Raw genomic sequence first — 72,089 nt, 5'->3', positions numbered from 1 at the left:
AGCTCAATCAGCAACCAAGCTAAAACACAAGAGTTAAAATCCTTCAAAACTGGATTCCTCATCATATTCTGTATGTCCAAATGTAACCCAACTTAGATTTTAAGAGGGATATTATCAGAAATGGAAAATTTACTATTAGCTTCCATTGTAAACAATGGGGGATGGGGCACCCCTTTGGGGGCCAATAATCTTGGATCCCCTGACCCAAACTTCACCAAACCTGGCTGGTATCATAAAGAGATTCTCCTGATGATACCAGCCAGGTTTGGTGAATTTTGGTTCAGAGGGTCCAAAGTTATGGACCCTCAAACGGGTAGCCCCATCTACTAATAGCTCCTATTGAAAACAATGGGGAATGGGGGCACCTCCTTTGGGGGTCCATAACTTTGGACCCCCTGAACCAAACTTTACCAAACGTGGCTGGTACCATCAGGAGTGTCTTCTGAGGGTACCCTGAAATTTTGGTGCCACTAGCATAAAAACTGCGCCCCCTGCTGGCCGGCAAAGTAAAAACACACAAAAAATTTAATGACCCGCATGTAAGTCGAGGGAAGCTTTTTCAGCATTAAAAATGTACTGAAAAATTCGACTTTTACATGAGTATATGCGGTATATACTTCTCTACACAACGAGAAGTACAAAATATAACATTACAGATGTTGTTTCTTTTGTTTGAGAGGATACTGAAGACTTATTTTGTAATAGTTGCTCTATTTACAGTCTAAACAGAGTGGAAGAAAAGAAGCATTCCTACAAGTCTGCAGATAGATGTCTCCACATTGTACAGCAAGAGAGAGAACGTGTATCTTCAGGCACTTCACTCTCTGCATTCCAAAATCCAAACTGCTGTTTCTTCATATGCCTACCTCCTCACTCTCCCCAAAAGGAAGTATAGAATCCTTTCTAAGCTGTGGTGGGTAACTCAAACACCACAGTCCTAAGTAGAGTTATTGAAGTCAATGGATTTAGAAGGGTGTAACTTTAAGGCTCATTCCGCGCATGCAGAATAATGCACTTTCAAACTGCTTTCAGTGCTTTTTGAAGCTGTGCGGAATGGCAAAATCCACTTGCAAACAGTTGTGAAAGTGGTTTGAAAACGCATTATTTTGTGTGTACGGAAGGGGTCTTTGTTAAGAATTGTGCTAAAATTGTCTCATTTGCAGCTTATTTGGGAACCAATCCAAAGCAGGTCTATACTCATGGATTGTATACACATTAAGCTGCCCTATACTGAATCAACACATCGGTCATCAAGGCCAGTATAGTCTATTGAAACTGGGAGCAGCTCTTCAGGGCAATGTATCTTCAAATTCCTATAGGTTCATCTTGCTTCATTATCACCAGTGGTGAATATTCCCTAGATTGGTTGGTTGTGGGGTTGAATAATAGCTGAGCAGCTGCACATATAACTCAAAAGCATCTACACATGCACAGCTGGCCTTTGTGTATGAATGCTGTGTCAACATGCATGATCTAGCAAAGGAACATAGCTGTATTTTCCGCAGAATTGCTCTTACACCAACAATTTTCTTGCCAATTTGAAGCACCAAATGATGTGAAAAGCTCCCTGCAAATGAACTATTACTATTTGGGAGTTCTGTTGCTATGGTGGAAAGATCCCCCTGCTGCACATCATTAATTATGAAGAACTCCTTTAGGGGTTCCATTTCTGCAGTAGAATCTCCTCAACCTACATGTTAATGAAATGCTGCCATTTTGGATTCCATTTCGTAATTGGAAATCCCTGCTCCAATTGTCTTCCACTTTGGGTTTCTGTTCTAATGCAGGAAAGCTCTTTCCTCCACTGATTAATGGTTGGGAATTCTCTAATGAGAAACATTTTTAATTATGGTTGAGAAAATGCTTCCCCAGTAATTCCCATTTCCATAAAAACAAGTGTTAGCTTCCTCTTCCTCTGCACTATTTGAATACACAGATGATTTCTAAAAAGGTTATGGTATTCTGTCAAGAGCAGAGCCAGTGTGGTATTGTAATTAACAGTGGTAAACTCTAATCTTGAGAATCAGTTCTAATTCCTCGCTCCTCCATATGAAGTTTATTAGGTATCTTGGGCCAGTCACAGTTCTCTCAGAACTCTCTCAGCCCATGTGGAGGCAGGCAATGGCTAACATCCTCCTAACATCTCTTGCCTTGAAAAATCTGTGGGGTTGTCATAAGCCAGCTGTGACTTGATGGTGCAAGCACACAAACATACACAATGTCAAGAAGCAAACAAAACCAAATTCCTCTCATTGGCATGTCCTATTACAAGTTTCCACTCTACACATTCTCCCTCCTAGATACAGAACTATCTAGTTCACCAGTTCATCTGATGTGTCTTCATTACGCATGCCAATCAACTGAACAGTAAAGTTACTAACCAAAAAGCTACTGCAAAGCTCCCAGCTAGTTCACAAAGAGTTTGTGACACTTACTGAGTCAACAAACTAATCCCAAGATTGGCTTGACATAATTTATGTCACTGAATATGGCAAATTCATCTGCCAAACTCATTTGCAGCAAAGTTGGATGCATTCTATTTCAAAGCATATTGAAGAGATTTCTATATATTAAAATACAAGCTGTGTTTCTAAGATTTGCACTGTCTACAAGCCAAGTCCAGTAGATAAGAAAAAGGTATTGTAATGCACACTATCATTTATGCAGCTGCCTGTCCCATGCTTTACTAAGTCAGGAAGGAGAGTAAGAGACAGGAGTAATTGTTGGGCTTTATGCTATAGCCAAGATCCTGAATTTCCTGATATGCCATAAATGAACTACACATGGCACAGAAGTTTTGCCACCTATTATTTAGATGGAGTAATGGGTTGAGTTTGCATATGTATTTGAATGTTCATGTGAATGTGGTTGTGAAAATCTAGTACACAATACAACCAAAACTAATTAAATAGTTTGTAATTATGTGAAGTTTAATCAGCTGCTTTTAGATTTCTGTAACAGAACCATGGGGTGGTGGGGCACAATAAAGTAGAATTATAAAGTTCCTGATCTGTTTGAAGAAAATTAAGGTCAAGGAGTAGATGGACATCTGGATTGATCAAGCATGGCTGATGATGTTCTTATCATGCATCTTTTTCTGCTTCAGTCAAGATAACTTTATTTGGAGGTTAATCAGAAAACCACTCCATGTAGTTTGCATTACCATGTTCTGTGTATTACTTCATTTTGGAACCAATTTTATGAAAGCATAGGAAATCATTCAGAGATTCATTAGGAACACTTGTAGGATAAGTAGTTATTCAAGATTATGTAGTAGTTATTCAAGATTATGCATATATTGATCATTTACATTTTTATTCCTGTGAGTGTTGTATAGCTAGGGGCCCCAGTGCACTGCTTTGCCCAGGGGCCTATAATGCTGTAAAGACAGCCCTGATCAATTTTTGATGCTTTGTGTACCATAGATTGTTTTATCTGAAAGGCTCATTCCACACATGCAGAATAATGCACTTTCAAACTGCTTTCAGTGTTCTTTGAAGCTGTGTGGAATAGCAAAATCCACTTGCAAACAGTTGTGAAAGTGGTTTGAAAACACATTATTTTGCGTGTACGGAAGGGGCCAAAGTTTCTTATCCTAGGTTCTCTGCTTTTCAATGTCTTTATTTTCAAAATTGTATTTCTATTAGTCTAGCATAAATAAGCTTGGGATTTCCATGTGTTTTTTTTAAATAAAGAAGAATATTTGTTTTTAAGACAATAGAATGTTTGTGCTTGTGACTGGCTAATTCAATCCATACATCCCCTTTCTCCATCCCAACAATAAGGGTACCATAGCACATGAAATCCATCTGGGCCTACAGCTGCTACCCACACAAAACCATAAGCATCAAGACTATAAAATGACTGACAAAGGATTGCTTGATCTAGGTCAAATGGCCACTACTGCCATGTTCTTATGCTTTGAACAACAGATGGCTAGATAACTGGCTAAGCAAGAAGGAACCTGTATACTTAAAGCCCATCCCCCAAAGAGCCAAAGAGACAAGGAAACCCATGCTCAACCACTGCTTGTTGCCACATTCTTTGACTCACAGAACTAGAGGGGAAAGCTCTCCAGGTGGACTGATTTGTATGTCTGGTATGATGATGTCACTTCTGGGTTGATGCAGAAGCACTGAAATCGCATCAGAGACTCTACAGCACTTTGCTCCAAACTCTGTGGAAATGATAGAGCTGTTGGGGGAAAGTGGTAGAGTCTCCCCAGCGTGATGCCAGCACTTCTTCTTGAACCTGGAAGTAACACTGTCATGCCAGGTGTGTGTTACTTCCAGGTTTCCACCCCCAACATCGCCTCTGTGAAGTTCTCACCAGTCGCTAAGAGAGACCTGTCAATCAAAGTGGTATTACCAAGTAGTCGAAAGCCTGGTTGGGGTTAGTGGTGGTTGGAAGGGGTGGCAGAAACCAAACCATTTCCCCCTTAAAAGAGTCAGATATGGCAGCATATGTGGCTTCCCTCTGCCCTATAAAACCTATTGGGCATCTGCTACCACTACAATCAAACACTGTGAATTATAAACTTTGCATAGTATTGTGCACATTCATGGTTCCACATGGATCCAAAATGCCTGCTCTCCCACTCTCTCCATTCTTTTTGAGAGTAGTGATTGGTTGTGTCATCAGAGCAAGCCTGATAAAGAAATGGTTAAGGGTAGTTCAAGTAATCACTGCTAAGGGACTTGTGCTAGTGCTCTTTATTGGCAATAAGTAGCCTTTAAAAATGTTTAATGTCACTGAAAACACAAAAAGGGCCAGTGTAAAAATTGTCAAACCTGATGTAGTTTGTTTTTTTATTTGTAAAATATAAGTTTATGTACTAACACATATTGTGTTGTTGTCCTTGTTTCTTGTTATTTATGTATTTACCTTTTTACTAAAATATTCATTATGAAATGATGGGGGTGAGGGTTATATTCTTTAATCTGGAGCCAAATTAGCTAGTTTTGTCTCTGCCCTAGCCTTAATACCATTCATGTTCATTTCTTCCTTGCTCCCTTGTGCATTGTTGAAAAAACAGCTCGGCTCCAAAGAATAATGATCTTGCTTCATTATTGCTAAATGTCATTGCACATCCTGTATGTATTAATTAAAATTTCTGTATTAATGAATAGGGGCTGATTGGGTTGGATTTTGATTAATCAGTATTTGTATCCATAGTAGTCTTGAACTGCTAAAACTTCTTCAGAGATTCTTTATACAGTACAGTTCACCAGCATGGTGTAGCGGTTAGGAGTAGGTGGACTCTAATCTGGAGAACGAGGTTTGATTCTCCACTCTTCTCTTCCACGTGAGTGACAGACTCTTATTTGATTAACTGGATTTGTTTTGCTGCTTGTGCACATGAAGGCTGCTCAGTGATCTTGGGCTAGTCACAGTTCTTCAGAAATCTTTCAGCCCCACCTATCTCACAAGGTGTCTGTTGTAGGGAGAAGAAGGGAAAAGAGTTTGTGTGCTGCCTTGAGTGTCCTTACAGAGAGAAAGGTTGGGTATAAATCCAAACTCTTCTTTTCTTATTGTTTTAATTTTCAGTGTGGTGGAGTTTATTTTTGTTTTTTGTAGTGTTTGAGTTGGATTGTTTGGGGCTTGGTAACGTTTGTTTCACTTTATTCATTTTGAATCAACAAAACTGCATTTCTGTTCTTTAAACAAATGAATCTGATTCTTCCCCAAACACTGAACAATTCACTGCAGAAAAAAGAATGTATCTGGAATGTGCCAAGACAGTGTATTATTAATTTTGCCATTTTGTTGCTGTACCAAGTGTGCCTTAAGAAGCTGCAAGGTTGTTCTCTCTCTCTAAATAATGGCTGTTTCCAGGAGCAAGCATTATCTAGGAGATAGGCTTGCACACCTACATGCATCATAATGAGTGGCAACTGCTACCAACCTGGAATAAAACTAATTTATTTCAAGATAAAAGGTGTAGATGTGCTCTCTTTCTCAATCACACACCCTTGCAGTTGGCTGCCTCTTGTTACGGATGGGTAGTATTTGACATCTTCTGTCATGCCCCATCAAAGATTGGAAGACCCCAAGGAAAAAAAGAAGTGGTTCCCATTGAAGAGATGAACATTAATCCAGTGTTTTTGGATCAAAGATCTAGTCATTCCTGGAAGTCAATGCAACCCAGAAGGGCTTCATCCCCAAACTGATGCATTGCCCATTTTAGCTGCTCAGATTCCTCTTTCCCTGATTGTTAGTACAGGAAATCCTACAGTTGCTTTTGCTAAAAGAAATCTCAGACTACGATGCCAAGAATCTACATACCTAGTGGACTGAAAAACAGCTGATGCCCAGGAGGTATTGTGTGCAAATGGCCCAAACCATACATGCACATCTGAATTCTAACCTCATGAGAATGTTCAAGCATTCTAACCCCAAATAATGGAGGAGATTATCAGATGCACTTGCTGTGAAATGAATAAAATGCAAAACAGTGCTTTGGAAGGTCCTTGCCTGGAGACAGAATTTCAAGAGCAGAAATACCTTTGCCCTTCAGATAGAGCAATCCTTTATCCTCTAATACGGGAATATTTAGGGAGGGTCACTTAAAATCATATTAATTTTAATATCAGAAACACTGTAAGACTAATACAAGGGAAGGAATGCAGTTTAAAAGCTATAATGCCACTTCAGCTGAGTACTTTATATCTGCTATCATGAAAAGCAATTTGCGAAAGCTCTCAGTATACTATTTTCAGGCCATTTTGTCTCTCAGATTATTGATGTCCTGCTGACAAATAAAAGCAGGCTTTATTCCCTTTCATTCATTTCCAGAGCTGCTTCGAGTAGGTGCAGCAATACAGTAGCCAAATGCAATGATTTTCCTCTTCAGAGTTTTTCCTGTGACAACTTTAATTGTAGTGCACATTCATTGCAAATTACGACTAAAATGAGATTTAGTGATCATTACTGGTATATCTTTTCAAAAGTACGGCATAATACATCAATTAGTTCTGAAACATTGCCATGGTTTACCTTGTGGGGGAGTTCCATTCGAAATCTCACAAAAGCACATACACCCTCTGGTTTTGTAGCCAGGAAGCATTCATGCCCTATATTTAGTTTAAAAATCACCATTTAAAAATCATCATTACTATCACTATTGTTATTATGACAGCACTTTATTATCTGTTGTTATTGTACATATTGTATTGACGGTGCTTATAATTTTCCAGTGGAACCGATGATGATGTGCACAAAACTAGGAATGTGCAAAAAAAAAATAATCAGTAAAATTTAGATTCAGTTCTAATGCATCTGAGATGGAAATCCACATATTCCTGAAAAAAACTGGGTCCATTAGACCCAAATTTTACTGATTCAAATTGGGGGACCCCATGCCCCCTCCACACACCCCTTTCTGTTCTTACTTACCATGTGTGAAGCAGCTGCAGTGGTCACCTTTGAGCTCCACATGAGGGCTGGAGGTGATGGTGGCTGCTGCTGCAGAGCTGCACACCAGGCTCAGCTGGGTCAAATCCAGCTTGCAGCTCTGTCACCTCCAAGTAATGATGAAAATGGAGCAAGCTTGTTTTGTGCTGGTCCAGAGACTTGGACAGAAGCAATGGATTCAAAATGCAGGAAAAGAGATTCCACCTAAACATTAGGAAGAACTTCCTGACAGTAAGGGCAGTTCGACAGTGGAAAAGACTACCTCAGAGTGTGGTGCAGTCTCCACCTTTGGAGGCTGTTAAAGAGAAGCTGGATGGCCATCTGTCAAGGGTGATTGATTGTATATTCCTGTATGGCAGGGGATTGGACTTGATGGCCCTTATGGTCTCTTCCAACTCTATGATTCTGTGGTTCTCCATGGTTTCCCAAACCCAGTAAAATGCAACTCCACCTGCCTTTCTCAGGAAAAACAAAGAGAATCAGCAAGCATTTTGCTTTCTTCAGGTTTTCTTGCCCATACCTCCTTACCCCACCCATCCATTTGCCGTTCCTTTCACACTCTGGGCCAGCATTACAGAACAATCCGAAGGGCTTCCTGTTCTTTTTAAAAATGTAAATGCTTAGAGTCTATTGCTTGAGCAACAGACCCCTGAAATTGACATGAGATTTATAGTTTAAGTAATGCAAGACCACAGACACACACACCGCATCCACGAAAAAGGTGTCAGGCAACGTCTTAAGGAGGAGGTTACAGGAAAAGACCAAGGAAGCAACAGATGGGGGGGGGGGCACTTCATAGCAGGATAATCCCTATTTAAACAAAAGGGGGGAATCCCATAGCAAAGCAAACAGCCTCCCAGGAAGCAGTACATGTGCAAAAGCCCTATGTTAATAGGTTGAGAAATACAAGCCTACTCACCCTAATAAAATCTTAACATGATTCTGTGGACAGCAGCCTCTATGAGGTCAAAGGTAATAGTAAAATGTGAAACGAAGAAGTATAGATGGTGCCTAGAACAGAGAGGGCTGAAAAACTGAAATGTTCTATAAAATGGCATTTCCTCTTGAAGACAAAATTAAATAATTTGTTCTTAATCTCTCATGCACTTCTTAGCATTAAAAGCAACACTGATTGCAGCAGTTTCATTAGTATATATCTCTTTCCACAATTGCCTCATAAGTCAAGTATTAGGTTTGGATGGTTTGAGGAAACCAACTAAAAATAATCATTTATTTTCATTTTCTAATTTCTTATTAATCTTCTCTTTCCCAAACACATTGCTCTCAAGACAATACATTTTATTCTCATTCCATTTAGTACTTTTCTTTTTGCAGGTTCCCAGACAATGTGGAAAATTATTAAACTAAAAGAAAAACAAACAAAATCTTCAATAACTTTTTTACAACTGATCTCCAGATGATAGTAATCAGTTGCCCTGATGAAAATGGCTGCTTTGGAGGGTGAACTCTGTGGCATTTTATCCACTGAGGTACCTCCCAAACCCTTCCAATATTTTCCAAACTTCTCAGGCTCCACCTCCAGATCTCCAGGAATTTCTCAACTTGAAATTGGCAACCTTATCTGCTCTCAGAACAATTGATTGTAAATATGTCTTGAGACGTTCCCCTCCACTGATGACCAGTCACCACAGCTAAAATAATGTAAACTGATTGCTTTGAAAGGACAATCATTCTCTTTGGAGAAATACTAATACTTTCACAGCTGAAGATGCTTACCCCAAATAAGACATGCTTATTTTGTATCTTTCATATTTAAGCCCACCCACCCAAGAAGACATTTTGGCTATGGTCCCATGTAGAATTTCCGTAGGTGCAAGGGTTGTGATTTTTGCCAATTCCCTCCTCAGTGGGAAATCTCAAGAGAAAATTTTCCCCACAAGCCATGTCTAGGGGTTCATTATCCCAAGGAGCACCATTTCAGGGAGTCTGTGGAAATGGAGAGCTGATGAAACCCCTTGCCCTTATGCCTGTGAAAATTCTAGATGGTATTGAAGTCCTTGTGTTCCTCCATGCTAGAGGGAAAACTGGAGCTATCATAAAGTGCTGGTTTTCCATGGCTAGTTAAATTCAAGCAATTGTCTCATGTTTTCATTCAAAGTGCCTTTGGTAAAAAGCATCCCTGGTATTAATGCTGGGGAGCAGTTTTCTCCAGCCCATTCGGATTCAAATAAGGCATGTGGCCCTACTGGGTGATCAAAAGCATAGCAGCAGCCAATAGGGAGAAGTCAGTGTTCACTCTATATTGTTGCCATGTGTCCTCTGAGTATACCTTTGCTGCTGCCAGCTGACTCACATGATCTTTTTTTTTAAATCATCCCAGAATTCGCTAACTTTGGGTTCCTCCAAATCAGCTATATGTGTATGTGTGTGTACTTTTTTGTTTGTTTGTTTTTGCCTGTGTATGAAGACAGCCTGGTCCATAATGTCATGGTGTAGGTATGTTAAATAGGCCTGGACATTGACCAGGTCATAACTAGTTAAGCAGGGATAGGGTGGGATGATCAGGATAGGTAGGGGTGTCTGGTAAGTCCCTTGAGACATCCAAAATTGTGGAGGGATTGTCTGAATCAGTGGTGTCCGATTAGGAAGGAACACGCTTGGTGCTAAGCAACATCTTAGTGAATCTGGTAGTGGCTGTGAAGAGCATCAGGTGAGGGGATGGACACCTCTCAGCATATTGTGTGCCGACGATGATAAACAAAGCCAACAGATGATGCACACTGTGTTTGGAGTCAGGATGAATGTGCCAAAAAAGGCAACCACGGGCTGGTTGCCTAGCACTGGCTGCCTGTTTAAATATGTGAACATATTAAACTATGTTGCAGATCAGTTTCATAAGCAAACTAGTTAAAACCAGGTTATTGTCTTGTGCCTTCATTGAAGGGTGCCTGGGGCAAAAGGTCTTTGGTGTCTTTGCTTGATTAACCTTCCTAGTAGGGTCCCTTGACAACCTCAGATATGTGTTTCCATGGATTTTTACAATATTTGTTTTAATATTTTTTAATTTCTACAGAATTATTTGGATACTGTTTTTAAAATATTACTGCTATAATTTGTATAACAAACAGTCTATGTGTATGATTTCAATATTACACCTTTTTTTAAGGGGAACATCCCTGGCAAGGAAAGATAAAATATTTTTCTGTTTTGATGAGGTTGTGTGAAGTAACCTTCTAAAATGGAGAAAGTCATAAATGGTTTGGGTTGCAGAAATTGCTCTATGCTGATAAAAGAAATACTGCATTTATTGAGATCAAGAATCATTATTAGTGGGCCATTGTTAGTCTTAAAAGAAGGCACTGAAAAGGTGCAGAATAGCTTCTTCAGCAATTGCTAGCTTTCAGCCAGCATACTTGAAAAAGCTGCCAACCCAAGTATATCTTTTTGAATTTATCCATACTTATTAAGGTAATGGTAGACTACATTTAAATTTGTCAAAACGGCACAGAATAGTTCAAAATGTTTTTTTTGTAAGAGATAGATACAACAGCCGAGAATGCAAGTTGTACAGAGGAATACTGCTATAGATTTAGAAAAAAAACCTGTGGATTCAGTTCCTTATTTCTGTAGAAGTGGATGATCTTGCATTAAATGAACAAAAGGATTCCAAACAGTAATCTGGAAATATGACTAGATTATTGCTGCCATTACAGAACTTGTCAGCATGGTGAAGAATGTAATGAACTAGTAAAGTCCAGGCAAAAGTAACCATTTTCATTTCTTTATTGTGCTGGCAGTCATAGTCGAATACAGGCGATGCGAGTTCTAAAAGACTCAGAACTTTGATAATAGCTTTAATACAGTAGAAAACCCCTTTCCCGCCACAGAATAATCAACAATGCATAGTTTCACACAGTCGAGCTGAGATAACATGAAAACAGCCCAGGCAGGGAGCCAGAACCGACAGACAGGAAGAAATCCAAGGACAGAACACACACCAACATCATCCTGACAAGGTATTCTGGAAGTCTGAGGTTCAAACTTTATATTTTCAAAGGCCTAGTTCTTCAGGGAGTGTTTTCAGCCAGTTTCTTACAGCCCAATTTTATTGTGTGTATGAGGGGGGGGAGTGGGGGGAGGCAAATTAGCACTTGGAACCAGTGGGGGGCATCAAGTGGCATGTTTGCCCACCTTGTCGGCATAGGTGGCTCTTCTGCTGGCAGAGAGGGGAAACTGGGAGCCAGGCAGGTGCCACGGAATACCGCAGTACCCAACCAGGAAGACCCTGCACCTTGCTAATGTATGTCAGCCTAAACCTGTCCACCAACGCAGCTGGGAGTATGCTAGAGGAATCAAAGGCAGAGTGAGGGGAAACTCCACCACTGCTACAGTGCTGCCTGCCCCCGCCATGCCCCGAATTCCCCTGCCACACCCCCTCTGTGGCCTGGAAATGACTGTCCCATGGCTCCGCCCGGGGCATCATGCCCCACCCCATGCCATTGGCACTACACCTCTGAGAGTAATCCCCAGCGGCGGTGCTAACTTTAGTTTTCTACCATGCTTTTGAGCTGGGAATGCCCCCAGTTCAAACCTCAGACTTATGCCACCTAAAAAGATGGTGTAATTCTATTAGCCCTGCGGAGGTCTTTCAGGTGGCCAGGGATTATCAGTTTTGTTCTGCCTTCCTACGCCAACTGGAAACCCTCTAGAGGCAGCACAGCAGCACATTGTCTCCTTGTAATTTCAATATTTTCTTTTCTCTTTCATTTCTCAGTTTATACACTAACCATTTTCTGGCAAACTGCAAATTGTTTTGCTTTGAATACTTGAACTTTATTTCCACTCTCTTACTTTTAACATAGATAATTAATTAAAATTGTTGTTTAAAAAATTATCCTTATTTCTTTGCATCTTCTCTAACAGTGCACTATGGGGTGAAAGTGTTGTGGAGCCAACATGACCTCAGTGCCATCATCACTGTCATTCTATGCAGCATAAACAGCACCTAAGCTGATGCAGGAGACACATACTGTATTATCTGGCTTAATTCTTACAAATAGCAAACTTCTTCAAAAGGAACTTTCATCAACTTTAAAAAAAAATATAGTAACTGACAAGCTCATTTTTTCCTTTTTCTACAGACAAGCAGAAAAAGAAAAAAATATCCCTTCTTGCACTTTCCTTTTAATTCATTTTTCCAAATTTTCTCATTAAGGTCTGGGAATCTTAGTAGACCACAAACTGAACATGAGTCAGCTGTGTGATGTGGCAGCTAAGAAAACCAATGTGATTCTTGACTGCATCAATAGGAGTATAGATCGAGAGATGTAATTGTACCTATCTATTCTGCATTAGTTAGACCTCACCTGGAATATTGTGTACAGTTCTGGGCACCACAATTCAAGAAGGATATTGACAAGCTGGAATGGGTCTAGAGGAAGGCAACCAAAATAGTCAAAGGTCTGGAATCCATGCCCCATGAGGAGAGACTTAGGGAGGTTGGTATGTTTTGTTTGGTAAAGAGAAGGCTAAGAGGTGACATGATAGCCATGTTTAAATATCTGAAGGGATGTCATGTTGGTGAGGGAGCAAGCTTGTTTTCTGCTGCTCCAGAGACTAGGACCAAGAGTAATGGGTTCAAGATGAAGGAAAAGAGATTCCACCTAAACATAAGGAAAAATTCCTGACAGTAAAGGCTGTTTGACAGTGGAATGCACTACCTCAGAGTGTGGAGTCTTCTTTGGAGGTTTTTAAAGAGAGACTGAATGGCCATCTGACAGGAGTGCTTTGATTGTGTGTTCCTGCATGATGAAAAATAGCACATCCTTACTTGAAACCTAATAGCATTCAAAGAATTCAGAACATGCTTGTTGGACAAACCTTTAATGGTCAACATTTATTCGTCCAACAAAACATATGCATTTTCCAAAAGTGATTTAAAAAAACTGAATGGTGTTCATAGCTAAAATTAGTTTTTGCAATATTGTAATAATCTGCTCTATTTTTTCCTATGGATTTTTGTTCTATGAATTTTGTTCTATGAATTTAATACTTTTCATATGAGTATTCAAAATTGTTGGCATGTACACTGATCCCAGCTTGATACAGCGACTTAAATATTTTAAAATTAATACTAATCCACCTTGTTCTTGAGAAGGTGATAGTTTTCATAATGAAAAATTATGACATCATAATGAAACTATTGAGGCCATCTGTTCATCCTATATGGATTGAATGGTTTTCCCATCTTATGTCCTTACTGATGCTAATGGGAAGATCTAAGTTGACTCCACTGCCAACAGTCTTCTGGCCATGCCTTCTGGACAGTCTCTAGTGATATTTATGGAAGTTGAAAAAGAGCTCTGTAGATTCACTTTCAGAAGAGTTTCTAGCACACACTGAACATTCTTGCGATTACATGCTCAGCATAAACATCTTCAGTTTAAAAGGATTTCAGGTTTTAAGGTTCAGGAAGTCCTCTGAATGAAGCTCTGCAGTAAAAAGAAACTATGTGTGTTAAATGTATTGTTGAAGGCTTTCACTGCTGGAATCACTGGGGTGCTGTGTGGTTTCCGGGCTGGATGGCCATGTTCTAGCAGCATTCTCTCCTGACGTTTTGCCTGCATCTGTGGCTGACATCTCTGAAGATCCTCTGAAGATGCCAGCCACAGATGCAGGTGAAACATCAGGAGAGAATGCTGCTAGAACATGGCCATCCAGCCCGGAAACCACACAGCACCTCTATGTGTGTTAAGGGTCATCATTTCACTTTTGACTCATGGTGACCGTATGAATCAATGTCTTCCAAAACATCCTATTGCTAACAGCCTTGCTCAGGTCTTGCAAACTGAGGACCCTGGCTTCCTTTATAGAGTCAATCTATCTCATGTTCAGTCTTCCTCTTTTCCTGCTGCCTTAAACTTTTCCTAGTATCAGTGTCTTTTTCAGTCACTGTTGTGCTCACATAACATGGCCAAAGTATAATAGCCTTAGTTCAGTCATTTTAGCTTCCATTGACAGGTCAGGCTTGATTTGCTCTAAACCCCGCTTCTTTGGCAGTCCACAGTATCTTTAAAACTCTCCTCTAACATTATATTTCAAAGAAATCTATTTTCTTCCTGTCAACCATCTTCATTGTCCAGCTTTCACACCCATGCATAGCAATAGGGAATATTATGGCATGAATTAACTTGAACTTGGATGCTAGTGATACATCCTTACAATAAATTAAACTGGTGCAAATCAACTAATATACCAACCAGTTTATCTGAGCTCTGTGAGAGTGAGACTGCCATGGACATTTTCCCAACAATCTAGAGAATGGGACAGATTTCTGCATAGATCAGATGATCTTTGGAGCCACTAGATCTGATGGAAACCTCTAAGAATAAAAACTGGAGAAGAAACTGCCACAGAAAAATACAGTATGTCAGTACTGTGACCTTCCAGAAGAAAATGTCTTACTTCACAGATATATTTTTGTGGAATGTATCACTGATGTGTGGAGGAAATTATTTTTTCCATTTATGTTAAGTGCTTGAGTTCCTTGTTTCTAAATTATCTAAGTAAGCATTTTGTTACATCCATTGCCCTAGAAAAATAAAATTAACAAAACACGGAGAATGTGATGTTCTTGTAAGCAGTCAAGGGGATGCTACTATAGACGGGTTTTCAGAAGCATTATTAAAAACTAGTAGACTGTAAAATCCCTCATTTTATAATCAGAATTAAGTAGTTTTATAATATCATTAAGCAGAATTCATTTAGTACAGCGGCAGCGTTTCAAACACATTTTAAGATGCACAATTAAATTTAACAAATATTTTTGATTTTTTTTTTCATTTCCAGTAGCCTTTGAATTTTTAACGCAGAGTATTTTAAATGGGTTTCCAAACCAACACACATTTTTCACACAATTGTTTTCATCACAGCTGCTGCCAAGGCTGATCCTGCCTTGGTGCAGTAACGGGACCAAGTTTACCTGAGTTTGATTCCAGTAACTCCTTGAGTAACGCACCATAAAGCTAAAGAAGGCTTTATTGTAGAAATTTAAGAAAGGTTATTAAAACAAGTCATATAGCTCAGTGGCAGTGAAATGCACAAAAATAATAACATTGAATAGCTATCTTACTTACTGGAGTCCTAACAAAGTGTAATTGATTCTTAAGACAAAGAATTTCCAGAGCATAATAATAAATATCTCCTGGGCAGGTAGCTGAAGTAAAGGGATAAAGATTCTTCTCTCTAATAACACTTATAGAAAATGGTTGATCATAAGCACTTCCACCAATAACTGGGCAGCATCCATGGAAATTTCCAGAGTGAGAGTGAGTTCCCTCTCCCATTCCAGATTCACAGCTGAATTGTGTGAGCTAATTAATTTTGTTGGTGGTTGCTGATTTTGGATTGTAATAAAATTGATTTGCTTTGATATACTATTAATCGGCCCAAGAAGATGTCTTTGATGAGTAGCCACTAGTGTGTGTGTGTGGGCGGGGGGGAATGATTAACACCTGCAGAGAATTGGGGAACAGAAAACATAGCTGGAAAATTCCATTAAGAACATCATTGGTCTCATGAAGGTTGATTTTTTTTTACTCCATGAGAATATTTTTAAGAACACGTACTCGAAGCTCCATGATGGTTTTAGATTGCTGGTTCAGTAAAATTGTCCATTGGTCCTGAGATATAAGATCACAATATTTAAAAAGCCAATATATTTTAATCTCTCAACTATGGACTCTGCCAGAAGTTTTTGAAACAAACACTGTTTAAGTTAAGTTTTTTTAAAGACCATCTCCCCCTGCTATTCTGGGCTGGTGAGCCCAATGCAGACTCACCAGCTGAGGCAGCCCCCCCCCCCCCGCACTGATCTGGGCTGGTGAGGCTGCTGTGGGCTTGCCAGCTGAGGCAGCTGCTTTCCAGTGCAGACCACCTCCCCAGTGCTGTTCCAGGCTGGCAAGCCTACTGCAAAGTCATCAGCGGTGTCATCCACACACACCCCAATGTCATGTTGGGCTGAAGTAGCTACACACTCCAGTGCCAATCTGGGTGGTGAGCCTAATGCAGGCTCTACAGCCCAGATAACACCAAAAACAACTAGAATACATGATAAAAGGACTTAGTTCTAAATGCTGGCACTGTGGAGACCAAGAGGCATATTATAGCCATATGTGGATAGAATGTGCAGAAGTAAAAAAAAATTGGACAATTGTATTGTTATATATCGAGAAACTGGTGAAGATAAATATAGATTTAAATAATGACTTAATGTTCATGGGTGTAATGGAAGACAGAAGGGTGGATAAACAATATAGGTATATGTATAAAATAATGATTAAAGCAGCACTTGCAACAATAGCCTTAGGCTGGAAAGAAAAGAAAAAAATGGACACTTCAGAAATGGTTAGAATATATCTAGGAACAAGTGACACTTGATATTTTCAATATATTAACCAAAAATAAGACGTGGCAAGATAAACAGAATGAAATTTTGAAGATATGGACAATATACGTGGACTGGATGAAAGAAGCTCGAGTCAATGAAGAAATATGGGAGAAGAGGCTACAGAGAACGAACTTACTGCTGTTTGTGTGACAAAACTATGAAGAAGAAGTAATGGGGGAGGGAGAAAAGGGGGGAAAGTATCATTTGAAAATGTATGAAGAAGGAAATTACTATAAACTGTAAAATTCAAATGATACAATAAATTTTTTTTAAAAAAATACAGCCCAGGTAGCCCACCCCCCAAGTGCTGATCTGGGCCTACAGCAGGCTTGCCATACAAGGGAGCCCCTCCACCGAGCTCAGTCCAACCAAGTCACATTTACGTCATATCCAGCCCTTATAACAAATATGTTCAACACTTATTTATCAACCATTATACCGTGCTGTCTCTTTCTTAATTTATACCCATCTTTCTCCCTCATGGAGACCCAAAGTGACTTCTATTGTTCTCGTCACAACAACCGTCTGAAAGCATGAGAGTCTATGACTGGTCCATTATCACCCAACAAGATTCCACTGTAGAGTGGGAATTTGAACTTTGGTCTCTTAGATGAAGAACTGTCAGGTTTTCATCACTGACCTCTTACCTCTGTGGCCTTAAGTCTGCATTGAACTGTCTTGCGTTATGATTCCAAATGTACATAGATTAAAACAGCATAGCAGCTGGTTCTTTATCTTCAGGTGGGAAACTATTACAGTATTTTCCCATGAGTCTGTAAGTGTGAATATTTTATGCAGTAGCGCTTGCAAAATAATTGTTTGTTCGCTTCAATGCTGTGACTTTTTTTTAGAAGCTCCTGATTCTTGGGAAGGGGATACCTGACAGTCTGTTGTGCAATGTGAATAAATGCCCTCCATCCTAGAACTTCCAAAAAAGTTCAGTATGAAGTGTCTCTGTATTTGACCCATGTTACTTTGCACTTTTTTTTGACTAATAGGACTGAAGAAAAAAGGTAAGTATGAGTCTTCTCCAAGCTGAAGAGTCATTCAGGTTTTTTTAAGGATGTTCAGGTAACCCAGCCAGAAAAAGAAAAGGAGATGCAAAAGTCACATCTCATGGTGCTTGATCAGTGACCAGATGCCCAAGTGTCACTTCCCTTGAAAACAGGAAATGAAGACAATTTACCATTAGGAAAGGGTTATAAAAGCCCCTGAACACAAGAAAGGGTGGGATCTTCTTTATCTTCAAACATGGTTCTTTTTTCTATAGCAGTGATGACCCATATGAGAAATAGCCTCCTCAACGAAATGATGCATGGACCATTTCTACATATTTGCAACTCAAGAACTATCTTTATTTCAACATTTTGAGAGTAGGTGAGAACAGGGTCAGAGGATTCACTGTTATATTGCTTATCATTTGAATCATTTGAATTGCTTACATTTGCTGTGCAAACAGGCGTGTGTGTGTGCTTCAATTACTTTCACAATCTCTTTACAATTTGGATGCTGCTACCCAGGTCTCTGACACTCATTCCACACCCAATTCAGATACACTTACCCAGGAGAAGCAAAGGAAAGGGGCAGAGGTTAATCCCTCCATTCGCAGAGTCTGCACAAGAGTCTGTTAGTTTGCGCAAAGGTCAAACACAGAAAAAGATCCAAACAGAACATGCAATTACATATTGGAGTCATTTAATGGCAAAGCAGTCAAGAGGGCTAAACTGCAACCAAAATATGAGAAAAATGAAGAGCAGAAAAAGAGGGAGAGCAAGCTGGACTGGGAGCTGGGAAGACTGAGTTCTTCATCTCCTGGCTGTATAGAAAGACATCTTATAAGATCTGTTGTGCCACATAGACTCAAAACAACTTAGCATAATCCAACTCTACCTTGGCATAATTCAGCACATTAATTTTAAAATTTGTCCAGAATTTTTTGCCTAGTATGGCAGATAGTTGTGTTCAGTAGCCCCATAGAGACCAACAAGATTTTTGGGTATGAGTCAAAACTTATACCCCAGAAATCTGATTGATTTCTAAACTGCTACTGGAATAAAATCTAGCTGTTTTACTGCAGACCAGTATGGCTACCCACTGAAATTTCCTAGGGAAGGCTTTATCAACTGGACCCTGCGGTTTAGAAAGACATTTTTGTTTTTGGAGTTAGATTAACACTTACTCCTTGTACCTAGCCAAAAAGTTTAAAAAATGGCCTACAAATGGTGTGGCCTCTGAACAGCAAACTAATTTTGATGGCAGCATGGCTGCTCTAAATACAGTATCTTACCTCAAGTCATGTTTCAAAAATGTTCTGTTATACTGTTTGTGCTCCATGTAATTGACTGTCAGTGATGAACATTGGAGAAATATACAGTGTTGTAGTATTGTTAGATAGGGAAGTTTTGCAATATGCTACAGGGGAAGGGGAAGAAGAACTTGACAAGTGGTTAACATTTTGGTGCTTGCTTCAAAGTATTTGCAGTACCTAGAACCTTGTCTTCATCTATAGCATAGTAGTATATGTGATATATTAGGAAGATATATTGTAAAATACAAGCAAAACTAGAAGTATAAAATAGCTTACTTTACAGGAATTTTCTTCTAGACTATCTCTTTTGTAGCACTGTTCCAAATCTATCACCATCTGTCAACACCATGTATTCTTGTACTTTAGAAAAAGCATAGTGGGATTCTTTGCTGAATCTTGAGAATATATAATGCACATCTACAAAATGTTAGCATAATTAATACAAAGAAATGCACACTGTATATCATGTGTATACACCCATTTTGTTATGACCTAATGAACTTTATTCTGGTCCAGCTTCCTGCAGAATGCTGTTTCTTAGTATCAGAACAGACAGGATGCAGAAGATTATGACTGCCTGTTTTTGAAACCTGTTCAGCATCTCTAGAGCTACAGTTAACTTGTGAGAGAAAGTATAGTCAAGTACCACTCTCTCCCCCTCTCTCTCTCTTTCTCTCTCTCACACACATACACACACACACAAAGACATGATGTCACTTTGGAAAGTTAAATTGTGGAACAGAAATAAGTGGAAAAAGTTAAAAGCCTTTTTATCCAGAAACCCTTCCATTTTCTTCAAAGAAACTACCTATAGATAGTTGGATTTTTATAGTAACGTAGATAAAACTTTGGTGTCACACTTACTTTGGCACTTATTTTGCCTTCATCTATGAGCATGGTTTCATCTTTCTCTTTCTCCAACTTATCCTCAACAATATTTTCTATCATATGCGTGCACACCCTCCACACCCTCCACACAGACACACATGCACACACACACACGTGCACACACACACACCTATTCTACCTATTTCCTGTCTTTCCATACATTATGTCATTCCATATATCCTCTAGAGTAGACCTTTTCCCATTTGTTCTGGCATGCCCATATGTGAAGATGTGTTAGTTATTTCACATTGCTCTGAAGACACCCTGAAATTTGCTTATTGATCAGTGTGGCCAAATAGAATGAGACCAAACACATTTTAATTCTAAAGATAATAAAACATGGTTTTCACAGTTTAACTCTTTTATTTTCTTGAGCACTAACAATTCTAACAACAACAACAACAATAATAATAATATTAATAATAAGATAAGAATAATGGCCAAGGAAGTTGACAAAATTGTGGATCACGTACTCAACTGCTGCAAAAAGATTGCCAGTCTGAGTTCAGAGGCACAACTCAGTGGTCAAGATGATCCACTGGAATACATGCAAGAATTACAACATTAGGACAGCTAAAAACTGGTGAGAACATTGTCCAGAGAAAGTCACAGAAAATGAGAACGTCAAGATCTTGTGGGATTTTCAAATCCAAATGGCAACCTATTGGCACATAACACACTGTACATTGCTATGTTTTAATGCCTAATAAAGGTCTTTGAACTTTGAATACATTGTACATCACAGTTGTTGAGGACAAGAAAGTGACCATCGTCAGCATAGGGGTACCTGATTACAGCAGGGTTGTTGAAAAAGAACATGAGAAGGTTACTAAATGCCATGATTTGAAAACCGAGATTCAGCAATTATGGCACAATCAGCTGTGCATCCTAAGTTCAAAAAGCCTACCATTTCTGAGGAGGTGAAAATTAGCTTGATCCAGAATCTAAAAGCAGGTGCCCAGGTTCTTGTCTTTAGAAAGTACACATCTCATTCAGCTCTCAGTTCCTTTGATTCTTCAAAAGAATCTAGCAGAAAAGATACTGAGCTGATTGTGGCAACCAGATATACAAACTGAAGCACCATATAACAGCTTGGCTTCCACCTCAGGATTGCACACAGAGAATGCCGCATGTATATTGTGACCTCCTATAGAGAATAGTGAGTTATCACATTGGTTGTTTGAGCAGCAAACTGCTGGGCCTCCTTTATATGTTATTTCCAAGACAAGTTAAAATTAAAAAGTACTTCCAGAAATTGAAATTGTTTAATTTGCTCTAACTTTTGCCCATTGGTTTCCCAGTTGGAAGTTGATATCACTTAGTAAAAACTGAAGGCAGAGGTGTAATACCCATTGGGCAAGGCGGGCAGCTGCCCAGGGTACCACCTTGTGGGGGGCATCAAAATCCAGGGTTAGTTTTTGGGTATTTTTAGTGGTTTTCCATTTTTTGCCTGCAGGGGGTGCAGTTTTTAGGCTAGTGGCACCAAAATTTCAGAACATCATCGGGAGACTGTCCTCATGTTATCCCCCAAGTTTAGTGAGTTTTGGTTCAGGGAGTCCAAAGTTATGGACTCCCAAATGGGGTGCCCCATCCCCCATTGTTTCCAATGGGAGCTAATAGGAGATGGGGGCTATAGTTTTGAGGGTCCATAACTTTGGCCCCCCTGAACCAAACTGCACCAAACCTGGGGGGTATCATCAGGGCAGTCTCCTGATGAGACCATGAAAGTTTTGAGACTGTGACTTCAGAAATGTGCCCCCCAAGCCTGCAACCCCCATTGACAGCAATGCAGAAAACTCAATGCAGACAAAGATTCTTGGGCAAATTTCTGGGATGTTCCTGAGGGGGTGCATTTTTGGATGTATCAGCACCAAAATTTCAGGATATCATCAGGAGACTGTCCTGATGAGACCCCCCCAAGTTTGGTGCAGTTTGGTTCAGGGAGCCCAAAGTTATGGACCCTCAAAAGGGTAGCCCCATCTCCTTAGCAAAGAATGGGGGATGGGGAACCCCCTTTGAGGGCTCATAACTTTGGACTCCCTAAACCAAACTGCACCAAACTTGGGGGGTCCCATCAAGACAGTTTCCAGATGATACCCTGAAATTCTGGTGCCAATATATCCAAAAATGCCCCCCCTGCAGGAACATCCCAGAAATTTGCCCAAGAATCTTTGTTCTGCATTGAGTTTTCTGTATTTCTGTCAATGGGGGTTGCAGGCTGGGGGGCACATTTCTGAAGGCACGGTCTCAAAACTTTCATGGTCTCATCAGGAGACTGCCCTGATGATACCCCCCAGGTTTGGTGCAGGTTGGTTCAGGGGGGCCAAGGTTATGGACCCTCAAACTGTACCCCCGTCTCTTATTAGCTCCCATTGGAAATGGAAATGGGGCACCCCCTTTGGGAGTTCATAACTTTGGACTCCTTGAACCAAACTTCACCAAACCTGGGGGTAGCATAAGGACAGTCTCCCGATGATACTCTAAAATTTTGGTGCTGATATGTCTAAAAATGCACCCCCTGTAGGCACCAATGTCCTGATGCAAAAAAATTGGTCGTGGTGGAGTGGATGCTTTTTTGGGGGGGGGGATCCAACTCAGGTTTTTCCCAGGGCCACAGTTTGCCTCGTTACATCCCTGCTTGAAGTTTTTTCCAGTTTTTCTCCTACACAATATTGGTCACAATATTGATGACATTTCCATCAGGGGGGCAGGATGTAATATCATGCCTAAACTCCTACCAGAGTCATCCAAAGCAGGATACATTACCAAAGTAAGGCACATCTTTTATGTCTTGTCCGGTTTGGGATTATAAGGGTTTGTTGCTTTGCTGTGTATCCAAGCTTGGGAATTTGTTTTTCAAACTATTCAGACATTTAATTGTGCTATTTCTGACCAGTTCTTGAAAACTTTGCCAATGGCATGGCAAGTGTTTGTGCACATTGAAAAAAAAACTGCCTTGGGCATGCAGGTAGCATTCTTCATCTCACACCTACACTCAACCCACACCTCTCACTACATAGATTTCAACACATTACAGAGCCTCGGTTAAATTCATATAACTCTAAACAGAGCTCATTCAATGACAATAAGAACAGTTCTGAACAGATTGTTTATTTATATGGAAGAATTACATTCTAAGGTGAGAAGTACAGCTACCAAAATGATTATAGCAATAAAGGGTGTAAAGTGGCTTGATATGACATCTGAACTTTGCAACTGATCATTTAAAATTAAGATGTGTGTAATAAAACTGACATTTGCCTGGAGGTCTTCTTTTGTCTGTTTAGCTAACTACCCATCTGGTGAACTAAAAACATTTCCAAAATTAGTACTTATGGAAATATCTCCAGAAATTGAACATTGGCCATAGTCAACACATATTGGTTCCATTAGCTAAGCCTTGGTTCAGTTTACAAAAGATGAATCACACAAAAATATATAACATATAGCAGCTCATATTAAAATATTCTATTTATAGCATGATGGGAACTACTGAACTTCACCCTAGAAACTCTAACCAGAAACCAACTGCAGCTCCTATAACGATGTCCCAACTGACTGATATGTGATTTATATTGGTTTATGTTGACCATAGCTATTGCACAGCACCAGGTGAGCAGAGCTGAATTCTCCCTGGATGAATGTACTGGCAACAACAAGCTACTGGGCTGTTAGTACTTGCAGTATCTGAATGTTTGGACATTATAAGAGGCTGATGTGTTGTGTTCCTGCTGTGAACATTAATGTACATCCAAACAGTCCCCTTGAGACTGTTGCGGAGACTGTAGGCAGACCTTTGTGTTCTACCACCTTTGAGCAGGCAGCAGAGTGTAACCTCCTTGACCGTATAGCAGCATCAGGTGGAATGGCTGGTTGTTAAACAGTAGTATTCAAGCTAAGCAAACAAAACTTTTTAATAGCTACACAGGAATATCTCAGAAGAAGGAAAATATATCTCAAACTCTAACAACAAGCTTAAAAGCAGGGAAGGGGAAACACTATTACAGTACAATCCAGATTGGAGGGGCACTGCAGTGGCCAGAGATGGTCACCAAAAGTGGTGCTGGGCTGCCCCCAAAGGGGATTCAGGCAGCACAGAAAGGAGAGAGATCAAAAAACCTCTTTTGCCCAAATCATTCCTTGGAGGAAACAGGCTTTCATGTGGCGTACATCTGCAGGCTTGTAGGGTGGTGTTCATGGGTTGGAATGCTGGTGGAAGCTGACTAAAGTTGGTTCCACCCCCAGGAATGGTCCCAGCTGCTTTTCCATGCCAGCATCTACTCAGACACTGGATAGCTCCTTGGCAGCACCCACTTCCCAGTTTGGCCACTGCTGAGCTATGTAGAGCCCAGATAACAGTGTGTTTGCTCTCTCCACCCCCCTACACCAGCGGAGGGGGGAAACATGCCAACTGGGACCTCTGCCACACCTTAATGCCATTTCACACACACATCATCTGGATTGGTCTCCTAAAAATAAAAATTAACACAGGGTATCTGATAAGGGGTTATACTTAAAAGCTTGTGAGAATAAAATTTTCTTTGCTTCTTAGTTATATCATGTTGGCATCAGGTGAGTTTCTGAAAGGAGGGAGTCCCCCATTATAGACAAGAGAAAAGTCCATATATATGATACATACTGACTCAGTCAATAAGAAGACACACAGTGAGGTCCACTTAAGAATATCAGAAGAAGAAGAAGAAGAAGAAGAAGAAGAAGAAGAAGAAGAAGAAGAAGAAGAAGAAGAAGAAGAAGAAGAAGAAGAAGAAGAAGAAGAAGAAGAAGAAGAAGAAGAAGAAGAAGAATAGTTGGATTTATATCTCCCCTTTATCTCCTGTAAGGAGACTCAAAGGGGTTTACAATCTCCTTTCCCTTCCCCTCCACACCAAACACCCTGTGAGGTAGGTGGGGCTGAAAAAGCTGTGAAGAATTGTGACTAGCTCAGCTGGCATGTGTTGGAGTGCACAAGCTGATCACCAGATAAGCCTCCACAGCTCAAGCGGCAGAGCATTGGTTCATACATCCATGAGTTCATACAAGAGAAAGCATTTCTTCACCAAGCCTGATTTCCAACCATAAATAATATTATAGTTAACACTTTGACCTGGACAGAAGAAGAAAACTTTCAACATTTGCTTAGGGCACTAAGTCTGCAATCCTAAACAACTTGGAACGATGTAACTGTCCTTGGGATTGCACTGTAATATCCAAGATAGACCATGGTCATAACAATTGAGACACAAAAGTCCATTCTGCGCAGCTGAAATATGACATCTTCAGGACACGCGCACACGCGCGCACACACACACACACACACACACACACACACACACACACACACAAACATCCAGGGAAGACACCCCCACACAGCCTTTTTCCCAAGCTGTCCATAGAATGCCTTATTTCTGCTCAAGATATCTCTTTTAAAAATGATTCACAGTGCACCTTTTCCCCCTAAGCTGCCTGCAAGACATCTGCTGTTCTCTGGTCAGTTTCACCCTCAGCTTGCACCCAGCATTTTGTGTGCAGCTGGAAGGATTCTCCCTGCCACCATTTGCTGAAGGTAGCCCCAGGAAGTTTGCTCTGCAGGCTGCAATCCTGGGTGCCTTTTCAGCCTAAAAAGTATATAGTTGTACTTAGTGGGTCCTGCAAGCTGGTCTTTCAAAAAATGGTGGCATCCACCTGGTGCTGAGCGAACAGCAATGGGTGGATGCTGCCATTTTCCCCACGCTGCTTTAGTTCCTCTCTTACCTCCTGTCGGCTGCCATCGCTCTGCAGAGGCCAGGGGACATTCCTCCTGGCCTCCGACCATGGAGGCATTACCATAGCCATGGGGGCATGTCTCCTGGCCTCTGCATAGTGACGGCAGCCGAAGGAGGTAAGAGGGAAACTAAAGCAATGGGCCTCATGTGAAGGCACCCTGTGGGCTGCAGGGGCACTGGGGGCATTTGCATGACAGCATGCGAATGGCCCCTGGGGGTACATCGGCATCAAATATGCTGGTGCACTGCCGCTCCTGAGGCCCGTGTGGAATGGGCCTAAAATTCTCTTCTGTGTGCCTGCATAGCTACAAAGATAGCTCCATGAATTTTTTTAAAATAAGAAAACTACATATTGCCAGAATTCACAGGACCAGCTGAGTACAGCTATGTACTTTTGGGATTGAAAAGGTGCTCAGGATCAGAACCTGCAAAGCAAACACTCTGAAGCAACCTTCTGCAAATGGCAGCAGAGAGAATCCCTTCAGCTGCACACAAAATGTTGAGCACAAGCTGAGGATGAAACTGACCAGGCAGCAAAATGGTTGGGTGGGGAACAGCCTCTTTTCCCCTCTGATGTCTTTGCTGTCTGAAAAGTACCCAGAAGCCACTGCTTTTTAAAACATCCCCTATACATCCAATGTTGGGTGTGTGGAATGAAAAGGGCTGTTGCCTCTTTAAGATCTCCCTCAGATGTCTATTTTGTGCTGTGCAGAATGGACCAAAGTGTACCTTATTAAATGTGAATACCCCAACATTCTCTTTAGGAAGGGGGAAACACATGGTGGTTCCATTAGCTAAGCCTTGGTTCAGTTTACAAAAGATGAATCACACAAAAATATATAACATATAGCAGCTCATATTAAAATATTCTATTTATAGCATGATGGGAACTACTGAACTTCACCCTAGAAACTCTAACCAGAAACCAACTGCAGCTCCTATAACGATGTCCCAACTGACTGATATGTGATTTATATTGGTTTATGTTGACCATAGCTATTGCACAGCACCAGGTGAGCAGAGCTGAATTCTCCCTGGATGAATGTACTGGCAACAACAAGCTACTGGGCTGTTAGTACTTGCAGTATCTGAATGTTTGGACGTATAAGAAGGCTGATAATAAATTCTGTTCCTGCTGTGTTTGACAATGTACATCCAAACAGTCCCCTTGAGACTGTTGCGGAGACTGTAGGCAGACCTTTGTGTTCTACCACCTTTGAGCAGGCAGCAGAGTGTAACCTCCTTGACCGTATAGCAGCATCAGGTGGAATGGCTGGTTGTTAAACAGTAGTGTGCAAGCTAAGCAGAACAAAAAACTTTTAATAGCTACACAGGAATATCTCAGAAGAAGAGGAAAAGTATATCTCAAACTCTAACAACAAGCTTAAGAAGCAGTGGAAGGGGAAACACTATTGCAGGTACAGTCCAGATTGGAGAGGGGCACTTGCAGTGGCCAGTGAGATGGTCACCAAAAGCCTGGTGCTGGAGGCTGCTAAAGGGGATTCAGGCAGCACAGAAAGGAGAGAGATCAAAAAACCTCTTTTGCCCAAATCATTTCCTTTCTTTTTGGAGGAAACGGAGGGCTTTCTACATGTAAGCACATCTGCCCAGGCTTGTAGGGTGGTGTTCATGGGTTGGAATGCTGGTGGAAGCTGACTAAAGTTGGTTCCACCCCCAGGAATGGTCCCAGCTGCTTTTCCATGCCAGCATCTACTCAGACACTGGATAGCTCCTTGGCAGCACCCACTTCCCAGTTTGGCCACTGCTGAGGCCTATAGTGGAAAGCCCAGATAACAGTGTGTTTGCTCTCTCCACCCCCCTACACCAGCGGAGGGGGGAAACATGCCAACTGGGACCTCTGCCACACCTTAATGCCATTTCACACACACATCATCTGGATTGGTCTCCTAAAAATAAAAATTAACACAGGGTATCTGATAAGGGGTTATACTTAAAAGCTTGTGAGAATAAAATTTTCTTTGCTTCTTAGTTATATCATGTTGGCATCAGGTGAGTTTCTAGAAGGAGTGGAAGTCCCCATTATAGATAAAGAGCAAGAGAAAAAGTCCATATATATGATAAGCATAATTTCGAAGCTCAGTCAAATAATAAGAAGACACACAGTGAGGTCCAATTTAAGAATATCAGAAGAAGAAGTTAGCTAGGGGTTGAAGAAGGCTAGCGAAGAAGAAGAAGAAGAAAGAAGAAGAAGAAGAAGAAGAAGCAAAGAAGAAGAAGAAGAAGAAGAAGAAGAAGAAGAAGAAGAAGAAGGAAAGAAAGAAGAAGAAGAAGAAGAAGAAGAAGAAGAAGAAGAAGAAGAATACTGAGTTGATTCATATCTCCCCTTTATCTCCTGTAAGGAGACTCAAAGGGGTTTACAATCTCCTTTCCCTTCCCCTCCACACCAAACACCCTGTGAGGTAGGTGGGGCTGAAAAAGCTGTGAAGAATTGTGACTAGCTCAGCTGGCATGTGTTGGAGTGCACAAGCTGATCACCAGATAAGCCTCCACAGCTCAAGCGGCAGAGCATTGGTTCATACATCCATGAGTTCATACAAGAGAAAGCATTTCTTCACCTCAAGCCTGATTTTGGCTATAAATAATATTATAGTTAACACTTTGACCTGGACAGCTAGGTAAGAAAACTTTCAACATTTGCTTAGGGGCACTAAGTCTCTGCAATCCTGCTAAACAACTTGGAGCGATCGTAGCTGTCTTAGGATTGCACTGCTTAATATCCAAGATAGACCATGGTCACCCAACAATTTGAGACACAAAAGTCCATTTCTACTGCCATGCAGCTGAGCCACATATGACATCTTTCAGACACGCCGCGACACGCTGCTAGCATCACACACCTACACACACACACACACACACAATACCACACACACACACACTGAAACATATCCAGGGAGAAAGGCCACACCCCACACAGCCTTTTTCCCCAAGCTGTCCATAGAATCGCCCTTATTTCTACTCACCAGGATATCTCTTTTAAAAAATGATTCACAGTGCACCTTTTTCCCCTAAGCTGCCTGCAAGACATCCTGCTGTTCTCTGGTCAAGTTTCACCTCCCAGCTTGCACCCAGCATTTTGTGCAGCTGGAAGCGATTCTCCCTGCCACCATTTGCTGGCTGAAGGTAGCCTCCAGCGAAGTTTGCTCCTGCGAGGCTGCAATCCTAGGTGCCTTTTCAGCCTAAAAAATTATATAGTTGTACTTAGTGGGTCCTGCAAAGCTGGCCTTCTTTCAAAATGGTGCGCGGATCCACCTGGTGCTGAAGCGAACAGCAATGCAGGTGGATACTGCCATTTTTGCTAAGCTTTAGTTCCTCTCACCTCCTTCCGTAGAAGCTGCCATCTCGCTCTCTGCAGAGGCCAGGGACATTCCTCCCCTGGCCTCCGACCCATGGAGGGCATTACCATAGCCATGGGGGGCATGTCTCCTGGCCTCTGCATAGTGCGACGGGCAGTTGGCCAGAGTGCAAGAGGTAAGAGCTAAAACCCAATGGAATGGCCTCATGTGAAGGCACCCTGTGGGCTGCAGGGGCACTGGGGGGGCATTTGTGAATGACAGCTTTCTTGAATGGCCCCCCTAAGGGGTACATCGGGTATCAAATATGCTGGTGCACTGCCGCTTCCTGGAGGCCCGTGTGGAATGGGGCCTAAAATTCTCTTCTGTGTGCCTGTGACATATGCTACAAAGAGATAAGCTCCATGAATTTTTTTTTTAAAATAAAGAAAACTACATATTGCCAGAATTACAGGACCAGCTGAGTACAGCTATGTACTTTTGGGATTGAAAAGGTGCTCAGGATCAGAACCTGCAAAGCAAACACTCTGAAGCAACCTTCTGCAAACCCTGGCAGCAGAGAAAGAATCCCTTCAGCTGCATTGGCCACAAAAGTGTTGAAGCTAAACGTTGAGGGATGAAACTGACCAGGCAGCAAAATGGTTGGGTGGGGAACAGCCTCTTTTCCCCTCTGATGTCTTTGCTGTCTGAAAAGTACCCAGAAGCCACTGCTTTTTAAAACATCCCCTATACATCCAATGTTGGGTGTGTGGAATGAAAGGGCTGTTGCTCCTCTTCAAAGATCTCCCTCAGATGTCTATTTTATTGCTGTGCAGGGAATGGATAAAGGCTCTTCTGTATTAAAATGTGAATACCCCAACATTCTCTTTAGGAAGGGGGAAACACATGGTGGTTTATCCCCTAATGTACAGGATTCTGGCATTCTTAGGTTTCATAATAACAAAGGACCCTAACAAACAAAAAAAAGCACATATAAAGCTCACAACATAATGTTGAGAAAATGGTTCAGAATAGTATTGCAAAAGATGAAAGTGTGCTCTCATCAAATTGACTATTCATTCAGCACTAAGGTTAAAAGGCACGTTACTGACATTTGGAGATAATACTAAAATGAGGACGAGTCACATGGGCGGAAAATAACATTAGGAGACATCTTGAGAAACACATGATAAATATGTAGGAAGAAATAACCCTTAATAAGCATATTAGCCATGAAGATGACTACAGAGGGAATTGATAGCGGTCTTCAAGTACTTAAAAGGTTTAAATGCCAGTGAGGTAGAGAAATTATGTTGGATGGAACAAAGACATAAAACTTAGGATAATAGGATGAAAGTCAAAAAGAGAAGCTCACACTGAATAGCAGAAGCAATCTCCTGACTAGAAGATTTATGAGGCTTTGTAATAATGTCCCCAGAGCCTTGGAGAACACCTCATCTCTACATATGTTCTAAATTTCACATGACAAAAATGCAAATAAATGTACAGCAGGGAACTACCCTATATTATTAGGAAACTGTAACGCGGGACTGAAAAGTTTTATTGAAGACTTTAAAGTAGTGCCTAAATTTGCACAGTGAAATGAGAGCAATCATTATCTTTTCTTCACCTGTAAACATTTGTCATCAGAACCTGCAAGCACTGTCAGCAACATCCAAGCATCTTATTGCAATGGCTGGTTTCAATGATGACCTGGGACTCACAAAGTTAGTCCTTATGAATTGATTCTCTGAGACTTTCTGTAGAGGCACATGGGCTCATCGTTCAAGGACATAGCAACTTGTTTGAGTCAGTTTGAGGGGCCCAGCATTGCTGGAAACACAGAAAAGGGGAGACACCATGATCACAAAAACAGAAAAGATTTCTCTTGCTAGCATTATAAAATCATTGCTATCTGAAAAACTGTACTGAGACCATGCTTGGGCCTAAGGATGAAGACTACTGAGGAGTAGAGACAGAAGGGGTTCAGGGATATGGGTAATAATTAGTAAAGAATTCATCTCACAATTTCTCTGAGGAATTCAAGGCAGAATTAGGAAGGAAATATGCTATAGGTGTTTATGTGCTGCTAATGCTGGAAACCTGAGTCAAGATGAGAGAGCTGGACTGCTTCATGCTAAATGGCAATTTAGACATACTGAGTGTTTCAGAAACATGGTAGAAAGGGAAAATTCATGGGATATGGTCATTACTGAGTACAAGCTCTATAGAAAGAACAGACATAGGCATGTTGGGGAGGTGTTGCTTTGTATATCAGAGAGAGCATAGAGTCAAATAAGCGGGAACATATTATGGGAATGGACAGAAACATGAATGGAAATACTAAGCCTTAAGGGGTTACTTAGATATGGGGGTACTTAGATCTTGGGGTTTACTATTAGTCACTTGGGAAGTATAAGTCCAAAGCCCTGGCCGCTGGCATAACAGAGGCAACAGCCATGTGTAAGCCAACTAGTGTTGGCTCCTCCCTGGCAATGCTTTGGACTGTCCCTGCTATGCTGGTGGTGGCAGGGACAAAAAGTCATGGAGGACTGCAGCAGCCTTCCACCAGTGGATCTGCCCCTTCACTGGTCCAGGGAACACACATCTGCCAGCATGGCCCTGTGCCACTTCCAGTAGCGGATTCTTCCACAGCCCTTTGGATGGGGCTGTGAAACAGTAACATTTGATTTCAAAAGAAGAATTTACAAAAAAAAGGAAGGTATTAGACAGAAGAAAGCTAAAAGGGACACTCAAGAGAGTCATACAATCAAAAGTTGTTCAATGAAGTGAACAGAAGGTGACACAGAATCTGGCAAAAAAAGTGTAGGTTAATTGTGCAAGTGAAAAGTGAATTTGAGGACCAGATTGCTAAAAGTATTAAGACATACAATATAAATTTATTGAAATATATGAGTATCTAAGGACCTAGTGACAGCCACAGGTTTAGATGGTTTAAGGGAGAATTAGATGGATTCATGGAGGATAAGACATACCATTAAAAATAGCACCCAGGGCTTGCACTCCCAGCTGTATCCCAGCCCATACTTTCTCATCCACTACACCTACTCTCAAGTAACCAGGTGGAGCAACAGCAGAAGTAGCAGACAAGGCAGCAGAAGTGGCAGGCAAGGTGGCAGAAGCAGCAGAAGGCGGCAGAAGCAGTGAATGAGGGGGAAGAAGCCACGGGGTGCACAGAAGCAATGGGTGAGGCAGAAAAAGTAGTGGATGGATGGCAGAAGCCATGGGCAAAGCAGCAGAAACAGTGGGTGGGCAGCATATACAGTGGGCGAGTGGTGGCTGGTGGGTGGGGATGTAGAAGCCTCCTGGGGAGGTTGGGGGGACCAGCCAAATGCTCCCCCACATGTCTCTTCAAAGGGACACCTATGTTGTATGCCCCCTCTATCCTCCCCTAGATATGTCATTGACTGTACCATACTGACTTTTTTTCTTATGGCCAGCTTTGCTTATATGTGTACTTGATCATGCTTTCACTAGTAAGACCAATAAAGTATTGGACATCTGGCCACCTAACATGCCTGAGCCTAACCACAGTAGGTTTCTGCACAGCTGTTCACCTCTTTTCTCCATTAATTTGGATCTTGGTATGTCTAGTGCATAGATTTGAACACTTCACCTCCATTGATACAGCATTGATATTTTTTCAGATAAAGTGGTTCCATGGGATGGGCAGTGCAATCATGAGGGAGATAGTTGCAATCAAGGGCAGTGCAGCCCCATAGCAGTTCTGCCACCTTCAAAGAGACTTGTGCTGCCAATTTTTCCAGGCATAAGTCTGTGCTGGCAAATGGGGGTATTTCTGTGGCAAAAGGACTCAGGAAGCTGCCTGAAGCCCTTTCCTCCCCTCCCCTAAGAATGCCCTTTCAGTGCAGTACATGCTGCTATACTAGAGGAGCACTGGCACCACAGCAGTGCTGGTACCTGGGCACCATGCTGAGACTTGGCTCCCCAACACCAGTGCAAGTGCCTGTGGGCTGGTGTAAACACCCCTTATGTTGGCACATGTGGCATTTATGCTGGCTTTCAGGTCTCACTGCCTCCAGAGAAGTTTGCCCCCTCCCTCAGGATTACACGGCAAGTTATCTAGTTCATAGTTTTACTAAAGTAGATCTCTACACACACACATACTCACACACACATACTCACACACACATACTCTCTCTCTCTCTCTCTCTCTCTCTCTCTCACACACACACACACACACACACACACACACACACACACACACACACACACACACACACACACACATGTTTTACATAGGAAAAATCACAGAAGTACCTGTGTGAGTACAAAGCACCACAGCACCACTGAAATCTGCTGGCACCTGTATGGGTTTTCTGAATTTGCAAAATCATTTTTAATAGAAAAAAATATAGTCCTAAAGCTTTATTTCCCACTGCCCTATTTTTTTTAAACAAATCCATTTCCAATATGCATTTTTATAACATTTCTGACTTTAATTTATGTTCAAAATATTTAACTACATTCAATAGACAAATGACAAAAAAGAATTGTCTTTGTATTCTGCCATTTAAATTGCTGCTCGATATAGCCTATTGGGAATGGTGCTGATAACCTTCTTCAGACCGAACAATAAGTAACTTGTGACTCTAAAAACCATATTTCAGCTTGCTAAATCATGTCAGTGGAAATAAATTTGTACATGGTTGGCGAAGTATGTCTATTGTGAGAGATGCAGCTTGAAGCCATTTTTTCAAAAAAAAGAGAGAAGAGTCTTTTTGTTCTTTATTGATGGGCCAACCCAACCATAAAAGATGCATTTCCCCTTATTTATCATTTCATTCTGCTGATTATTAGCAACACAGTGAAGTGGCACCATACAAATGCTAATTTGAGTATACTTTCAAAGCTAGGTGGATAGGCTGTTGCAAAGCATACTATGCAGATGATTTTAAGACAAAACAGCAGAAAAAGTGCTGTTGATAAATTATGGCTGAAAATGGAAGCTTATCTTTAAAAAACATTGAAACATAGTAAAAAGTATGAGCAAAAAAAAATAGTACAGATGAATAGCTAGACCAATTTAAAAGTGAGAAGGAAGTGAAAGATAGTATCTAGGCCTCCACAGAAACATTAAAGGCGGCCTTTAGAAATGGTCAATACTATCAGCTTTCAACTTCTGAGGTAATGTTCAAATAGCAGAATGAAGTATGGTGGGGAAAGAGACAGTAGAATCAAACAAAACATTGGTAATTGTAGTTGTTTCTATGGATCCTCAACCATTTCAATGGAACACAGCCATTAAAAATTATATATGTTGTATATTTTCAATTGTATATTTTCAAATTTCTCCTCTACTTCTTGGATTAAATCACAAATCACAATAGATCCCAAATTTTGGTCCTGTCAATTTTCAACTCTATGAAACTCAGCAAGAAATATGAGTTTATTCCTACTCCAAAAAAGAAAGTTATTAAAAATAAAAAAGTGTGATAGCTTTATACAAGGGACAACATTGTGATGCTAAAAGTTACAATATCATCAGAGGGGAAGCATTTTAATACTGTATTACAAATTAGTACTGAATTTCTGAAGCTCTCCCATTAGTGCTAAATGAGTTCATCATAATTGCTATTATTATCATAAATACCAAATGAATTAATAATGATTAGGCCAATATATTACTCTGCTCTGTATTACCATCAGAATTGTTTATAAAATCTCACAATTAAACTGACTATTACTGCAAAGTCCACTTTGGGAGGGGGGAATTAATGACTCTGCAGAGAGGGGATATAAATAATTCATATAGACAACCCCCCTCCCTTACTTGAAAACTGGGAACAAAAAGAAAGTGGCCTATGTCAAATTTCAGGTCTCAACTTCAGTGTTTGACATCTCTCAGTCACCATATCAGGTGACTTTGCAGCTGTTCAGTAGGAATGTTTGGTAGATTTCATTTCTTGTATCTTGAGACATCTTTTGCACCTGCAAAGTAGAGAAAATAAAATTTCCCCCCAGGGTCATTAATTCATTCATCCATCCATAATATTTTAACTAACTTTTCCCAGCAATAAGACTCGGCAGCTTAATAAAAAAAATCTTCCATTAAAAATCCATAATTAACATCTAACATAACATCTAACAAAATCTAACATGAATGATCAAAAGTTAGGTGGCAATGCTCAAAACCTTCCAGAATTATTCTGTGCACAATTTACAGAAACTCAGCAAAATGGAAGGCAATTTCAGGAAGGCTATTTCCTAAAATAGGGACAAATCCTGAAAAGATTCTAGCTCTAGTAGTGAATAGATCAGGCACTTACAGCACTTAGACCACTCAGTCCATCCCTTATTTGTGCCAGTACAACTGGAGAGTAATTTAAATTACCTGTCTGCTAGTGGCAGCTTTCATTGGGATCTATCAGAAGATTTGTCACCCAAAATAAATGCCAGATCATGATTACTAAGGTAAACACCAAATGGGAAAGACAGTTTTCTTTTTGCTGAAAATATTGATTTCTGTATGTTATTGTAGTCTTCTTTTAAAGAAGTACAAGTAGCATGCTGGGGCAGGGTTCAGAAGGGGGAGTCACCACACAAATGAATGCAGCAAGCAACCAGATGAACAGGTTCCCCTTCTTTACCAACAACAGACAAGCCATAACAAACTTAGTTGTTTGTACCGCAGAATCAGAAGTATTAGATAATGTCAACTAAAAATGACAGGAACGAGACAAAGGTCCTGACCTGATTAGCCACAGCTTTCTGTCTCCCCCTGCTCTTCAGAGGACAGCCTTGTTGAAGAGGCAATGACAGGATGTACTAATTTTGGATAAAGAGCAAGGAGAAAAGTGGATTACAGCTGTTATCCAGCTACATATAGATAGCTAGTGTGCATAGTGGTTAGAATAGGGAGTGTACAACCTATGGCTCCAGAGCTCAATGTAAATATGGAACCAAATATAGTTTTTTTTAAAAAAAAATAAGGTTACGGTATTTTAGGTAGTAGATGGGGTGCCAGAATAACCAGCATGTAAAGGAGATGCTAGGCAAAGTTTTTTTTTTTTCTTAAGGGAGTGAAAAGCATTTTAGAAATGTTTTACAGAAAGGGAAATTATGTTTGCTAGTAATATAAATGCAAACTATGCACAAATTTGTGCCAGTGCATTAGCATTATCAATGGGGGTGCTCCTGTGCATATTTATTATTTAATGTAAAACTTTGTCTGTGCCACTTCCTAAAAAAAGGAGTCACAGCAACCAGTGTTTAAGTTGCAGAAACTATATTGATTATTACTCGACTTGTCAATTCATTATTTCAAGCTTATAGTTACAGTTATGGAAATGGGCTTCCTTATACTGAATCTTTGTTAACTCAACTTAGGGCTTTTTCGCACACACGGTTTATTCTTGAATTAAGGCAATCAGCATCGACATCCTGACCTTTTTGTTGCTGTTTTGTCGCTCGAGATCATTCACACATCACCAGGTTGTTGTGGATGTTCTTGTTGCTTCAGAAACCCCTTGGTTTTGCATTGCCCTGGAATGCAGTACAAACGGGAGTTCCAATTGGCTGTTGTGCCGTCCAAGGGCGTGTTCCATGTGACGCTTGGTCCCCATCATCACGAGCTAATGGCCTAATGAGTCAGCGTGATTTCACTATCTCAGTGTACCACTGCATTGAGAACTTGCTATCTCAAGATATTGGGGCGGCTGAAAACAATGCACTGCATGAGCGACCGTGAGGAGGGGCAGGAGGAGAGTGAGATGGAAACAAAACAGTGAAATGTGCACACACAAATGGCAAGCTGTACTGCATCCTGATTGGTTGGAGGAAATCGCATCATACAGTGGGCATGATCCTTTGCAGTTGCTTGTTCCAGTTGCGTTTTGCACCTAGGCACCAGATTGTGGGGGGAATCTGTTTTATCCAAAAAAGTTGCACAATTATCGAGCGACAGAAAAAATGTGAGACAAAGGCTGAAATGAGCTACAGATTAGGGGTCGGGCCACATTATGGCTCAAGTGTGTGCGAAAAAAAGGCAGAAACCTTGACAACCTCTTATATTAAATCAAGAACAAACCATGTGTGCGAAAAAGCCTGAGGTGTGCATTATTTTTATTCCAGATACAAGTATATTGGCTCTGGGAAAAAATATTGGTATTCTCAATTTTTCAGGATGCTAATAGCAATATGGTATTTGGGTTCAGGTTTTATTTGGCAATCCAATATTATTCAGATCTATTAGTAGCCTAGCAGAATGCAGGGCCAATGTGGTAGTGCAAATCCAACAAAACTCATGTCAAACCAGAAAATCCCAGAATGTTGTGTGGTGGTGGTGGGGGGGTGGGGGGGGAAGCAAGGGCAATCCAAAGAAGCCAAGCAAAACTATCTTGACCAAAGGGGGCACTTTTGCAATCTCAGCAAAACCAAAGGCAATCCGGAGAAACTGTGACAATTGCCTCCTCCTCAGTCCCTCCTACGAAATGTTCACAGGAAGAGGGGGAAAGAAGCCTGAGGACCTTTAACTGCTGGTATCTCAAAATCCAGATTTTTTTTTCATGTTTATTCAGGTTCAGGATTACTGGCTTTGCCAGAAGATTCTCTAATGTGCATTCAGTTTTAAAAATACCCCCCAAATACCAAGCATTTTGCTGACTTCTGAGCTATAATGTTGGACTAGGACTGGGGAGACCTAGGTTCAAGAATATGTTCTATAGTGTTGGCGGATCGGATCGGGCCGAGCTGCAGTTCGGCCCGAGATCCGCTAGTTCGGCGGGTTTCAGACCCCCAAGGGTCCGATCCTGCCCCTTCCGAACTGTGCGCAATCCGAACGCAAGTGGTTCAGATTGCGCCCTTCCTCCCGAGCGGAGGCTCATCCGAGCCAGCCGGGAAAAAAGTAAAAAATTCAAAGAAGAGCCTGCGACGCCGGCGCCGCGGCAGCCAGCAGGCGACAGCACGGCGCCCTCCCCAGCCGCATCCTTCCATCAGGAAGGATTGCCAGGCGGGGGGGGGCGACGAAAAAACCCCTCCAGCGGCGGCGGCACCCTCCCCAGGCTCGAAGGGGGGCGCAAACAAGCACCCACCCACCCCCTCCGGCGGCGGCGGCATGCGGTGGCATGCGGCGGCAGCGGCGCCCTCCCCAGCCGCGTCCTTCCATCAGGAAGGATTGCCAGGCGGCGGCGGCGGCGGGGCTGTGGCGCATTAAAACCCCTCCGGGCGCAAGTGTTCGCACCTCCTCCTCCCAGGCTCGAAGGGGGGTGGCAAACAAGCAACCACCCACCCCCTCTGGCGGCGGCAGGCTGCGGCAGCGGCGCCCTCCCCAGCCGCATCCTTCCATCAGGAAGGATTGCCAGGCGGCGGGGGGGGCGACGAAAAACCCCCTCCAGCGGCGGCGGCACCCTCCCCAGGCTCGGAGGGGGGGTGGCAAACAAGCACCCACCCACCCCCTCCGGCGGCGGCGGCAGGCTGCGGCAGCGGCGCCCTCCCCAGCCGCGTCCTTCCATCAGGAAGGATTGCCAGGCGGCGGCGGCGGCGGGCGACGAAAAAACCCCTCCGGCGGCGTCTGCACCCTCCCCAGGCTCGGAGGGGGGGGTGGCAAACAACCACCCACCCACCCACTCCGGCGGCGGCAGGCTGCACCCGACCCTACCTGGCCTGGATCATGCCAAGGCTCAGGGGACCCGCTCCCACCCCCCCCCCCCAAAAATCAAGCCTACTTACCAAAAGAAGAACTCCCTCCTTCTGCGGCTGCCTGCTCCAACTCCGGCAAACTTTGAATTAATGCAGGCCAGAGCAACCTGATGTCGTATGGTGAGGAAATGCTGTAAATCTGTAGGAAAATGTAAACAGACCAAGGAATCCCCTTCATTTTTTTTAAAAAAAATGGTGGCATACTGGCATTTCAAAGCAAATTTCTTCTGAACTATGATACATTTGCCTTATCTAAGAGCTATGCCTAAGGGATCCCATCCGCCCCCAGGGAGTTTATTCCCCACCAGAGAATCTACCTTCAGTTCAACCTACCTGTTCTGTGATTGCTCTTGCAATGGTGCTCTAAGAGTGTTCTGGTGGTTGGTTGCTGCTCTGTGATTCATCCAGGGAAGCTGTGGGTGGAGGTGGCAAAGAGGGACCCATGTAACTGATTGATTTCCCTGTGCCAGCCAGGTGCCAACCCAACTGGACTCCATTTCTACAGGGCTCTCCTGTGCTACCTACCTCCATTACATTGGTGCTAATGAGTAATGATGATTGTAATTGTTTCTTCTGATACCCACTCTTGTAGCCAGTGGGAGGGGGGGATTTAAATCACAATGAGGAGTGAGTCCAACTGCCAGGTCTCAATCACTGGCTAATCAGGCATGTCTCTGTTCCTGGGGATTCACAGGCATCACAAACGCATAAAATAGCACTTTTCTTTGGTCCTCTATCTCACTGCCAGTTTCAAACAGGGTGGAGACACACATCTTCAGAAGAGAAGAAGACTGTGCCTGATTCTACACTGGTGACTGGAGAGACCTGGCCTTCCTGGGACCAGAACTTTGTTGGATCAGCCAGCCCCAAGCTACAGCGACATCTGCCAGAATGGTTTTATTTAACCTACTAACCACAAGTTTGATCTGCTTCTGGTTGGAAGTTTTCTTACTGTGCTCTGGTTTCGTGGGTTGGGGAGGGGAGGGAGTGGGGGGGGGAAGCCAGTAGCCCCCCAGGGGTTATTGGCTTTTCTCAATTTAGCTGCAGTTGTTTTACTGTGGTGGTTTGGTTTCTGGGAGGGGAGAGGGGGAAAGTATTTCTGTGCGCTTTCTGATTTTACCTGGTGATTTCTGGGGGAAAGGTTGGCCCTTTTGAATTTTCCTTGTGATTTCTGGGGGAAAAAGCTTTCTGTGAACTTTCTGAATTAACCTGTTTGACTGTGGTTTCTGGGACTGTGTGGAAGGGCGGGGAGGCCTTCTCCTGGCTCAGGTGAGGTAGCCTTGCCTGGGATTCTCTCTGGGTTCTGTTTTAATTGGGGGTGAGGTGGACAGTGTTGGAAATTGTTAGGTTTAAATAGGGCCTAGAAGCAGGGCTTTATAGGCTGCATTGGAATTCTTTAATTCATTGTTGTAGGGATCTTACAATTCAAACCAACTTAACAGGACAGTTGCAGGGTTCAAAAAGATTTGCAGCTTTTGTTGTGCTTCTTAAATAGCTTTCTAGTGAGTCAACAGTTTGCTCACTGAGTTAGAAAGTTCAGTCTCACCTCTCACCACTGCTGAAGGTGGCCTGATTTAGGTCACAGCTGGTTAGTGCTCAGATTCTGCAGAGCGGCTTCATCCAGGTTCCCTGGGAATTTGGGGAAGCTTTCAGTACTGCCAGTGATAGGTTGAAGAGTCAACTGTAGTTCTCCTCTTTTAAAAAGTTTCATTTTGCATCTCCAGAGAAGGACAGTTGGAGGCTAAACTCAGATAGGTGCAGCAACAGGTCACCAGTTAGCTTTTTAACAACCAGTGTGATCAGTAGCCAAGCCAGGTTAGGGAGAACCGTTATCTTTTGAAAAACCAACCTGGTGGGAGGGTTGCTAAAAAGGAGTTAGGGGTAGCTAGGTGCCAGTTCAGGAAAGGTAGACAGGGCAGTTAAACACCCCCTCTCCACAGTTAGTGAGGTTTTGCCCAAGGGGAAATAGGATGAGTGGCAGGAAGGATCCACAGAGGGGCCCTGGGGGGAAAGTGAAGCAGAAGACTAGAGGGGTGGAGGGGAGGGGGAGGGGGAGGGGGAGGGCTTTGCCCTACCCCCGCCCTGTGGGGACACCTGCCCCACTGCCGCCTTCTTCCACCCTGCTGTCTGGCTTGGTGGGTTCCAGGGGGTTACCTCGCAAGGTGCTCTTTGGTGCAAAGACGGCTCCTGGGGCAGATCCACCCTCACAGGAGATTGCAGGTGCAGGCACTGTGCAGGGGCCTGCTGCACAGCCTGACCCTCCTCCAGCTGCTGAGTTTCCTGCCAGTTCCCAGCAGCAGCAGGAGGAGGAGGCTGAGCTGATCCTGGTGGTGCCCATGGAGGAGGACGAACGGCCCTCTAACCTGTTCACCCCCAGGACTAAGACGATGCTGGAGGGCCTAGGGGAGGAGGTGGTGCCGGCATCACCATCTTCTCTCCTGAGCCTTCCAGATCTCAGCAGGTCCTCTGAGGGGACTCAGGAGTGGAGGCTGGAGTTGGAGGAGGAGGAAGAGATGGAGGTGCCAGTCATGGGGCTGCCATCTCAACCCCCTCTCCCTCAGGCATCCACCCCTCAGCCCCCTAGACACAGCGTGTCTACCCAGAGCTCCTCACAGGAGGTGGCTCCAGGTGGTCCCAGAGCTGTTGGCCAGCATGGGGCCACCCTAACATCCGCAGCCTGGAAGCACTTCCGGGTACAGCCGGATGATCCCCGTTATGCACACTGCCTGCTGTGCAGGGCAAGGGTCAGTCGTGGGAGGGACTTGGCTCATCTCACCACGTCGGGGCTCCGGAGGCATCTGAAGAAGTACCACCAGGCTCTGCTTCTTCAGGAGGAGAGACAGGCTGGTCAGGTGGCCAGCTGGCCATCAGTCAGGCCTGAGGGGAGTGGTCCATCGACCTCCACTCGTGCTCTCCCTGCTGTACGTGCAGCACAGCCTCCGGTAGGTCAGGGACGCCAAGCAACTCTCACTGAGATGCTTGGTGGGGAGGGGGACACTAGCGTGTCCAGGGGTGCCAGGAAAACGATAGGGCGTAGGACTGATCGCGCCATTGGCCTCATGGTGGCCATTGATGCTAAGCCCTACAGAGTTGTAGAGCACATCGGGTTCCGAATGGTTCTCCGCTCGCTTGCTCCTTGGTACACACCTCCTTCTAGGTTCCAGCTGAGAGAGAGCGTGTTGCCAGCGGTTTACAGATCTGCGAGGGCCTATGTGAAGGCACAGCTGTCCCGCGCTTGTGGGAGAACTGTGCACTTCACCATGGACATCTGGACCTGTAGCCAGGCGGAGAGTGCCTACCTTGCCCTCACGGCGCACTGGTGGCAGCCCGAGGAAGTCCTGGGTGGGGGTGGGGGTCCAAGTGCCAGGCAGGGACAAGGACGGGCCGGCCATCGCTGTGCTCTGCTCCACGCTGAGGTCCTCAACGTGGCGCACACGTCCGCAAACATTGCTGCAGCCGTCCAGCCACAGTTAGATGAGTGGGTAGGCAGGGACCTCACCATCGGCTACATGGTGACTGATGGTGCAACCAACATGATTGCAGCAGCAGGGGCATTGGGCCAGAAGCACATTTACTGTGCGGCCCACCTTCTGCACCTTGTGATGAAGGATGCCCTTGGCCTGGGCTCCGGAAGGGAATCTGGGATGGACGCTGAGACCTGCTCGTTCCGGCTTCTACTGCAGAAATGCCGGCACATTGTGGGTCACTTCTCACACAGTGTGAGAGCTGTTCACTTCACAAGTGGGAGGAAGCAGGGTGGTGTTGACAGGCGCGGGCTACAGCACCGGCCTGATCACATCGGACGTAGGCACTGCTGCTGGAACTCCCACCCACGCCATGCTGGGGAGCGACAGGTGGAGCAGAGCGAGGCCCTCATCGCCTTCTTCCTCGGGAGAGAGAATGAGGCGCAGCTGAGAGAGAGCCAGCTCAACCAGGAAGAGTGCGCTGACTGTCTCTCTCAGACAGTGGGGATCCTGGCCCTTGGCGACCTCACACTGTTGCTTTCGTCTGACACGGCGACGCTGGCTCTGGTCGCTCCCATGGTCCTGACGGCCCGTGAGAACCTGGCCACACTTGAAGAGTCACCTGAAGTACGTGCAGACATGCTTCCGGCAGTGCGCGCTCTGGTGCGTAGGCTTCAACGAGCGGTGGCAAAGCGCCTGGAGCCTCTCACTCAGAAAAAGGAGTACATGTTGGCAACCATGTGTGACCCGCGCATCAAGGGCAGCATCGCCGAGAGGACCGGGGAGCTCTTGCATTGGAGGGACATTCTCATCCAGTGTGTTGAGCAGGTGCATGGGCGAAGGGTGTCAGCACTAGGTGAGGGGGGGCGAGGGCTAGCACCAGCTCAGAGGGGGCTGGTGCTCCTCCCGCTCCTCCCAACCCAGTGTTTGCTGCCCCCAGTCCAGCCGCCACGATGACCTTGGAGATGCAGCTCATCGGGCGGGCAGTCAGTCCCTCTGGGGTGACGAGGCGTGCGAGAGAGGAGACGTGTGCTGCGGTGGTGAGGGACTACCTTGCAGAGCCCTACGAGCCGCAGGATGCCAATCCACTGAGATACTGGGCCATGAAGGAGTCTGTTCCCAGTCGGACCTCTCTGCTGCGGGGGGGGTCTTTGGAGCTCCTCAGTTCCCTCCGACGAGCTTCCAGCGCCCGAGCGATGTTCTCTATGATGGGCAACGTGTTTGACCCATTGCGCTCACGGCTGGAACCCTGGAATGTGCAGCAGTTGATCTTCCTCCAGGTCAATATGCGGCTGTTTGACTTTCCGCAGTTGGACTTCTCAGATGAATGACGTGGCATGTTTTTGCCTGCATCGTCTGTGAGTCTGCTGTGGTTGGTGAGGGTGAACGCTCTCCCCATCTTAAATTAGCAATTAGGCCACCCACCATCCAAGTTCAATTTGAGACCCCCACCCCAGTCCGTAATGCCGAAAAACCCCTGTAGGCAAGCCTACACCAATCCCCAGTGGCCATGTGGTCTGGGGAGATGTGGGAGATGGACCTGTAACCCAGGCTTGTCCCATCCATGCCCCAAACACCCCCAAACCCCAATCTGAATTCCCTGTTAGGTACTTTCCCCTTGCAGGACAGGGCATAATTTGTAAGCCTCAAGGTGCACTGCACACCTAAACTGCAGGGACCAGAGAATCCAGAGGAGTGCCAGTCAGAAGCTGCTGCCAACTCATCGTTCATGGATGTCTGAGACCCAACTGACAGTTTTCCCTTTGAGTTCTGCACAGGGAAGACAAAGTTGTTGGAAGAGCACTGATGAATAAGGAGCAGAAATCATGAAGGTGAGTCTGAAAAGGTTTGATGAAGCCTCAGCCAAACTTTATTGAATGATTTGCCACACATATACATCACGCCATGTGGAAAGTTCCACTGACACTGTGCTGAAGTCCCTGTTTTCTTGCTTTTCCAGGAAATGTGCTGATGAAGAGTGAAGAACACCACCACTACAGTGGCCTTGTGCAGCAAGCCAGTCCTCCTCTGATACTCAAGTTCCCCATAGATGGGAAGGTGGGTGCATCTTCTTCTCTGTTCCCTGGAAATAGAGAAATTGGAAATGAGTCCTCTTTCAGTGGGTAATGGAACCGTTCTCTGTGGGTAACCATGGCATTTCTTTGTTTTCCCTTTCATCTGCTATTGTGATGCCTGGACCCCAAGTTTACAGCCCAACAGCAGTCCTTGGGGAAGGGGGGCCCAATGATGAAGCCGCAGCCACATGACCTTATGGGTAAACCCGCACAGAAGGGCTGTGAGTATGCAGGAGAGGATGGACCACGGTGCAGTAAACCGCCTCCCTCTCATCCGTCTGAGGGGCCTCACTTCCAAGGAGTAATGCTGTTGTGGTGGACTGTCTCTGCAGCAGAAGTCAAGGTTGAACTTGACAGAACACTTGACAGCTACAGGTAATGGTTTGCATGTGTTCTTTAGCAGTAAACCTCCCCCCCCCCCCAAATCTGAGCACATATAGACATATTCCCTGTTTGGCTCTTGGCTTTTCCCTGTGGAAATTGGTGTTGGGGGGAAGGGTGGTAAAAGAGGAGGCCTTGTACAATGCAGCTGCTCAATTTAGGGAATTGTGTTTCTTTTTTCTTTCAGGAGGTTTGAAACAATGGATGGTTTGCTTCATCGGCCTCCAAATGTGTTACCATGGTGATGGTGATGGGTCACACCTTTTCCTGTAATGGCTTTCTGATGGCTTCCATTCATCACACTTCACAAGAAGTAGCCATTGCCAGGGTGGATTTTTTCCAAGGATTGCTTCTGAATTTTGTGAACAGAAGAACTGCACCTGGGCCCCACAGTGGACTGGATATTGGACAATGACATTTCAACAGGGGCTCAGGTGATTTTTAACAGCCCAGTTGGAATGGACTTGGTTGGACATTTTGGAAAGACAGCATAGAGGCTCCCTGAGGAGAACTGCCTGGACAGAAGAGAAGACATCTGAAGCTAAGACTTTTTTGGGTGGGGTGGGGGCAAAACAAACCCAACCAGTTTTTGCTGTTAAGCAACTCTGGGGTGGGGGCAGGTTGGGTGGCGTGTGCAAATGTTACTGTTGTGCATACAGTGCTGTTGCTTTGTTGAGCAGAGTTTACCGTATTTCAATTCACTAGTCTGGCATTCCCTGCTGGAATGACGAGTTCTGAGAGAGCTGGGACTATTCTTTTTAAGTGCTTTTCAAAAGTATGGCTTATGCTGGCTTTTTGGGCTGGGCCATTGTTGCAGGTTGATTTCATAGCTGCAGTGCTGCTTGGCAGAGTCACAGGACCAAAGAGCAATTTAGAGTGGTCGGCTTCCATGTAAAATATGGAGGAGGTTCTGTAGGCAATGTGTTACGGATCTGGGGGGCGGGGGGAAGAGTACTGAGATACCTCAATGAACAACAGGTTGTGGGGTGGGGGCTTATGGGCTGTGTGCATATGATGTGTAACCATGTACAACAGAGTTAAAGATTGCACTAATAGGGAAACATTGCACCTATTTGGAAAAAATGTTAAAAATGCACTACCTTTGGGAAAATGCTAATAGTTAATTTTTTCTACATAATGTTGGAGGCCACCAATAAAAGTTAACTTGCACTACCATTTGTGCCACTGCTTCCCTTTGATAAATCAATGTGCTATGAGGGAAGATCATATCAATACAAACATGTCACATTGCCAATTCCTTTCTGGGCTGGGTTGCTGTGGTCTGGTGTACTGTTTGTTGCTGCTGAGGTTTGCCCTGTGCCTGTGGGTGGTGCTTGAGCAGGAAGTGAGAAGGCAGCAAGAGGCCTGTGTGGCCAGGAAGCCTGTTCTTCCAAGCGTTGTGTGTGTTCTGGGCTGTGTTGCCGTGGTCTGGTGTTTGTTGCTACTGAGGTTTGCCCTGTGCCTGTGGGTGGTGCTTGAGCAGGAAGTGAGAAGGCAGCAAGAGGCCTGTGTGGCCACAGGAAGCCTGTTCTTCCAAGCATTGTGTGTGTGCTGGGCTGTGCTGCCGTGGTCTGGTGTTTGTTGCTACTGAGGTTTGCCCTGTGCCTGTGGGTGGTGCTTGAGCAGGAAGTGAGAAGGCAGCAAGAGGCCTGTGTGGCCACAGGAAGCCTGTTCTTCCAAGCATTGTGTGTGTGCTGGGCTGTGCTGCCGTGGTCTGGTGTTTGTTGCTACTGAGGTTTGCCCTGTGCCTTTGGATGGTGCCTGAGCAGGAAGTGAGAAGGCAGCAAGAGACCCTGTGTGGCCAGGAGGCCTGTTATTCCAAGTGTTCTGTGTGTCCTGGGCTGGGTGGCCATGGTCTGGAAGGTGTTGTTCCCCTCATTTTTGAGATTCCCTGTTTTGCAGTGACTTTGTTGCATTGATGTCAATGGGAAATTCCTGGGGGTGTCCGTGGGATGCAGATTTCTGAAGGCACAGCCTCCAAACTTTCAGGGTGCCTTCAAGGCAGTGTTCTGAGCATGCACCCCAAGTTTGGTGCAGTTTAGTTCAGGGAGAGCCAAGTTATGGACCCTCAAAGATAGCCCTTATATTGCATTGTTTGCAATGGGAGGGAGCTGATTCAATATAGGGTCCATAACATGCCCCCCCCCTGAACTAAACTGCACCAAACTTGGGGTGCTTGATCAGAACTGTATTCCAAAGATACCCTGAAAGTTTGGTGTAAGTAGCTGGAAAATTTTTTTTTGTGAATTTCCAGGTAGTCGAACCTCCATGTCAAGTGGCAGTGAGTAAAACATTTTTTCTAAAGCTATCGGCACCAAACTTTCGGGGTATCTTCAGAATACTGTTCTGATCATGCACCCCAAGTTTTGTGCAGTTTGGTTCAGGGGGGGCCAAGTTATGGACCCTCCAAGATAGCCCTTATATTTGCATTGTTTGCAATGGGAGGGAGCTGATTCAATATAGGGTCCATAACTTGGCCCCCCCTGAACTAAACTGCACCAAACGTGGGGTGCTTGATCAGAACCGTATTCCAAAGATACCCTGAAAGTTTGGTGTCAGCAACTGGAAAAATTTTTTTTGTCAATTTCCAGGTAGTCGAACCTCCATGTCAAGTGGCAGTGAGTAAAACATTTTTTCTAAAGCTATCGGCACCAAACTTTCCGGGTATCTTCAGAATACTGTTCTGATCATGCACCCCAAATTTTGTGCAGTTTGGTTCAGGGGGGGGGGCAAGTTATGGACCCTCAAAGATAGCCCTTATATTGCATTGTTTGCAATGGGAGGGAGCTGATTCAATATAGGGTCCATAACTTGGCCCCCCCTGAACTAAACTGCACCAAACGTGAGGTGCTTGATCAGAACCGTATTCTGAAGATACCCGTAAAGTTTCGTGTCAGCAGCTGGAAAAAATTTTTTTTGTCAATTTCCAGGTAGTCGAACCTCCATGTCAAGTGGCAGTGAGTTAAACATTTTTTCTAAAGCTATCGGCACCAAACTTTCAGGGTATCTTCAGAATACTGTTCTGATCATGCACCCCAAGTTAGGTGCAGTTTAGTTCAGGGGGGGCCAAGTTATGGACCCTCAAAGATAGCCCTTATATTGCATTGTTTGCAATGGGAGGGAGCTGATTCAATATAGGGTCCATAACTTGGCCCCCCCTGAACTAAACTGCACCTAACTTGGGGTGCATGCTCAGAACACTGCCTTGAAGACACCCTGCAATTTTCAAGCCGATACCTTTTAAAATGCGCCCCCTGCAGGCACCCCAGGAATTTCCCCATTGAAAGCAATTGAAAAAAAATCAATGCAAACCACAGAATCTTGGTCAAAAAAAATCATAAGGGGTGTACCTACAGTACATTTAGTAAAGGTATCGGCTTGAAAATTGCAGGGATGTCTTCAAAACAGTGTTCCTTGATTGCACACCCAAGTTTTGTGCAGTTTGGTTCAGGGGGGGCCAAGTTATGGACCCTATATTGAATCAGCTCCCTCCCATTGCAAACAATGCAATATAAGGGCTATCTTTGAGGGTCCATAACTTGCCCCCCCCCTGAACCAAACTGCACAAAACCTGGGGTGCATGATCAGAACAGTATTCCAAAGATACCCTGCAATTTTCAAGCCGATACCCTTAAAAATGCGCCCCCTGCAGGCCAAAACAGGGAAAAACAGCAAAAAAATAAAAACGAACCTGAGAATCTCGGAAATTCGGGTGTATCCGAGCCTTGCAGGCTCGGATAGGGGGGGATCCGACCCCATAGATCCGAACTGGACCCGAATCCGAACCGGGGCTGAATTTTTTTCCCATTTACCAACCCTAAATTGTTCTTCTATTAAGATCACTGGATGAGTCTGGACTAGAATTAAATGACTGGGAATGAATGGGCAGAATAAAATCAGATAAAGAGATTAGGTTGCAGCATAGTTTGATGGATGTGAATCTTTACTTTTGGGTTCAGCATAGAGTGGGGCAGACATGGATGACAGCAATGAAGCATTAGGATAGGGTTTTGGAAATGTTTGGAAAAACATATGAAAGAAACTCCAGTTGCAATAAAGACCCAAAATAGTCTAGTGGTTACAGTGTTGGACTAGGATCCGGGAGATCCATGTTAGAATTCTTGCACTACCATGGAAGCTTGCTAAATGACTGTGGGTCAGTCACACACTCTAAGGCCCCTTCCGCACATGCAGAATAATGAACTTTCAGTCCACTTTTGATGCACTTTGCAGCTGGATTTTACTGTGTGGAATAGCAAAATCCACTTGCAAACAATTGTGAAAGTGGATTGGAAATGCATTATTCTGCATGTGCTGAAGGGGCATATGTCTCACCTACCTCAGAGGTTTGCTGTAGGGGTAAAGTGGAAGAGTGGAAAACAATGTTAGCTGCTTTGGATCTCCATTAAAGGAAAAAGTAGGGTATAAATGGAGTAAAGAAACAAGCACACCAAACTAATTTACAATATCGAATTCATGGAGAAGTCTGCAAGTACTTTTTTTTTCCCCAAAGAAACTTGATTAAAGCAGAAAGAGAGATTTGAAACCCATACCCCATATTCAGAAGTTTTATTTGCTGTTTGGAACAATGTGAATTCATTTATTTGATTTAAAAGATAATTTGACCTTAGGATCCATGAAATATCCATGCTGTTCAGAATAGTGGATGTTGTTTTTCTGACATATTGATTCCCTTAAAGGGAAAGGTCATTCTCTCAGAGAAGACAAGAAAGTAGTTTATTTCTTTAATGTCACAAGTCATAGAAAGGTACAAAAATCCCAGCCCACTGAGGTAATAATGATACATACATGGTGATAATTCTTCCATGAATAACATTTTCTGGGTAGATATTCAGATGAAAATTTGAATGGCATACTCCCTCCTTTTGAAAAGTTATCTACTCTCAGAGTTGACACATTTTTTTCTGCTGCAACTACTGTTCCATTAACACCAGGAATGCAGCAGATAAATAAACAACAGATGACTGTTTCAACTAAATGGGGTCCAAGCCATTGTTCATATGTGATCAAAAATTATAGTCATGTGTCTCTACATCATGAAAAGGAACAACCAGCATGTTTATTGATGTCATGAATGTCCCTTATTAAGATCATTTATTCTTGTTATTGATTGTGTTGATACCTAAGAGGTAGACATATAAGTAAGAAAACCACCTCCTTTCCTGAAAGTGTTTATAACTCAGAAATGTTATTGAAATAACTTAAAGCAAAAAAAACCCATTATTGAATAGCTAAGGGTGGATATCAAGGAAAGAATATTGATTTGAGAGACATCTTAGTTCACCTTGTTTCAATGTGCAGACAAATAAAGTTTAAGATGTAAAACTATCATACACACTGTTCCATTTTCTTACTAACTGCAATAATCACAAGACACAGGTGTCATAATATGTTTTTGGACATAAATATTTCATTCATTAAATCAACTAAGAACAGTGAAATGAGCAATCATTAACTAATGTCCTAATTAGTCTAATCATGACTAATTATGGTTATTAGACTAATGAGCTTAGTTCTCCAGCATGGTGTAAGTGTGGCAGAAGGTTAAGAAGCCTATGACAAATTGATATTTAAAATATGATCCTGCGCATTTACACTAATTGATTATAAAAGACTTATCTATGAACTGAATAATAAAATTGTATGGTATCATGTCAATGCATGGAATAATGTGTAATGGCAATGCAGTGGTAACTAGATTAATCAGTTCTATTGAAACACTATATATTTCACTGATTTGCCAATCATTGGGGGTGATTTGAGTATTTGGAATCCCATTGTTGCTAACACATATACTGCATACACAGCTTGCCTGAAGCTGGGAGCAAAAACAGTCTAGCTTAAGATCTTAACTGGCAGATGTATAGAATGAGAAAAGATGGTTTTCTAGGTACCTCAGCCCCAAGCCACTTAGGACCTAAAAGGTAAGAACCTGAACTTTGGACTGTGCCCAGAATTCAATGGATGATTCATGCAAGTTTCTTTTAAAAACAAGATTTACATTATTTTTCAAAGATATTCCTGAGTCTATGCTCATTTAACTGGGAGTAATTAATACAACCTACTTCAGAAAACAGGGCTGATCGATGACCCAAACTGGCATTATTTGTGCTGTTTTAGATATCAAAAGTTACAGTATTATATTAAACTGTGATAATTTCTGAAAAAAGATTTCATTCTTTCTGAATAACAGTTATAACTGTATTGATTTATATATATCAAGAACTGCAAAGTTTCTTTTTTCTCCAGAATTGCTTTTATTCAGACGATTGAATTCTGATTATAAATAACTTCATCCTTCCTTTCAAGTTGACACTGAGAAAATGTTTATTGATCTTCTTGTGTACAATTGATTTGACAAGCTTAGTTCTGTCTAGCTTAACAAAGGTGGGAGAACCACTATCTTAGATTTTCAAAATGTAAGTATGGATAATGGTCCTGGCTTTCCATTTCAAGTTTTTTAAAATTTAATGCTTGTATATTGTTGAATTTATGTATCAACTCTACTTCAGTCTACATTTTGAGCTTTTCATACTGTAAACTGACAGTGAAATATTAACATTGGCTTGGAACTTCAGGGTTCTGTACAAGTCAAACATTGAAGTTTGGGCTCAGTTTGTAATCAGTGAGTCTCATAAGAAAAGCAAGAATAACTTTTTGAAAAATACATACCGTACTTTTACCAGAAAAGTTACAAGATAAATTCAGGACAAAATTCAGACCATGGGTTCAATTCACACAAGGAACAACATAATCAAAATGGCTAAAACAATCTTGCTGAATAACTTACTTCCCTTACAACTTTCCATACACCTACCATACCTTTCTAGAGTTGTTCTTGATGGCAGTAGCTGCGCACAGTTGAGATGATGTCTTAAAAGACTTTATTGTCTTGTTTTGGTGAGATAATAGAAAGGGGCTTAATAGGCAAACTTCTAGGAATCCTGGGTTTTGCAGCTTTTAAGGATATTTGCATTGCATTGTTATAGGCACAATATTTGGTTCAAAAATAGGGATGCTCCTGGTTGTTCCTAGATAATGGCATTGCTGACAGCTTTCAAGAGCAGTGTTTTTGAGAGCTGGCCTAGGAAGCAGATCTAAGTCCAACTCTGATTTATTGATCAGTGTTGTGGGGTTTTTGGAAGCGTAGAGAACAGTAACAGTCTCCTTGACCTCAATTATGAAAACAGCTTATGTTAATCAATGCAGGGATTTTTTTAAAAAAAACATTAGATAAGCTGATCACACAGGTAGGAATGATTGGCAAGCACCCTGAGACATCTGAAATGATGTAAAGTGTGTTCAGAACAGGGTACCACTGGGTATGGGGTGTGGTTTGAAAAGATTAGTCCTTAATCTTTCCAACTCCGATAGTGGTTGCGCAGTGTACCAAGTAAGGGCCCTGGGGCCCAGTGTACCAAGTAAGGGCCCTCAGCATATTATCTGCAGGAGATGGTAAGCAAAGCCAGAAGAAGATGCTGGCTGTGGCTGGAGTTACAGCGGATCTGCCTACAAAGGCAGCCATAGGCAGTCTGCCTTAGCACAATCTGTCCATTTAAATATGTGAGCAGATTTAAATATGACTCATATCAATTAAATAAGCTGGTTAAATCCAAGCTGAAGTCTTGTGTCTTCACTGAATTGACCCTAGAATAATACCTCAGTTTTTGTTGCTAATCCGTCCAAAAAGAATAGATGAAAACCGAAACCGATGAAAACCGAGGCAAACTTTTCCATAGGAATCAGTGTAAATCCAATTAATCCATTCTAGGCACTCCAAAAAACATACCAAAAACACATTTTTAGTGAATAAACATAGTGTTTAATGCTGAAAACAGTAACGAACAATAACACTAGGACAAGCTTCAGAGTCAGTGGACCAATGTCGCACCAGAAAGCTGTCCCAAGAGGTCTGTTTCTGATGCCTCTTTAAGATTTGTCTGAAATGGGGCAAGACATTGTCATTAAACAAGTTGCAGACACGGCCTGCAACAGCTTTGTCCAGGTGATTTTTCTCCACAAACCCCTGCACCTTACTGCAAATCAATGAAAACCGAGGCAAATCGATGAAAACCAAGACAAATTTTTCACTGAAAAAATAGATGAAAACTGAAACCAATGAAAACCGAAGGCAATGAAAACCGAGGTTCCACTGTACATATGTCTATAACATGAGCACATATAGTGAACGAGCAACAATACAAAGTTTTATAGTCTGAAATTGATTACAAGGTGCTGTTCGTAGTATAAAACATTGATCAGATTGGTATTTCTAAGAAATTAAAGAATTAAAAGAATAAGAAGAATTTAAAAAAAGGCTTTTGCAGAAAGGCATATATGGAGTTGTGAAATGATTTTCACATAAAATAGCCAACATCAGTGTATCCTGTGAGTGACCTTTTGCCAATTCACAAATAAGTATTTAAAATATATCCCTTTGAGGACCCATTCTCCCTACTGGAATGCTATGCAAATTAATCTCAACAAATCTATTCCAGAAGAAACAGTGGCTCTGAATTTTAATAAAATAATGAAAAATGAAGTATATGGCAAAAGGTACATACTAATGAAACTGCTCAAAGAGATTCAGTAAATCTCAGCATTAGGGTACAAAACAGAATATTGAGAACAGAATATTGAAATAGTTGTTTGCATATGCAAAATTCCATACAGTCCTTGGCCAGTGCCTAATGCTGTCTGAACAGTACAGATGTTCACAGGCCAATGCAAGGGCTGCAAACCCTTTTGACAGCCTAAGAATGAATGTTCTAAAAGACCACAGTTGCTCTATAGAGGGGAAAAATAAGCCTAATCCATGGTAGACAAAATCATTTTAAGGGAGGTAGGATATTCTGGAAGGTCCTGAGAGGTTCAGAGGAGCAGCTTTCCCTATCTAAATATGGAGCTTCCAAGAGAAATATATAAAACCTAATGTGCCCCTCTTTCTTACACTGGCAGTCTGATCTGTCTATTCAGAAACATAACCTATTCAGGTTAAATGAAACTTACACAGGTCCTAAATCACGAACTCTTTGAACCAGATTTCCATGTGCATTGTTATTCTCTATTCTAATATAACGCTATAGCTGATTCCGCATGGGTCAAGAACAGCAGTGTGAAAACAGTGTGAAAATGGTGTAAAAGGGTTTAAAATTGTGTAATAGGGTTTATACTGTTTTCACACCATTTTCACACCGCTGTTTTTGACCCATGCGGAATCAGCCTATGTTTTTTTTCCACATCTTCTTTTTGCCCCTCATCTAATGGTAAGATACTAATTCTGCAAAATGTACTTTAAAAATACTTAACCTGTTCAAAGTATCACCTCTGCCTACGCCGCCACCCCCCATTAATTTCATGACTACCGTAAGTTGCCTTTGCTCTTGCATTTTGAATAGGTAAGCAAAAGAAACCTGCTGGCATTTTTTAGATGTTCATTATATACTCAAGTCACTGCTGATATCCCATTTAAACTTTCCTCTTAACTAAACGATCTTGTTCTGAATTATGTTCACAAACAAAACTGCTGGTTCATTCTTAAATGTTGGTATAAAACTTTTCATGATTATTTACTTGATTTTGTCCTTCTGATTTTTTAAAGATTCTGCAAGGCACATGACCTGGTGAATTTAGGCTATATCATCAAAATTATCTGTTTTCTTTACTAGACTGTTTCACTAAAAGCAAAACACCAAAATTATAACTTCATTCATTGCCCCCTGGACTGTCTTTGTTTTAGAATGCTCCATTTGGGTCCTAGTGCCTACCTAGTTTTGTTAGGTACGCACTAGGATTCCAATGGAGCATTCTAAAATAAAGACAGTCCAGCATGTGGCAAATGAAGTAACAATTTTGGTTTTTTTTTCTTTAGGCATCATGTTAACTTTCTCATCCCTGCCCTTTTGTTATGAACATCCAAATGTCAATTTTGCTTCCTCTTGGAAGAATCTCTAATCCATATTTGTGCACCATTTCTCATTTCTTCATGCTGAATGATTCTCCCATAAAATATACATATCTTCCAAAATTATTTATGCAACAACCATTAACACCAAAATGGGTTCTGGCATAATCAATTTTCAGAGTGTCCCTGGCTTTTTAGGGGGTGGAGAGTGGGTGGGGAAGAAGCTTTGCCATGGAGCCACTGCTCTGCAGGCCCAACCCAATGCGAGCACAGGATGCATAGGGCTTTGGTCCCTGTGTGTCCTGCACAGTAATTGACTAAGAGTTCGTCATCAGTTCATTTGAACCCTTAGCCAATTATGTATTGTTAAATTGTATAGCTTTACTTATGTAAATCTTCTGGTTTTATGGGAAACATTTAAAAATATTTTTAAAAGGGACAAGTTCTGATTTTAAAAATAAATTTGAAAGGAAGAGCAGCCAGGAAAGGTCTACATAATTTCAGAATTACATTATTCAGATTCTCCTAGGCAAGCAATGGCCCCTTCCGCACATGCAAAATAATGCGTTTTCAAACCACTTTCACAACTGTTTGAAAGTGGATTTTGCCATTCCACACAGTTTCAAAGAGCACTGAAAGCAGTTTGAAAGTGCATTATTCTGCATGTGCGGAATGAGCCAATGTTTTTCCAAAGCTTCCTGCTCACCTACAGAACCCTGTGAGATGTATCATTCTCTCTTGAAAAAGACCTCCAATGATTGAAGTTATAAAAAGGTACATAGAGGTATAACATGGTTCTACTCCAAGCAGGGTTAAGTTAGTTGAGAGGGAGTCAGTATATATGTATTAGAAATAGATATAGGCAAGAGAAGCTTTCTCTTTAAGATGTAGAATTGTGAGAAATGTAGTCTGTCACATGTGCTTTTCAGATGGCATAGAAAGTATTCTTTTGAAAGACAATAAGAGGAATCAATGGCTGCATATAAAAATGACTCCTTAACAAAATAAAGTGTGACAAAGGCATTTGTACCACTTCTAGAGATTATTTGAACCACACATTTTGAGAATGCTGAAGCCAATGTTGTAATATTAGGATTTTTCAGATGCTTATATTTAGTTATGGTAATCCAATCCAAGAAAGTAGCAACCACACAGGCTATCAAAGGGTCAGTGTAGTCTTGGGGGCAATGGGGAAGGGAGAAAGAATGATATAAAACACAATCAAAGACTATCCAATTATTTGGGCTTCCCAAAATCATGAAACACACTCTGGCCTAATAGCTTAGGATAGTGGAGACAAAAAAAGTACTTTCACTTATAGACCTAGAGATATGAACTACTAGAATGAATATTAAGCAAGTAAATTATCTGAAGTACAGATTGTATTATAAATATTAGGCACAACATGTTTACAGTTCTCATTTTCTGTCCAGATAAACTTGATGTTTCTTAAGACATAGATACAAACTGCTTAATTCCATAAACATAGCTACTACCTCTAATCAAGCTGATTACAATATGCATTGAACCTTTGAATCCTTTACAAGCATTCTTCACAACACTTCTCTATGAATGCATAGAGAATTAAAATTTCAGGAAGTCTAGCCCGTTCTTCTGGGAGACCACAAAGATTGCAGAAACAATCATTTTGACATTATGATCCCAGCTCAAATGTCAAGGACTTTTCCAAGAAAACATGCAGTATAATGATAGGCCCTTTCTACACGGTGATTCTACTACATCAGTGATTCCGGCCTGGTAAAACACTGTTTGGGGGGGACGGTTCGCACAGGCGGCACTGCGAAAACAATGCAGTGCCACTCTTTCCCTCCACAAACAATGTATTCTAACCTTGCTTGGGGAGCGAGGTTCTCAGAATACGCCAGCTTCCATCTGTTACCAAGCAAACAGCAGCAGGTGGAAGCCGGCGTATTCCCTCCACTGGCCCCAAACGGCTTCTTACCTTGTCTAGGCTTCTGTTGCTCTGAGGAGGCCAGGGGACACACCTCCTGGCCTCTGTTGCTGCAGCCTTCGCTCTGGCCATGGGGGCGTGTCCCCGGCCTCCTCAGAGCAATGGAAGGCAGGACAAGGTAGGAAGCTGTTTGGGGGCTGCGCAGCTGTGTGGAGCCTGCTTTGCCAGCTGTGCAGCCCGTGGGGACATTTGTGCGAATGGCCCCAGGGCTGGCATCAGCATAAATCATGCTGATGCAGCCCCGCAAATCTGGCCATGCAGAAACGGCCATAGAATTATTTTAGTTTCTGCCAGAAGAAGGCATTTATGGTCATTCTGCCATGGACTTATTTGCACCAACCCAGATTCAAGTAAAGCTTGAGGCCAGATTGACTGGGGTGGGGGGAGACAGCCAACCAATGGGAAAGCAGCACACAAAAGTTATTTCTTTGCTGCATCAATCTCACATTCACTTTTTGCTGCATACTGCCAACTAGGGATGCCAGTCTCTGGGTAGGACTTGAGAATTCTCATGGAATAATAGCTCATCTCCAGACAACAGAGATCAATTTCCCTGGAGAAAATGGATGCATTTAGGGTGAACTCAACTGCATTGTACTGCACTCAAGTGTGAGTAAAGGGCCATCAAATCCCCAGCAGTTTCCCATTCTTGAGCTGCCCATCCTACCCATATCCCCCGCAAGTGGCCAGTAAGACCTGGCAATCATTAACCCACCTATCTATCCTAAAATATCATGTCACCAGCTGGTCACCATTTGGAGTCAAGCACATTTCTTTTTACTTTTCCTTAATTGGCAAAGGGGGCAGAGCTCTTTTTGTCTGTTTCTCGGTGTTCAGGTTGATGGAAATTCTAAAGATTGAGTAATTATGATATTAATTAGACCAGCTCTCTGACTGTATAGATATAACTAGTTTAGCTGAAATAGGGGGAGGGGTTTCTTTGTTAAGGCAGGGATAATTAGCTTGCATGCTAAGGCATGAGCCATGATGGAGGGTCTGTCCTGTTAGGCCATCATTGGCTTTCAGAGGGATTGTGGCTTATGAAGTACCAGCCCTTGGTTCTGAGCAACATCTCTTCAGACCTGGTATCAGATTTCCAGCACATTAGGGTATAAGGATGAAGATGGGCACTGCTCAGCATTTTAGCTGCAGGCTAGAATAAACAAGGCAGGTGGTAGCCTCTGACCAAGTTTGGAGCTGGGATGGATTTGCCAGAAAAAAGGCAACCATAGCATACACATAATTTAATTGATGGTGTAGATCAGCTGATTTAAATAAACTAGTTTCACCCATGTAATTGTCTCAAGCCTTTATTTGGGGTACTGGGGAAACAATGTGCTTAAATTGGAGTAATATTGCATAGGATTACTCTGCTCAGTGGGTTACAGAAGGAGCACTGGGAAGCTGAGGCATCAAGGTCCTGAATGTTTTCACAAACAATTCTGAGATGTTAAGAGTACTGGTCTACTATTCAGCATTTCAAAATTTCAAGGCTATGTGCAACTGTGAATGCTATATATCACTGATACATGAATGAATTCACTTGTCTTCCATTTTAGAAGGCTACATACCACATACCACAAACCTGACCAATAAAATTCTTATTGGATTTTTAATATAAAATGGGTATTGGCAGCTCAGCCTTGAAAATAGTTAATTATAAGAAAGATCCACTGGGTGCAATGCTAGTTGCCTGTCCAGAAATATAGAAACTTCTACAACTATTTTGGCTTCTTAAAATTTGAGGAGTTTGGATGATAAGAGTTACAAAGACTATTTCTGTTTATGGTGACAGAGATGAATCTACAGTTTCACTTACTATTGCTCAGTGACATTGAGTCAAGATTAAACCCACCTTTGTGTGAAAGAGTAAAGAAAAACGTTATCATTCCTCATGTCACTGGAGGAGACTAAAGCCAGCATGACATTGTCTCCACCCAACATCTTGTGCAATCATCTAAAAATCTACCAAGGCCTTCTGAGAGTCTAACATCTAGTTCTCTTCAAACTACCCCAATGATAATTTGAGCTATGAAAACTTTACCCATCACTAATGCAGGCTGTGGAATATAAAAAGCTATTGATCACTTTCATTTCTTCTGTTACTCCCCATCACTGAAGTAGTAGAAGAAGAAGAGTTTGGATTTATATCCCCCCTTTCTCTCCTGCAGGAGACTCAAAGGGGCTTACAATCTCCTTTCCCTTCCCCCCCTCACAACAAATGCCCTGTGAGGTGGGTGGGGCTGAGAGAGCTCAGAAGAACTGTGACTAGCCCAAGGTCACCCAGCTGGCATGTGTGGGAGTGTACAGGCTAATCTGAATTCCCCAGATAAGCCTCCACAGTAGCAGCAGCAGCAGCAGCAGCAGCAGCAGCAGCAGCAGCAGCAGCAGCAATCAAATAGTTGAGGGGCCTAAACATCCCTTTTGGCAAGGAAAAACTATACTAGAATGTATAAAATGGTAAGGACTGGTTCAAGTGGTTATTGGATGCCAGATTGACCTATGACAGTGATATGAGAAGATATGATGGACATGAGTTATAACATGTTCATCTTTCAGACCCATGTTCCAGTTGCTTGGTCCAAGATGTCCTTGGGCAGAGGCTCAATTGGAGCATGATCCGGGAAGTAAAAAAAACCCTGCTGGGATGGACTGAAACAATGAGGTCTGAATTCCTAACCTCTCCTTCAGGGCACAAATTTCCATGAGGGATACATCATAGTTAGCCTCCTGGTGCTGGAATAGTGCACATTGTTCCAGGGTAAAGACCAATGCCCACATGAATCCACCAAATCTGTTACCTGAAATGGTGGGAATCTTGTAGAATGGGGAATTAGTGAAATCAGATTCCAGCCTTAGCAAAAAGTCAGGTAAGCTTATGATCTTTGTTGCCTGTGTATATCAAGGTCAGCTTTTGCAAGAAATCCACAAGAAAGCAAAATAACAAATTTTATTCAGGGATAAAAGGGGTACACAAACACTCAAAAATCAAAGCAGCAAAACACAGAAGTCCTAGGATATAAGCAGTGCTGAGACATTTGGAATAGATGAAGGTAACTGGAGAATAAGGGTTTTAGTCACCTGATCTTGGAGTAAAAAGGTCCGATAAACAATGCTGAGCAAGATATTTAACACTGGCTACTGGGAGAGGAGGCTACTTATGGGGAAAAGGGGACCCCTGGGGTTATGCAAAGTGATCCTTAATCCACCAGGACAAAGGAGAGGCTGGCCTTTCTGGGGAAAGACAAGAGGCAGATATCAACCTTAAGAGTTGAAATGTTAATGTAATAGTTTGAGATCTTAGTCTGATGGGCTAAGCTTAGGAGTGCCTGGAGGTGGGCAGAGGCCTGGGTCAATTATAGCTGTAAAACAATGGCAATGTTAATAAGGTGGTTGTTAGAGAGAGATTAGTCAGAGGGATAATTTTTTAGTTAATGTAAAACTGGCAGTGACATTTAGGACAAATACATTAACAAATCCTTTGTCTTTGCAGGCTGGATAGTCCAGGGCTGGAATTGAGAAAACATTCCAAGGCATTTTTTTCCCTCTTAATTCCTTCAGGAAGGGTGTGAGGCAGTTTCTGTAAGGCAGATATTTGGCAAGGACAAACCCAGACAAGTTTTTACTGTCCTTCTGGGTACAATAGACAATGCAGAGAATGGACATTTCGGCACAGCATTGCTAGGCACCCCAACGGTTGGCAGGATGAATAGAGACACCACTCTTAAAACATCACCCCTCCACAACTACCATGGGTTGGTCTGGTAGCAAAATCACATTGAGCCTTTAGTGATTTGGTGCCATTCATTGTGACACAAGCAAGACAAATCTGACAGAACTGAACAGCTGCTCCTTTTTGGTATTTACCAATGAAGAGAGCTTTGAGAGATGATTACATCCTCTGCTATTAACTAAAGAAGCCTTATGCCAATAAACATTATGAAATGAAAAAAAAAAACTAAAGAAGCAGTGTCCTTGGCAACATGGTAGGCAGTGTCTTCTGGGAAGTTAGCATGCACTTGAACTGTGCACTTTCCAAATAAGATCAGAATAAATCATACTGAGAATAGGGAAACCTGGAAACAAGATGAATATAGGGACCCATTCATCCACCTCCACCCCAAACATAAAAACAATAATCTGGAAGCCAAAAAGGAGAAATATCTCTGTGTTGAATCAATCTATATTGCATTTACTGTGGAAGCTTCTAGAAGGAAAATTCAGAAGAAAAAAAGGATGAAAAATCCATATCAAAGAGAAATTATGTATGCTACTTGTAGTTTAGCTATAGATATTCAACTTCAGTCTAAGCCATACAAGAGTCCTGCATTAGAAAGGCAATTCCCAATAAGAACAAGGAGGAGGCAGGAACCAAGACCTCCATTCTGCCTCCCTCTGGCAGTGACCTTGTTGCTATGGTGTCCCAGTGACTTGCTTGTCTCATTTCTGCACAGTCAGCACTGAATATAATAGACACATAAGGAGGGAGGTGACCTTTTCCAGATATCCATTTTTATACAAAAAGAACAAAGTTTATGTCAATAACAGTTGATGTGTCACACATGTATTTGGAGTGTATAAATACTCCAGTATGTGAGTAAAGTGCCGTCAAGTCATGGCCTACTTGCAGTGAATCTAATGAGGGATTTTCAATGCAAGTGACTAAGCAGAGGTGATTTGCCATTGCTTTTCTCTGCAGAGTCTTTCTTGAATCTACTTTTCATGACCTTGTTTAGCATTCAAGATCTGATGTCAAGCTATACAAGGCTGTCTTCCTTCCCTAAATACTCAAGTAGAAAAGGTAAATTGTGAATTTGTCCTGGCACTTTTCCATGAATTTATTAAAGAACATTATTCATACTCTGAGCCTGCTCAAACTGCAATTCTTGCATTTGTCCAAAATTCTGTTTCCCATGCCAGGATTATGTTATTTCTCCTCTCAGTCTTTGTCTTATTTTTTCCCCTCCTTCTTGGATGTCATATTTGTACTCCTACTCAAGTGTTCTTGGCTCAGGGGGAATAATCTAAACATTATACCTTCTGCTTCATCAAAGCCTTTTAGTAATAGTGCATTTATGATACTGCACCACTTTGTGGAATAAATTTCCATTGTATCTTCCAAACAAGGTTTCCGCTGAAGTATTTAATTCTCATATGGCACTTATCTTTTTAAACTGCACATTTAATTCTTAGCTAATTGCCATCAATATTTATGTAGCTGAACTTTTATCCTGTTGCATGTTGTATAATTGCTACCATTAGGTAATCTCCCACAGGCTTTCTTTTCAAATTCATATACCATCCCAGCATCATTTGTCTTCTGTGAGACTCATTTTTTATGATGTTGTTAAACTGTATAGCACTTGGTTTATTCTTTTAAGTCACCCAACTCCAGGTGATATCAACTAATTAATTATAAGTATTAGTAACTTCAGTTTTAATTGGGCATGAACTAGTTTTTTAATGAACGTTTTCATATCAACCACTTTTTTAAAAAAAGAAACTCAAACAGTGAAAATTTCAGCTTATTGCAGTAGATCTATGGCAGCTAAGTATTCCATTGAGAAATCAATCCAGCAGTGCTTAGTAGATACATGTTTTTCAGTATATTCTTTTTTTGTTTCTTTTTATTTCAGTAATTGTAAAAGGTAGTGGGATCTGAAGGCATAGTATAGCCTTATCTTGACAAATATCAAAAACTAAGCTGGGTTTGTACTAGGAAGGGAGACCTCTAAGAAAGAATCTGCAGATGAAGGCAATGGCAAGCGGCCTGTGCCTCTCTCTTTCTTTGACTACTCCATTAGGGGTCACTACAAGTCAGTTGCAATTGGATGGCTTTTCACAGACATGTGATTGTGAATGGTTTCAATCTGCCCATTTCCATTGCTGATTTCTTTTTTTCAAAATTAATAAGATTCAGAACTCTCACACTGGATTCTCTTTTTGAAGTCCTTTTTCAGGAGAATTGTGACTTCCTGATCAGTGACTAAATGATTCTGGAATATCAGAAAGCTTTATCATTGGTTTCTAAATAATTCTGATATTAATATTACATTTTGCTGTTAGCATTAGTGAAACAACAAAACCAATTTGTACAAAGGCATACCATTTCACAACAGAAACAACCACATCAAAAAAATCATTTAAAAAGATGAGCACAGTTATGAAATCAGAAAAGATATTTATTTTGATATTATTGCCCTACTTTTCTTTCCCAGTAGAGACCAAAAGCTATTGTTCTCCCCTCCTCCAACAGCAGGGCAATCATATAAGGTGGTTAGACTGATAAACAATCTGATGGTCACCAGCAAACTTCCATGCCCAAGTAGAGATTTGAACCTCAACCACATCCTATTTTTGTTTCAGTATTAAATCTGAAAAACATGCAAATCCTTGTATGAGGCATTAAACTATCATGATTCCAGACCTGCCACAAACACATTTGATAAACTTAATATCTGAAATATCCACATAATAGACATTATAATATTATAAAGCAAAAATAAGTCAATTGAACTGTGTTGGTCACAACCTGGAATATATTTTTAAACAGCTGCCAAAAAATCAATGAAAACTCAGCTCCCCTTCTGTGCCATATAGTGCATGTAAACAGACAGTGGTGATGCCAAATATGTGCTATAATTTATTTGTGTTTATTTTTGAGTAGGTAGAACAACTGTGTAAACTTGTGGATGATGGCATTAATTTAGAAAACAGGTAATTCCATCATTGAAATAAAACCATGTAGATGTCTACAGTTACCATTTTAGGGGGTGAATAACAATAGGATATTTTTTTCTGTAGTTATACCAATATGACATTAAACAATTGTGGGAAGATGTTCAGAGTGCTCCAGTTGCAAATCAAATTAACTTAGCTGAACCAATAACAACATTACTCCGTGGCTGGAATGAAATTGGGCCGCAGCCCGTTTATTTAACTGCTAGAAGCTGGGAGGCAAGAGGACACATCAAGCATTGGGTCAGCACCCTTGCTGAGACCCAGACCATCCCTGCCAAGTGGGGGATAGGACAGGAAGTTAAGGATGCCACCAGGGCGCAAGCCCATTTGTAACACCTCTTCCTGCTGGTGTAAGGGTTTCAATGGTGTTGATGGTAAAGTAACCTTGAGTGCATTCCACAGCCCGGGCGATGGGCCAGCTTCATCGGCGGAGACCTTATCTCTGCGCGGGAGATGAGGTCTCCGTTCCCATGGGAAGCAGGAAGGGGGATGGGATGAATAGAGTTATAACCTGTGCTTCTGGCGGGAAGTGTCATTCCTGCCACTGCGTGTACTTGAGCTTTCTAAGATGTCTGAATAAACGGTCTTTTTTCACCAAGGAGCCTTTTGTTGGTGGTTCTATGGAATTCGTTACATTGTGGCCGGAATCCTTAATCCATCTCCCTTACTAGTGCAGTGGACCTCTAGTGTCTAGACATGGAGAGGTTGAATGTTACTGCGGAAGGTGCGGTAGCCCCCAAAGAGGGCTCCGACCTTTCCCTTCTGGATCTGGAGGAACCGGCAGGGCTTGAAGCGGGTCTAAGCTGGTGGCTCTTTCCCGTCCTACCATTATCCAGCACGCAGGTCTTCGCTTTACTCCACGTTGGAGCGAGGAGGGGCGGTGGCCCGAAGCGACTCCATAGGGACTTACATGAGTGCGTTTGGGAAGCTGTCTATGGTCCCGGCGCCTGTGGATCCCGGATCTCTACCACGTTTTCGTGTGGGATTACAAACCTCAGATGCAACCTGTCATGGAGGAGACGGGCCTGAAGCCACCTTTCATCGCGGCAACCCAGGAGATCCATTGAGGCGATTCCCTGGACTCATATTTTGGTGATGCTCCCAAAGAACCACCGTGGCACAGCACTGGGGCCCGTCCGAAGGACACTGGGACTAAAACCTGGGATTGGGAGGGGTATCCCGTACCCGTCTTCCAATCCCGGACCCCTGATCCCGGACCAGCGACCGTACACCTGAGGAATTGCCCGAGGGGGGGAGGAGCCACCCGGTGGCTCACGGTGTCTCCGATGTCTAAGCTTCCAGATGGCGAAGAGTCCGAAGAAAGCCTGCATTCCCAGCGGATCTGGCTTCCCTCTCCCATCGAGAGAGGACTGGGATGAGGAAGTGGGGCGAAGCTCACGCGAGATGCCCAGGCAGCATGGAACCGTGAGCGCCAGCTATGGGAGGAGAGCGGGCACAGTTACTGCAGCAAGAGCGCCTTGAAAACCTGCAGAGGGACCCGGGACCAGCAGCGCTATAAGAAGTCCAACTTCGAGAGTTGGACCGTGCCAAGATGCGCTCCAACGGCAATATCGCCAGAATCCTGTGTCAGTCCATGATAAGGTCCTGGAACACTCCAGACTTCCGGATTTACAAGCGGCAGCGATGGCGTTCAGGCCTTGCGCACGCATGAGTGAGCTCACTGCAGCTTTTAAGCGGGACCCAGAACTGGCTAAATCTGGAGCGAGAAAAAGCTGCTCTGCATGTCGCTACCAGGATGCATTGACCCTTAAGGGGAGAGGGAGCTGGCTGCGCGCGTTGGAGAGGGAGCTTAAGGAGAGGCAGCAGACCAGGAAGCCCCAAGTTGGAGTCCTATGCTGTTACTGATAAATGCCGGCGCCAGAGGGCCGCACGTACCTGCGAGTCCTGCCACCCAAAGCGCCAGCGTACCGCCAGCGCCCCCGATTCCGAGCCCCCCCGTGCAACAGCTGCCCTGCCCAACCTGCTCAACCCGGCGCAAGCCGCCGCCCCAGCCAGGCGCCAAGAGCCGATGGAGCGAGGTTACTTTAGGCCCCGATACCCGGCCCGTTTTGATGCGGGACGGCTTCCAAACTTCCCTACTTCATTTTGCAACTCAATGCCCACTTGGAAGACTATGATGATTTATGCCACCCGGTCTGGCCTTGAAAAAATACGGGACATCCGGCTCAGTCCTGGATGGGGCAGCAACCCGACTGGATTACGTGACTCTTTTGGATTTACAGATAGATGAAGACTCTGCTACCAGATGCCACGCATTCCTCCAAGCCTTAAGAAGCGCTTCCAAGATCCAGGCGCCGAGAATGAAGCTATCCGCACCATCAAAACTATCCCAGCAAAGGCAGCCGCCGTTTGCAGAATTTGCCCGTGAATTTACGATGCGGCGGCGGCTCGACTTCCTCCTGAGTGGCCTGAACGGCATGAAATGCGAATACTTTACTCGGATGCTGTGAATGACGGCAGAAGCTGGGTGAAGCGGTGTTTTTTAATTCGGGTACCTGCGTACTATTGCAGATTGGATCCAGTTGGGATCCCAGGGTGAAACGTCTCGTTTGGAATCGCGGCTCGTGCGAGGAGGCATTACGCCTTAAAACCTGCCACTGCGCCCACCAAGCCAAGCCCAGCCGCCCCTACGGGAAAAACCACCTCTGAGCGCCCGTCGCCCGGCTGGGAGTTGTGTCTTTACTCACGGAGGGGCCAAGGTCATCCCCAGCCGCCTACTGTCCCAAGAAACAAAACCAACGCTCCAGCTACAGCAGCGCCTCCATCTGCCAAGCCACCACGCGTCGGGAATTTGCCGCCTCCGGCGGGCTTTCGTCTAAGCCCGGTCATCGAAAGGCTGACCCAGAGGAGGGGGAAGCAGCTGTTGTTTGCCTTTCTTCAGCCCCATGGACATGGGCCACGACTCTAATAGCGGTGAGTGAAGGCAGAGCTCCCATTACTGTCAAAGCATTTCTGGCCAACCCGCTAAACACACTTTCGCATTATAGCCTCGGCCCTTGCTTGTGGATTCTGAAGCTGCTCCCATTTGCTTAATCTCACGGCATTGGGTGGCAGAGGAGCTGGAGTCTGGACCAAATTCCCCTGGCTAAGCCCATACCATTCACCCAAATGGGCCAGCAGCCCCCTCGAGGAGCGAGAAAAGGACCGGCCCAGCTCAAAACACCACCGGGTCTCCTCCGTTGCGCCGACCATTGGGAGAAAATTAGTTTTATTTTGGCCAGTGGCTAAAGCACTCCATAGATTTTGGGCATGCCATGGATTTATTGTTACATGAACCAAAGTTCATTTTGGAAAGAACGGATCTTAGAATTCACTGACCCTCCCTCGCGGTGAACCCACATGGTGGGGGGAAAACCCAACTTCTCCTGACACACCCCCCTCCCTGGCTTCATCAGCTGATTGCTCCGATTCTATTGGCATCCCACGGCGTACCATGATCTAGCCAGAGTTTTCCAGGAGCAAGAATCGCGATCAGTTGCCACCCATAGAGACACTGACTGCAAAATCGTTATACAACCAGGGGCGCAACTGCCCAAAGGTAGAATCTACCATATGAGTCCCAATGAGGAGAAGGAACCCGTGCCTTCTTGGATAAGAATACCTCGCTCCCGGGTTCATCTGACGAGATTTCCACCAAACACACACCTGCGCTGCTCCCGTTTTGTTTGTGAAGAAAAAAGATGGGTAGCTTCACGGCTTTGCACTTTTAGATTATCGAGGGTCTCAATGCAGTCTCCTGTCCAATAAATATCGCTTTGCCTTTGATCAAAGACTTAACTTTTTTTTAAGATGCACTGGAGCTGAAAGGCATTTTTACTAAATTGGACGAGAGAAGCTTACTGCACAGGGTCCAGAATTGCTGAAGGCTATGAACACTTGACTCGCGTTTAACACAAAGTTTTGGACAGTTTGAATACTTGATAATGCCATTCGGGTTAGAGTTAGGGCCAGAGGCTTTTATGGCCCTTATCAACGAAGTTCTCCATGATTTATGTTATACAAGGGGAGTTGTGTGGTATACTTAGATGGCGTTTTAATTTATTCACGGAAACCATAGAAGAACATGAAACATTGGTTCCGGAAGATGTTGAAGCGGCTTGCTTTCGACAACTCTCTCTTTTGCCGGCACTCTCCAAATGCTGTTTTCACCAGACCTCCATTGACTATTTGGGTTACGGATCTCGCGCCGAGGGCTTGAAAATGGATCCTGCTAAGAGTCGTGGCTTTGGTCCTCCAATGGCCTGCCCCACCAACGCAAAAGAACTCCAATCTTTTTCTTGGCTTTGCTAATTTCTATCGTGACTTTATACTTGGTCGCTGAACCCCGACCCTCCCTCTCACAGACCTCTTACGCACTAAGGGTAAAGATCCACTGTGTCCAAGCCGGGGCCCCCTTTCCTGGTCTGAGGAGTGTCAAACAGCCCTTTCAACTCTTAAAGTCTGCTTTTACCACGAACCTATCCTAAAGCACCCTTACCCAGATCTCCCGTTTGTGGTTCCGCATTGGATGCCTCGGACAAAGCACTTGGGGCGAGCCCTGTTGCAGACAAATAAAGATGATAGGCTGGTTCCGTTATTGCTTATTTATCTAAGAAATTCTCTGGTGCTGAACTCAACTGGACTGTAGGGGATAAAGAGACTGCGGCCATCAAAGTAGCACTTTCTCTCCACTTGGCGCCACTGTGGCTGGAGGGGGCTCGAAAAAACACCTTTCAGAGTTTGAGCCGGATCCCACAAAAACCTGGCGCTCTTTCCACCCCCCTCAAGATGTCCGCCGAAAACAACTCCGTTGGGCCGATTTCTTTTCTCGTTTCTCTTTTACAGTCCATTTTTTCCCCGAAGGAAAACCAATAGAAACTGGCTTCGGCGGCGGCTCACCAGCCTACCAGGGGAGGGTGGAGCTGCCTTCACGAGGACGGTATTCCACAGCACTCATTTCTCTCCCCTCCCAGTTTGGGAGGCTGGCTGTCACCCGATCTCAAATGTCCATTCCTCCTCCACCGCCCACATTCCCTAGTCTTCGTCTCTCGCTTTCCTCGCGGGAGCGCTTCGAGGAAGTAGAGGGCTGCCACGAGCCTCCAGCGGAGAGTGACTGATGACTCCCAATTAGCGTTTGGAGAATGGAGTTTGGCCGGAGGGGGGGAATGTTGGTACGATGCCTCCCCCCCTCCGCCAAGCAGGTTCTTGAAGCCTGCCCGCGATGCCCCTTCGGCTGGACATTTTGGCTTCCCTGAAGAAAACTCTCTGCATTTACGCGCCCGCCATCAGTTCTGGTGGTAGCGCAATGTATATAAGGACGTTGAGGCGTATATTAAAGGTTGCTTTCGGTTTTATTGCAGAAGCCAAAACCATTCCAGGGAAAGCCCATATGGGCTGTTGAAACCTCTCGGTGACCTCCCGCCCTTGGAAGTCATCTCCATGGATTTTTTTATTACAGATTTGCCGACAGTCATTGGCAACACGGTTTTGTGTGGGTGGTGGTGGACTTATTTTCCAAACAAGCCCATTTTATTCCGATGTGCTTCCATCCCCTCCGGCTCCTAAGTTGGCGCGGCTGTTCATTCCAACATGTTTACCGTCTACATTCCGCCCCGTTAAGGTGGATACTCCGACCCAGCGGCCCCCAATTCATTTCAAAGAGTTCTGGAGAGGCGTTTTTACGCGGGGTTGTTGGGGGCCGCCAGCTGATGCGCCGCCCCCTACTGCACGTTCAAAGTGGCGGTGAGGCGGAAGAGCGAACAGAACCCTAGAGCAGTATTTGCGTTGTTACACCAACTACCACCAGGACAATTGGATCGCGAGCTCATTCCGTTTGCGCGAGTCGCTACTTCTCTTAATCGCGGTTCATAGCAGTTACAAAAGAAAACCCCGCCTTTGAAATTGTGTCTGGTGCAGGCTCCTTCCCGCCGTTGCCACAACTACCAGCGGTAGCTTTGGACCCTCAGAGTTTCAACAATGGATTTCATCCTAGCCGAGGGGTGGAAATGTCCCGGTCCAGACCATGGCCTTTACAAACAGGCTAAGTGATTCCCCAAAAGCTGCAAGCGGATAAACCCACCGCTTCAGGATTTCCCACTGGCTGCGTGTAGGCGCTTGGGTGTATTTGTCTACTAAAAAAATCTCCAGAGGCGTGCCATAAATTTTCCAAACTTGGCAAAAGATTCGTGGGACCTTTTCAGATTACTAAAGTGATTAATGATGCTTCATGTTGCCCGATTGGATTTGCCTAACTCTCTTAGTAACATTCATCCCTGTCTTCCATTCCAGCTTATGCTCAAGGAGGCTCCCCGCTTCCGATGCCTGGCACGCACCAGCCGGAGAGGCTCCCCATTTCCGACTATTATTGATGGCCACAAGCACTACGAAATTGACGCCATCCTGGACTCTCACTTTAATCGCAAACGCTTACAATATTTAGTCTCTTGGGTGGGATATTCCTCTGGGTATAATCAATGGGTTTATTCCGAAAATATTGAGGCCCCCACCCTTATTTCTGCTTTCCACCGCGCCTTTCCGCATAAACCTGGGGGGGAGGGGTCTTCTTTAAGGGAGGCAGAGTGTAAGGGTTTCAATGGTGTTGATGGTAAAGTAACCTTGAGTGCATTCCACAGCCCGGGCGATGGGCCAGCTTCATCGGCGGAGACCTTATCTCTGCGCGGGAGATGAGGTCTCCGTTCCCATGGGAAGCAGGAAGGGGGATGGGATGAATAGAGTTATAACCTGTGCTTCTGGCGGGAAGTGTCATTCCTGCCACTGCGTGTACTTGAGCTTTCTAAGATGTCTGAATAAACGGTCTTTTTCACCAAAGAGCCTTTTATTTCTGCTTCTATGGAATTCCTTACAGCTGGACTGTCAGGCTCGATTGCAAGGCACCACAGCCTGCGCCATGAGCCCGCCCCACCCCAAGCCTCTTAATGATGCCCCCAACTGCGGAGAGGTCCGGCTCGCAGACTCGGCCTCTCCAAAGATGTGATCTTCTGCCCACACCCACCAGGGCTGCAACAAAATGTAACAATTAAACAGCAATTCAGAAAACCTTGAAACAAAGGGAGGGAGGGATGGGCCGATTTCGTCTCTGCCGAAGAAGGAGGCCGAGAACAGGTGCGTGCCGTCTTTTAAAGGGGGGGGAGGAACCTTTTCTTCACGTTTTGCGTCCTGTTGTCTCTACCATGAGACCAGGGGTTCTGCCTGGCAACGAGCCTGCGCACGCTTGCCTTCACTCTGGGGATTTGGAAGCAACCTTCACCTTCTGCAATTACAGCCCCCGCTGATTCTGGAGCCATGATTTCTGATAGAAAAGCTCACAGAAATTGGAATTGTGCTATTTCTCAATAACAACAAATGAATGACTTCATCTATTCACTTTAGAGTATGATTCTGAGACCTCTATCATATATTTCCATAATCTGTTACAACATGTACCTTGAAATAACTAAACTATTTACTTCTCCTACTTGTTTGTAAATTTTATACTTTGGATTATGCAGATAAACCATGCTTATGTTAGAAGGTTGGCATAAATGGACTATCAAATTTAGAGAGTTAGCATGAATGGACTGTCAAAATAGCTGGTATTTTAATGTTAACATAATTTAGGAAAGCAAGGTTCTCATGAAGTATTAAATAATTCCTCATATCCTTTTTACATACTAGAGATTATGTAATGACAATTCATAAAGCACAAATTCATTAATAATTTGTTCAGCATAGCGATAGAGACTTATAACATGCATAATGAAAACTGGAGAGGATGAAGAGATAACTCTTGAATGAATTCAAGGCAATATGCTTAAATCAGATCCATCTGTACTATTAGCATGGGTTTAATTTAGATGGATGTGTACAGTACAACTGGGCTTTCCCATAGTTTTGTATTTCACCAAGCCTGGATGCTATTATCAGGAGAAGCCACTTGAAAGTCTGGCGCCTCGATCTTCAAAAATATGCAGCCTGCACAGAAATTCTTCATTGGGTGCAATGGAGCCAAGGCACTGCAAAGCAGAGAATCTCGGGCAATTTCTTGGAGTGCCTGTCAGGGGTGCATTTTTAAAGCTAGCAGCATCACAATTACAGGATCTCATCTGGAGACTATTTGTTTAAGCAGTGTTGATTTCCATCAAAGAAGTCAAAAAAGCAATGAGTATCAATCTCATTTAACTTTTGAAAACAAAGTATAAAATGAAAACAAATACTGAACTGCATTTGATTCAAAATTCCATTAACGGTTGCTTGAGAGATGACTTTCACCTAGAAATTAATTCTTGCTCAGTGGAAATAACCTATTCACCCTAGATATAAGAAAAAAAATGTGCTAACCACATAATCTGAAAAGACGTATTGGTTTAGTCAACATAGACTAATCTCTGTGTCTTTAAATTGCTGCATGTTTAAGAGCACCGTGTAATTTGTCCTGAGCACTATATTTCACACAAAGGACAGACTGTCCAAGTGGCATTATTTGCCATTCAGACCCACTTTATGTGGGACAGGAAGATCACACAAGAAGCAACCATGTCTGTATTTCACAGATATAGTTCTTTATTTATTTACTTCATTTACACCTCACCTTTCTGCCCTGTGGGTATCCAAGATAGTGTACGTCATTCTTCTGTCTCCCATTTTATCCTCAAAATAATGTGAGGTAGGTTGGTGGATTGAGAGTGTGTGACGGGCTCAAGGTCACCCACCAAGTTTCCACTGCAGAGTGGTAATTTGAACCTGGGTCTCCCAGAACGTAGTTCTATACACTAACCGCT

This window comes from Sphaerodactylus townsendi, linkage group LG10, assembly GCF_021028975.2.
Source record: "Sphaerodactylus townsendi isolate TG3544 linkage group LG10, MPM_Stown_v2.3, whole genome shotgun sequence".
Lineage (NCBI taxonomy): Eukaryota > Metazoa > Chordata > Lepidosauria > Squamata > Sphaerodactylidae > Sphaerodactylus > Sphaerodactylus townsendi.
This window is presented reverse-complemented; position numbering follows the sequence as displayed.